The sequence below is a fragment of the Lineus longissimus genome, chromosome 2 (genome assembly GCF_910592395.1).
Source record: "Lineus longissimus chromosome 2, tnLinLong1.2, whole genome shotgun sequence".
NCBI classification, from domain to species: domain Eukaryota; kingdom Metazoa; phylum Nemertea; class Pilidiophora; order Heteronemertea; family Lineidae; genus Lineus; species Lineus longissimus.
Window position 1 is genome coordinate 14,795,208 of NC_088309.1, and position 70,493 is coordinate 14,865,700.

General features: G+C 41.6%; 4 protein-coding genes across 4 annotated transcripts; 3 read left to right on the top strand and 1 right to left on the bottom strand.

Annotated features, from left to right (window-relative positions):
- Positions 1–7,281: 7,281 nt before the first annotated feature.
- Positions 7,282–28,005, top strand: LOC135483691 (uncharacterized). Its single transcript, XM_064764686.1, has 4 exons — positions 7,282–7,293; positions 10,591–10,671; positions 26,164–26,253; positions 26,934–28,005. The coding sequence occupies exon 4, from the start codon at positions 27,128–27,130 to the stop codon at positions 27,566–27,568; it is 441 nt and encodes a 146-aa protein (XP_064620756.1). The 5' UTR covers positions 7,282–7,293; positions 10,591–10,671; positions 26,164–26,253; positions 26,934–27,127; the 3' UTR covers positions 27,569–28,005.
- A 15,910-nt stretch (positions 28,006–43,915) lies between these two features.
- Positions 43,916–44,644, top strand: LOC135482895 (nuclear apoptosis-inducing factor 1-like). Its single transcript, XM_064763372.1, has 2 exons — positions 43,916–44,308; positions 44,504–44,644. Exons 1-2 carry the CDS (start codon positions 43,916–43,918, stop codon positions 44,642–44,644), a joined length of 534 nt encoding a protein of 177 aa, XP_064619442.1.
- Positions 44,645–52,828: 8,184 nt separating this feature from the next.
- On the bottom strand, positions 52,829–57,570 carry LOC135482896 (uncharacterized). The gene is made up of 10 exons (XM_064763373.1): positions 57,517–57,570; positions 56,893–57,061; positions 56,414–56,539; positions 55,925–56,137; positions 55,568–55,665; positions 55,171–55,228; positions 54,818–54,876; positions 54,247–54,351; positions 53,796–53,856; positions 52,829–53,415 (listed from the first exon to the last, which is right to left on the bottom strand). The coding sequence occupies exons 2-10, from the start codon at positions 57,059–57,061 to the stop codon at positions 53,246–53,248; spliced, it is 1,059 nt and encodes a 352-aa protein (XP_064619443.1). The 5' UTR covers positions 57,517–57,570; the 3' UTR covers positions 52,829–53,245.
- An 8,642-nt stretch (positions 57,571–66,212) lies between these two features.
- Positions 66,213–68,655, top strand: LOC135483692 (uncharacterized). The gene is made up of 3 exons (XM_064764687.1): positions 66,213–66,259; positions 66,618–66,783; positions 67,827–68,655. The coding sequence occupies exons 2-3, from the start codon at positions 66,627–66,629 to the stop codon at positions 68,594–68,596; spliced, it is 927 nt and encodes a 308-aa protein (XP_064620757.1). The 5' UTR covers positions 66,213–66,259; positions 66,618–66,626; the 3' UTR covers positions 68,597–68,655.
- Positions 68,656–70,493: the final 1,838 nt, after the last annotated feature.

The following is a 70,493-nucleotide window of genomic DNA, read 5'->3' on the forward strand; positions in this document are numbered from 1 at the left end:
TAAGTCTGACAGTTCGCGGTGAAGCCTTTAACCTTATGAGCGTCTATGGCCCTAACCAAGATTGCCCAAGCTTTTTTAAATCCGTTCAATCTAAACTAGAAACCCTTCATTCAGGCAGCTTAATAATTGGTGCGATTTCAATGTTGTCCAAGACTATGAACTAGATACTCTCCGCATAAGCGGAAAAAACAATGTCAAGGCTCATGAAGCTGTAGCTGAAATGCAGAACGCCCTGGACTTATTTGACCCCTGGCGTGCTACTAACCCATCTTCCAGGATATATACTTGGCACTCAAGGCGGAAGCACAGTCGTATAGATTACTTTCTAGTTTCCTCTGATCTGACAGATGTTATTAAGCATTGTGAAATTAAGGCTGGTTATAGAAGTGACCATAGTGTTATAGAACTAGGGCTGTTTCTGCCCAATGATGAAAAGGGCCGTGGTCTATGGAAATTTAATAACTCCCTTCTGAGGGATAAACAATTTGTTCGGGAAGTAGAACAATGTATAAGTGACACTATTGCGCAATACTCAGCTGTACCCTACCCGTCGGACATTCCGTTATCTGAGCTCCCCTTAAAAATTGAGGATTCACTTTTCTTTGAAACGAAGCTCCAAATTCGAGGCAAAACTATTGCATACTCATCAGCGAAAAAGAAAGAACTGGACAAGAAAGAAAACGATATCAATGAGACAATTGAACAATGTTTTGCTCATCTTTCGGATAATCCTGACGAAATCAATTATCAGTGCCTTCAGGATGTTCAAAATGACTTAAAACTACTCAGAGAACCGATGGTGGAAGGCACTATGTTGCGCGCAAAGGCAAGATGGAATCTACATGGCGAACGGAATTCAAAATATTTCTGTAATCTAGAAAAACGACATTATCGGGAAAAAACAATGAATCTTCTCATTGACTCGAATGGTGCGGAAATAGTTGGTAATAAAAACATTTTACTCGAGCAACGGAACTTTTATGCTGACCTATATGCTGGCCCGTTCTGTAACTTCGAAACCAGAGTATGATATAATAGTATATTCTTTCCAAAGGAAAGCCACTTTTTAATCAAACTGAACAATGACGAAAAGGAACAATGTGAAGGTGATGTAACTAGTGCGGAATGTTTAGAGGTGTTGAAAAATATGAAGAACGGAAAGAGTCCAGGATCATCCGGTTTTACAGTTGAGTTTTATAAAAAATTTTGGACGGACATTAACCCATTTTTAGTCAGATCTTTTGATGCGGCATTAGACAACAATTCACTCTCCATAACACAACGACAAGGTGTGATAACTTGCATTCCCAAACCAGGGAAATCTAAAGATTACCTAAAGAACTGGCGCCCTATCTCGCTTCTGAATGTGGACTACAAACTTTTATCTGGAGTCATGGCGAATAGAATGAAACTTTATTTAGACAAATTAATATCTCCGCATCAAAAAGGCTTTATGAAAGGTCGATATATTGGTGAATGTACAAGACTCATGTATGATATAATTCAGGAACTAGACAAGCGAAACGCGGCAGGTTTAACTCTTTTGCTCGATTTTCAAAAGGCTTTTGATACTCTAAGTCATTCTTTCCTTGACAAAGTCCTCGATTATTTTAACTTTGGTGATACCTTTAAAAAGTGGATAACAATATTATATACTAACAGTGAGAGTCGGATAATTCAAAACGGATTTCTGTCAGCCAGTTTCCCAGTACAAAGAGGGGTGCGACAAGGGGACCCCTTGTCCCCTTACCTATTCATTTTGGCAACACAGTTGCTGACAGCTGCCCTCGTCGAACACCCGGATGTTAAAGGTATCAATATTGACAGTTCTGAATTTCTCATCAGTCAATATGCGGATGACACTCATTAATTCCTTGAAAACGATCAAAAGACTTTCTGCACTGTCCTCCATATTTTAGAGGCATTTGCAGACTGCTCAGGTCTGCATCTTAATTATGATAAAACAGTTGTGGTTCGAATAGGATTGAATGATGATGTTATCTACCGTCCGGATTTGCCTCTTCAATGGCAAACACGTGGCTCATTTAGAAGCTTGGGGATCAAATTCGACCTGGATAGCAATGATTAGGCTACCTTAAATGCCTGGACGGCTAGGAACTTGACAGTATTTGGTCGCATCGTCATTGTCAAATCCCTTGCTTTGTCTAAACTGGTACACCTTTTCATGGCTCTACCTAACCCACCAAGACATATTCTTGACGCTCTCCAAAAGCGAATTTTTGAATTCATCTGGGCAAACAAGAGAGACAAAATCAAACGTACAACAATGTTTAATAGCTATGAAAATGGTGGTTTCAATGTTCCAAATGTTACTCTCTTTTGTCAATCACTTAAATTGTCTTGGATCAAACGGCTGATTAAGCTTGACAAGGTTACCCCCTGGAATACTTTACTGGTGTCCACTCTAGAGGATTATGGTGGACACTTTATCTGGTATAGTAATGATAACAATTCCTCGTTTTTATCCAAACTTAACCCCTTCTGGAAGGATGTTTTCGGTGCTTGGGTGTCTCTGGTCAGTAGTGAAATAGATCACAACTCAAATATTGAGGACATTTTAAAGCAGCCATTATTTCATAACAAATATATCAAAATCAATGGGAGGAGTATATTTTACAAAGGCTGGCACGAAAGTGGTGTACAATTTATTAATCAAATTATAGATGACGATGGTAACTTTCTCACTTGGGAAAAGCTCTCACCTGAATTTACGGGTAATGTACACTTTCTGCAGCACAAGGCTCTGGTTGATGCCATACCAAAGAATTGGAAAAAGCGTATAAAGGAAGGCGGATGTAAACTGGTCGAATTTATGCCGGTAAATATTGCTGCTAAAAAAAAACTGTGCCAAACCAACTCAAATATATTATAAAAGGGTGATCAAAATGTATGCAACATGTCCGGATAAATCACAACGCAAATGGGAAAACTTGTTTGGAGAGGACATTGATTGGTCATCAATCTATTCAATTCCATTCATTTGTACGAGGGAGACCAAATTGCGATTTTTCCAGTTAAAAATACTGCATCGTATTTTGCCCACCAATGTCCTCTTGCATAAATATGGCATTAGCGAATCCAGAATGTGCAGCTTCTGTGGCTTTTACACGGAAACTTTGGAACATGTCTTTTTTTAAGTGTACCCACGCAAAGTCAGTATGGTTGCGATTGTCAGAGTGGCTCTCGGATCATGGCGAACAATTTCTACCAAATTTCCGAGAAGTAATTCTGGGAGATCCTCGTTCATCGGAACTGGTCCAGCATATCAATTTAATTGCAAAACAATTCTTGTATCACTGTAAACTCAGACAATCGCAACTATTCTTCAGAAACTTATTATCAATGATACGGTTCAAGTCTGTTACGGAGCAACTCTGAAACAGTTTCATCTCTGAAAAACACCAACGCAACTTTGAAACCGCAACTCTGAAACATTAGATTTCTCGTATAGGCACCAGATGGCACGCCATTTGCTGCAACCATGTGCGAGTCGCTACATGTGGTCACAGTTAGCGCTATCATGGTGCTATAATCCCGGGGCTATATTTAGCAATGAGGTTATCTCAATACATGTACACATTTGGTCAGTTTCCTCTAAGGTTATTTTGAGGCCCAAAGATGAAGAAGCTAAAGCTACTACTCATTCTGTTTTTTTTACGGTCGACCGTCATTCATGTCATTTGTAATGACAGCTTTGACTCGGAGCCAGAAGATAAGGTTTGTAGGATATACCTTTTAGTGCTAGTGGATCGGCCGATAGCGGGTCCCTTTTTTGGAAGACTATGACCAGGCATCTCCAATGGCTACTGTCCCTATCTATAGATACCGGTAGTACCGGTATGTAGGCTACTAGTACTAAGGCATGGCTGAATGTGTTTCTGTCCGACCCGGGCTCGGTTCACTCAATAGGCATTCTGAGGTCGGGTACACCATGCTAGTTGGTAAAAAAGGCGCGTTAGCAAGGGTCGTTTTCGCACCCTTAGTGGCGGGCGGGGCGACCAGCAAATATTGGGTAAATTTTCGATCTTCGGGTCTCATTTAATCCTTTCTTCATTAAAAGGGGTGTTTTTCACGGAATCTGTTGAATTTGGTCGGTGCTATGAATGAAAAGGGGGTCATTTTCATCTCCAACATTTTTCCTGCTTTGGTCTCCACATGGGTCATGTTTTAGACTGACCAACGAGCATCTGTAGGCCTACCCATGACCCCATTAGTGATGAGCAGTCGTATAATTATTATTACTAGCATTGTACCCGTGGCGCAGGCAGGTTCAAATGGGCTATACCTTGAATAGATTGAATTGCAATGAAAATATAATGCAATATCAAAGGAGCAATATCGAAGAGACAAATTAAACCAACCATTTGTCCACAGACTCGGACCCTGTGGCGTGCTGTATGCGTGCATATAAAAGTAAATCAATTGGTCCGAATGAGATGATGAGGCAATGTGAATATACCTCGTTCCTTAGTCAGCAATATGCCCCTTTTTATACGGAGATGAAGGAGAACCCAGATAGGCCTTCACATGTCGGCCTCCAAATGGCTCGGACCAATTGCACTATCACTACTAAAACTTTAAAATGCGTGCTCCTCCTACATGTAGCATGATCTCGGGCAAGGCACTTAGTCGACAGGCAATAGGCCTAGGCAACACACGGCGATGATAGAAGCCAAGATGAAGCATGTTGATTATTCCTCTTAACGAGAAGAAGCTTCCATTGTTAATTTTTTGCAGTTTTAGTTCTCCCGTGGGTAGCGAGCTGACATCAAGATAGCATTGCATAGCTTTGTATAACATTACTGACTCCAGTCATGGAGGTATAACCCACCTACATGCTCCAGTCAATGGCCCCTTTAGTTGTTTTTACAACGTTCAGTCTAAAAAGTTTGTGCCACGACTGGATGCCTTCAAGTCCTACCCTTTCATTGCAAAGTTTTCTAATTTAATGAGCCGACCCTGAAGACAACAACATGACTGTCTATCTGAAAAAGATTGGTAGTTCCCGACGGGAGAAGCTCACCATACACATGAGAATTGAAACCAGTGAAGGCCTAGTTTAGGACTATACTGATATTGAAAAGCAATGTTAGCTTGTGAAATAGTGAATTTTGGTTTCACTCTCAGATATGTCAGATGAATGAATGAATGAAAATAAAATTTGTAAAGCGTCCTAATCACTGATACAATGTTGGCGCTACCCTCTACCGGTAGTATAGGCCTAGGTCTACATCTCTTGCCATTGAATGTTGAGTCCACTATAATTTTATCGGCCAAATAATGTTATGGTTCGTATCAGACCCTGTTGGTCTATACACTGAAGAGTAAAGACCGAAGACTGAAGATCACAGACCCCCCCCCCATCCAAAATACCTATAAAGCGAAGATCCTAATGTCAACTATAAAACAAAGACCCTGATGTCAACTATAAAACGAAGACTCTGATGTCAACTATAAAACGAAGACTCTTGTGTCAACTATAAAACGAAAGGGGTCTTTGTTTAATAGTGTCATTCGGGTCCTCGTTTTTTAGTTTGGGTTCTTGATTTCTGGGGGGGTCTTCGGTCTTCGATCTTCAGTATATAGACACCCCTGTATGCCTGCTATCAGAGGAAGGATCGGCGGTGGTGATGCCTATTCCTCAAAGGCCAAAACAAGTATTTCCACATTTTCGACTCAAAATCTTGAAAGACACGTACATGTATCTCCATTTTGTTTCAGGAACATGGGAAGAACGATTCGTCAGTGTATGCCATGGACGACGACATATATTAGGTTCTTTTACGGTTTCTTGGGGAGGATGTGAGGTGGCGGGACTTGTCCACTAAGCTAGAGAAGAGGGCCTACAAAAAGAAGTGGTCGGGCGTGTACCTCTTGAGTAGGAAGCTGATGCCCGTGACGGGAATCGAGGAAGACAGGATTGTGGAGATTGGGAGGCGAAGAATCGTCCCCAAGAAATCTGAAGTTCACGAAATCATAAAGTACTATTTCTTTACATATAAAGGCTCGGGAGCTAGAAAACTTTCAAAGATTATTTCGAGGAAATTTTGTGCTTTAGGGGAAAGGATTGTCCGAAGACACCTTGACAAACTGAAAGAACATCAGCAGAGGAAACCCACGTTCAACAATAAGGCCCCATTAAAGCCAGTATTGGCTAGTGCTATAATGAGCCGAGTTCAGATTGATCTAGTGAACTTTGCGAACATTCCAGTAGAGATAGAAGGTGAACAATTCTGCTATGTTCTCTCCGTAGTGGACATTTTTTCTAGGTACCTTTGTTTGAGGTCCCTAAGGGATAAAAATTCACAAGGAGTTGCCGAAATGCTATACAACATTTTCATTGAGCATGGAGCCCCAAAAATTATACATAGCGACAATGGAGGAGAATTCAAGAAGATGGTAATCAAACTAGCCGATAGACTTAATGTAAAGATAATAAGGGGCAGGCCATACCATCCACAGACTCAAGGAAAGGTAGGTCTATATTGTTCAAGGAAATACATAGGAGACGATTCAAGATACTGAACTTGCACCCCATTCTGCTGTTGTTAAACGTTATACACTGGTAAGATGTTAGCATTGTTAACGCTGATCTGCGCGTCTATTAGACATCTAGTATACGGCCGCGATAACATTTTAGCCTTGATCATCGAATGTTTTGTTGGTGCGATACCTTACTGTGATCGCACCCTTTTGTCGAATCGCGAAGTTAGTACGATAACTTATTCTCGTCGTTCAACCATCTATATTTGTTTACTTTTTTAGCTCAGCTGACAAAGTCAGCGGAGCTAGTAGAATAGCTGTTCAAATGGTGTCCGTCCTGCAATCCATCCATCCATCCAATCCATCTAGGGACCCATCTGTGGACAAAATTGGACATTTCTGACCGGGAAGGCCTAGCCACTTCGTTGACGGTGCTAAATTAGGAGTTGCCCAAGGTGAACTCAAAAAACGAAAAATCAGCGCGATCCGACCTATATTAAGAGAATGAGGTCATTTCGCGTTTAGATTTCTTTCCCTTTTTACCTCGGTCCACAGAGCAAATATTGATTTCAAATATGGCTGAATATTTTTAAATTTTTTTCATTTTTTACTTTTAATGGAATTAATATAGTTTTCACCGCCAGTTGGCGCTGCAGGCACATTGACTGAATTTTGGCGATTTCAAATTTGGCGGTGGCTCAACTTTTTTGCAAGCAGTGCTGCTGATTGGCCGATCGATAGAAGAGATGCCACCATTTAAAAATGGCGGTAGTCGCTGCTTCAATGAAGGTGACTGAACTTTCTCATGTTCAATCGGTTCATACTCTTTTAATCAACATGACCATGTACCTGAAATTTGTGAAGGTACTGCAAAGAGTCTATATAGTTCAGATTTATCGATAGTTTTTTATAATATTGCGGAAATTTTGTGCACAAATTAGCGAAAGTTGGTGCTCGTCTCATGTCATTTTAGAGCGAGAAATTTGTTTCCGTCGATCTCTACCACTGAAAAATCGCTTGCATAGCTTCGAATCTTTGTGAAAATAAGTATCTGAACTTGGTTTCAAATAGTCTAGAGAGTTACCTTTGTGGTGATACATATAGTATGTGATAAATATTTGTGGAATTTGTGAAATTCGGCTTTCAAACGTGCCGATGATGCAAGCGATCTCACGTGAATTTTGCAAGTCCTGATTTGTCGACCGGGTGTCAAGAATCACTCGCCTTAATTCAGTTCAAAGATCGAAAATAATATCTGAACTTAGTTTCAAATAGCCTACGCAGTTATCATTTCGGGGATATATAATGCATGCATGTAATAATTGATTAATCTGCCTAAAACGCGCAATTAAAACGGCGAAAGATCTTGATAAACACTCTGGTGGCGGTCGCACTAAATAACGACCGGTAGGGCCCAAAGTCTGGCGGAGAAAAAAAGGTAGCGCCCGGAGGTTGAAACGGGATTTTTATGCACTTTTAACTGTATATTTATGTTGTTTAGATGTATTTCTAACAGTTCTGTAACTTTGATGACCAAGCTTGCACCCAGAGTTGGTAAAATTGATGCTTGTTTATGGACTGCGCGAGCGACCGGAGAATTCGCCGTCGGCCATATTGGCTACGGTCCCTGAGTTGTTGTGGTTGGCAATTTTGCAACAAATCTCGCCATTTACGTTTGTTTTCTCCCTGTCTGGTCATTGGCCGTGAAAAAAATTATTTTGAAAGTCACATTATGACATCGTAGTATGAATTCCACTGCAGTTTCGTTAGGCAGCAATGCTCATGTTTTTGGTTTGCAATCCTGTACTGTCTGTACACTGCGCTGTGCATGGTTGTACTGTTGGCTGTAAAAAAAGACAAAAACGATAGCCTAAGAGGATAACTCAACAGGCCCTCATGATTCAATTGATGGACACCTTATTTGATAGAACCTCATCATTAAGTCCACTAGATCCTGTTCTGTCACATGTCGTAGACGATAGACAATTTTCAAAATGTAGTACACCACTCGCTCATCTTTAAGCCCAGCTCTCGGCTCACTATGGTTCAGTCTGTGAGACTAATTCTTGACTTGCCAAACTCAGCTCGACGCCGAACTGCAGCGCCACTCGCGGACAAAGATAGAACAACTCGACATTTTTTTCACCGGTTTTCTCGCTGCGCATGCGTACCAGCGGAAATCAACAAAAGATGACACTGGTACGCATGCGCAGCGAGAAAACCGGTGAAAAAAATGTCGAGTTGTTTTATCTTTGTCCGCGAGTGGCGCTGCAGTTCGGCGTCGAGCTGAGTTTGGCAAGTCAAGTATGCCTGGTCAAGCACAGACTGTATCCGGTGGTGTACATTTCCCCGTCTATGTCACCCTTTTTTAGCTCAGCTGACTAAGTCAGCCGAGCTTGTCAAATAAGTTGTTCAGTGGCGTCCGTCTGTCCATCCATCCATCCATCCATCCGTCCGTTAAACCCATGGTGCACATTTTGTAACCGTAAGACCTAGAGACTTCAATTTTGCATTTCTGGATACTTCTGGTCAAACTCTACTTTCAAAACAAAATTTGTCGCCATTCGACCTACTTCCTGCGAGCGAGAGTGCATGAAGGAAACTGGCCTATATTGGCCTAGGAGCAGCAGAATTAGTCGAAATATGCTCTAATATTAAGATAAAATTCTTGAAAATCTATTTTATTGAGAAAAAGTTCAAAATTTTAACAGGAGAGGGCGCTACCTGCCTTTTAATTATTTCTGCCGATTCAAATTCCCGCCCGATGACGTCAGCCATCAATGAAGTCTCCTATTTGCCAGTTCTCAAAACATGGCAGCTACACAACAAAAGCAGTGGCTCCAGGAATACCACTGTTCACTTCAGCTTCGTAATCGATTGTACCCCCACTTTATTGTGTTTTGTGTGGTGTTCCTATTCAATCAACGATGTAAGGCCTTATTATGTTGGTTTTAATTGAGAAGGTGCATTATAAGCGGCGTACGAAATACCGAAGCGGAGACAAAATGGCGGCATGTTGTTTACGCCATGTGCAATAATCTTGGAGCTCAATGACACTCAAGTATCCAATTTTCTGCTTAAAAAGTAGTCTGGTAGGCGATATTATCACTAGTTCGTTTCAGTGGTAGTCATAAGGTCTTTAGGGACTAAATTCAGAAATTAGTTCTTGAAAATTTGGCCACATTTCTGTGAAAACGATATCGGAAGTGCATGCTCTGTTCGCGATGACATCGCCGATGTATTTTGAAGTGGAGAATTCCCACAGTATGTGCAGTGAATCGGCATGATTCTGTTCGCCTATTATGTTTTAGTTCTACGATTCTTTCATGAGTAAAAAGTAGACATTCTAAGCAATACAATAATGTCACTCCCATAAAAATTGATTGGAAATTGAGGGAGCTACGGCATTCTGTTCGGCAACTGGCAGCGCTGAAAAAATACATTGCATACTGTACGATACCAAATGGCACATTTTAAAAAGCGCTCATTGGACAACGTAGGGAATCACCAGAAATGACGTCATCGCTGGTCTAAATAGAAAACTACGGTGGCGCAGTAGAGCACAAGAAAAGGTTTAGCATGAACTTCGTCATGCAAGCTTCAGCAACAAAACGATTTCTCATGAATGATTTATTTGATCATCATCAGCTTGTTTCCCCTGATAGATAAAAAATGATTTACAATTTCCATCAAAGTTTTCTATTTTGTGTATAGTCACATGTTATTTAACTGGCAAGGAGCCAAGCAGTTTTGAATATTCGCGGGAAAATACTTCGTACTTGTAAACGAGAATGAGTATCCTCATTCATGGCATAAACTTCATGTTTCGGTAAAAATATTTTCATACGATGATTTCACCCGAATTATGGTCAGGATTGAGGAATGAACAGTGGCATAATTATGTCAACCAAAAACATTGGTACCGTAGTGAACGCAAAAGGATATCAAATACCATGGAGCATGCCATTTTCATGCATAATGAACTAAACACCGGGAAGATATTAATGATATTAACTCAGCTGAGCGCCAGGCCCTTGGGCCTCTTGTTATTCAGTCTGTGTTAATTTCTCTTCTCTTTTTTTACAGATTTACTGTTGTTGGTTATTGCAAGAGGAGTCGTTGGCACATTTCAAGTCCAGGAAAGCACTTGCTGTTCCCACATTCAGAGTAAGGTGTGCTTACTCGTTTTACTGCTTTCCATTCCCGGAGAGCGTTATCAAATATCTGCCGCAAGGCAACAAATATCTGCCGCAAGGCGCTTCAAATATCTGCCGAAAGGCATCAAATATCTGTCACACCAATAAAGTTCATTTTGTTAACCAACTCTTTATCTTCTTTTCTTCACATACAAAAAAGACCGTCCCAAACATTTGGCTGCATCCACTTCATCAATGTCCAGACAACAGTCGGTTCATTTGACCATTGTAAAGCACCAGGCCCCACCTCACAAAATACACTGTAATAATTATGTACCTTGTGTCCATGTGCATGTTATTAGTTCCACCTACGCTGCATGAAGACAAGGACTCCACTCTTTGACGTCACCACACAACTCCTTGACGTCATCACACACCCCACTACTGCAACGGCAACGTCATATAGCAGGGTGACGTCAACTCAGTACTTCAGCATGCACTGATATAGCAAGAAGGTCTTCGCACCAGCACTTCTGCGTGCTAGACGTTATAGCTTCACGTTGCCTCATAATAACGGTACCGACACACACTTGGCCCTTGCCTTCACCTATCCATTTCAGCTGAGCGCCAGGCCCTTGGGCCTCTTGTTTGCGTTGTGTCTCGCATATGCGGTCTCATCTTTGGAGGGCTTGGATCCCCGGCTTGGATACGACAGTGCCTGTTACACGTGTGGATAAGACGTCTTCTTTTGTCTCTTTAGGCCCCAAGTGCAGCCTCATTAGTAGAAGACGACACCTGACTGCCGGTGTAGAAGTAAAAATTGCCCCCCTGGAAAAAGTGTCCTAGTGTGCAGTAGGCCTAATCAGTAACGCCAAACTCTCGCCCGCTAATTCCGAGATGATGCGGTAGGCTGGGGCCTGCCCAGGACCAGCCAGCCAGTAGCACGTAAGGCCTACGCTGCAGATTCCCCTTGCCTAATCACCCAACGGTTGGTTTGACGACCCTCTCGGCCGTCGACGCGTCCCCTTCGACAAGGGTTGGCGGGCGGGCGTCGGCCTTTTGGCGCGGCGGCCAGCCCTAAACGTGCCCGTCAAAAACCTAAAAGGCCGGACCCCTTTTTACTTCCCCACCCACCCCGGCACCCACCCACCGGCCACACGCGCACAAGGGCTATGTCAATGTAGATGCTGTTCACAGCCGGTGTAGAAGTAGAAAATGTCCCCTGGAAAAAGTGTCTGGACCTATTGTATTATGCTCGCTCACATGGCTCTATAGAGACCACGACCGTCAATAGCTTATAGTATATAGCGAATTAAAGAATCCTTTGTTTCCCGGACATTCAATCCTAATCCTAGGACATTTAAACGGCTTCTAGACACCAGCCACATGCCCCCCCCCCCCCCCCCCCCCCCCGTCACCTCTCGTCCAGCCATCGCGCGCCCGCCCGCGCGCCCGAGCGATCAGCTACCAGGACCACAAGGGATCGGTAACAGGGTTGTATACTCAGAGTTTAGGTACTCCTGCCCAGTCTCTGTGGTCAGTGTACGTATTACCACTACTGGCCAATCACTAGCCAGTCTCTCTAGACTCTAGCGCTGGAACTATAACCGAGGTTTGATTGCTCCGCTCTACCGCGAAACTCATGCACATGCATTTGGCGCCAATTTGGCCATTGCAATATTAATTTTGGAAAATCATGTTTTTGGAGGAATTTGAGTTGATCGATTGGTATATTTTAAAGGTATGAATACGATCTATGCATGCAGTAGGCTATAGCCTGATTCTAGCAAGCACTCTCTCTCGACTCAACTCAACTTTTCAGTTATGAGTAGGCCTAGGGCAAGCATTTTACACCAGGCCTACAGTATACACACTACACAACACATGCAACATAACATGTCCAATACGTGTAGGCTAGGCCTATGACTGCTATGGTGTTGGCTAGCCTACCACCACCATGATGGACCATGCTGTTGTCACAATAAGTCCATAACAATTATAATTAAATACTTCCATGACGGCATGAGCTATATAATGAGGCTTGGGCCTAGCTCTTAGGCCTAGGGTCAAGGGTGGGTAGGCCCTAGCCATTCTTGATTCTAATCTAGCCTACCCTAGTAGCCCCTGCATCAGCCATGCCATGGCCGGCCGCCATCCGTGACAATGGGCCATGCCCTGGGGCTGGACATCATGGCTGGCAGTGGCATTAGGTAAGCTAGACATGCTAGAGGCCTTCTACCAAACTGGATTTCAGTACATGTACAACTATAAGCAGATGGCAGAAAGGCTGGCGGTACGTTTTAGATTACCCACAAGTCCGTCTGTGTCCCCCCTGTGAATAATTTAACGATCCACCAATGAGGAAGTCGCATTCAAACTCTGAACTCGGCCTATTTCATGGTTTGGCCATGTGGGCTCCGACTACAGTATGTCCGGACATCCACAATGTTTATATTGGTAAAATAATTCTCTGAAAACAGGGATGGTGCAGACTGGTATAGGCCCACTAATTACGCATGAAACAAACAGAGTTGAGGTTTCAATGATAGGGTTCAAACGATGATGTCTATTTACGTCATAGAATTCTAAATCTTTGCTATTTCAGGTGTTGAAATGAAGAAAGGTCGAATTTCTTTTAAGTATCAAGTAGCGGGTAAAGGAAATCACTTGAAGACGCAAAGTCTTCCTTACCGCCCCCCAGGACATGTGACTGTTACTAGCACTAGTTCTTCAGTACCGGTTCCAGTGCAGCATCTGAATGGCAATCTGTACGATGTCCTGCCCCTTCAGGTGTCAAATGAGTTTGGCTCATCATCTATAAACTACTCAATCCACTGTAAGTTCTGTGTTTGTTGTTGGTTAAGATCTCATTCAGATAGTGCGCATCATTCACACTGAACCGTAAATGCAACATCACCTTTCTTGAAGAAAAGTAAAGACCACATTTCACTAGTGGCAAAATGCTGAACTTTTGAATCTTTATTCCAAGTGGCAGGATTCACTCCTGTTGACTCAGTCTTTAGTGTTTCACACTGATACTAACTAAAATACCTTGTATTTTCTAGTTGATTTATCATCAGATCATTTTCTGTTAGGTTTTAATTTAGTTGCTCTGTCATGTCTGTGGTATTAGCCTAATGATATGAATGATATAAAAACAATTTTTTCTGATGAGACTGAGAGACATGGTCAGAACTTTCTCATAGCACTAGCGGGTCTTCTACTTGGACAGAAGACGATAATGTTGTTGCGGAGCCGACTTCTGGTCCTCCACAATGAGTAATTGTGCATTAATCTGGACGAAAACAGGAAGAACTCTATAAGTTTTATTGACCTCAAAACACAACTCCCAGGCTCGCCGTGCGGCCAGCCGAAGACACAACACGCAACATCCCCCCTTCTTAAGATAATAAGAATAATCTCGAACGCGATTACACAAACACTCGACAGGTACAACTTATTAGCAACCAAAACCAACTTGTGTTAACTATAAACTTAAAACGCTACCAAAATACAACTTTGATGAATCCTCTAAAACTAACGGGCTAATTACACTTATATGCTGTAAACTGCAAATATAACTATGAAAACTTTTGACGCACTTGCCTCCAAGCTCACAAACACAGTGACACAACAATAATAGAGACAATGTCAACTCCAGACTGTTCATAAAGACAGGTATGTTTTGGAGTCAGATTCAAACATCATAATCCTGAACATGGTCTATTTTCTCACATAGTCTTTCAAATATTGTGGCGCAACATGGATTCTAGTGCTTGTGCGTCTTGGAGGAGTAGGCACAGTGTCCGTCGGCTTCGGACCAGACAATTGGCCATGATTATAGTCTAGAGAAGAGTTTTCAACAACCGGCGGAGTGGCATTTTGTGGAGCATGATTGACACTTTGATTTTGAGGCAAATTATCAGGAGTGCTCTCTGGCAAATCCAACACCTGTTGTGGAGCATTAGGAAAAAGAACATTTGGATTGTGAAGACCACTTGGTCGTAATGGCAATTTTACCGCAGTAGGCCGCATTTGTACCCTATTTCTCCGATATTTACCACCGGTTCTCCCCTCAACTTCATAAGTGCGATTCCCAAGTACGCCCACTATTGTACCCAGAATCCAACGCTCTCTTTCCCTGTACTCAAAATACACGACTTGCCCAACTGGGAGCCTACGTAATTCACATGCTTTTTTATCATGAGACTGTCTCATTCGCTCCTTCCGTCTTTCCCTCCTCGGATTTAGAGAAACTGAATCTCCACCACTAGGCTTTTGCTGAATATACGGAATCACTGAACGAGTAGAATGCCCAAATAACATCTCCGCAGGACTACGACCGGTGTCTTCCCTAGGAGTATTGCGCAACTCGAGTAATGCCAAATTTGGGTCAGTCCCACTTTTGCGAGTTTTGATCAACAGGTGTTTGGCGACTTTAACGGCCGCCTCCGCCTTGCCATTAGCACTATGGTGCCCCGGTGAACTTTCCACATGAGTGATTCCCCAGTTCTTGGTAAACTCTCGAAAATCACCGGACGTAAGTTGAGATCCCGGATCAGTTATGAGAATCCTCGGAATGCCGTAGCGCGAGAAATGTTTCTTTAGTATCGCAATCACACGACCACTAGTCATAGACGGCAAAGGATCAACTTCCAAAAAGTTGGAGTAACAGTCAATGGTGACCAGATATCGCTGTCCTTCGATTTCAAAGATGTCACTGGCCACTTTATCCCAGGGGCCTCGTCCATCATCTTGAGGTAACAACGGTTCCTTGGGGTTTCTGGCCCTCAGCGCCTGACACGGCTCACATGAGGCCACCAACTGTTTTATGTCCTGAGCGAGACCAGGCCAGAATACGAGACGACGAGCACGCCTTACCATGCTATTATAGCCAAGATGTGCTGAATGCAAACGCTGTTTGATATCCTGCCTGAGTGAACTAGGAATGAGAATAGCCTCGCCTTTTAAGATGATCCCGTTGTCACAACTAAGAGTGTCTCTGAAGTCAAAGTATACCCTCACGTCTGAAGGTACCAAGTGTTTATACTCTGGCCACCCCTTCAGAATCAGGGATTCAAGGGTTTTTAGAGCATTGTCATTGTCTGTAGCTTTGCGAACTTCCTCAAGTCTGGCATCAGACATGGTATAGGCAGATTTCACGTTTAATATGCGGGTTGTGGTATCTGGCACATCCAGATATGCTCGGCTCAGCGTGTCTGCAATTATCAACTCGGAACCTTTCAGAAAACGAAAATCAACGTCATATCGATGAATTCGCATCATCAGCGCTTGCAGACGCTTTGGGGCTTGGCTGAGTGGCTTGCGAAGAATCGAATAGAGAGGTTTGTGATCATTTTCTACGACCACCTTGGTCCCATAAGTATATTGATCGAATCTTTCCAGACCATACACCACGGCAAGCAGCTCCTTTTCGATTTGCGCCCAGTTTCGCTCTGCCGAGGACAGCGAGCGTGACGCATACTCCACAGGTCGGCCATCCTGTAGGAGTACCGCACCAACACCATCCTTGCTACTATCAACCTGTAGCATGACATCCTTGTTGGTATCGAAATAGGCTAAAACTGGAGTCTCTGAGAGTTTCTTCTTTACAGTGTCCATAGCCTTGTCACAATCACCCGACCAGTTCCACGCGGTCTCTTTGCGGGTGAGGGCGCGTATAGGTTCAAGATCAGCGGATAAGTTAGGTAAAAATCGTGCCATGTACTGGACCATGCCACAGAAACGTTTTACACCTGGAAGATCAGTGGGGTTAGGCATCCTCATGATTGCCTCCACTTTTGAGTCATCTGCTTTAACACCCTCCTCTGTAAAAAGGTGTCCATGAAATCTAATTTCTGGTTTGCCTACTTCCTTTTTATCATTATTCAAGATGATGTGACGCTCATCACATCTCTGATACAACTTTTCAAGCTTAGAGTCATTGTCCTCGAGTGCAGCACTCTTCGTTTTGCCACACCCAGCAGCTATGATATCATCCGCAATCGTAAAAACACCGTCAAGTCCGCTGAGAGCTTCTGTAAGTTTGCGCTGGAAGATTTCACTGGATACTTTGAGCCCAAAAGGAAGACGAGTCCAGCGGAAACGTCCAAATGGAGTAATCATCGTAGTTAGTAAGCTAGACGCCTCATCTAACCTAATGTGCCAGAATGCATTTTTGACATCTAATTTGCTGAACACTTTTGCGTCATGAAGCATGGGTAACACATCATCAACAGTAGGTAACTTGTAATGTTCCCTCATTAGGGCAACGTTCAATGCCTGAGGGTCAATACAGATTCTAAGTTTTCCATTGGGTTTCCGAACAACTGCCATTTGACTAACCCATGGCGTAGGTTCAGTAACCCCCTGGAGGACACCCATCTCCACTAAACGCTCAAGTTCAAGCTTTACATCCCCATTGATAGCGACGGGTACGTTCTTGCAAGGCAAAGCACGTGGCTTGACGTCCGTGTCCACACACAGATGTGCCTCACCTAGATCACCAAGTTCCTGTTTCTTTACTTGTGCAATAAATTTGTCAGCATTGACGGTAATGAGTTCCATCGCGCGAATGGTATCGAGGCCTAACAAACAACTGAGACTGTTAGGCACCACCACAAATTTCACCAGATATCGTAGCTTATTGCGAACGTTTATGACCGGTAGTGTGGCTTCCCCTAGTGGCTGTACCTTCGTGTTGTTCCACATCACGAGCCGCTGGGGGGTGTCTTTTACCTGTTCCTTTTTTACGAACCTCTGGCAAATGGTGTTAACTTCAGCCCCACTATCCAGTTGAAAGTGGAGGTGAGTTCCATTGACCTCCATTTTGGCGGTAAGAATATCTCGTTTGCGTTTACCAGTCATGACATTGGCCATCCAATAATCGTCATTTTCATCATCATCATCAGCATCAGCACTAACCATTTTGACCACACCAGGTTTTTTGCATTTTGCCCGGAAGTGATTCTCGCCATGACACTGACTGCACGTTTTGCCCCAGGCAGGGCAATCCGTTTTTCGCATAGGGTGTTCCCGACCACAGAACTTGCATTCCCTAGTCGGAACTGCAGCTGCCCCATATTGGGCCTTTGGCACTTTTGAGGTAGCCCCACCTAGAGGCTTTTTAGGCCACGAGTTTCTGTCCTTAACACGCTTGACACTTGCAGCGCTAGTACCATCTAAGTCTGTGCCGAGGGCTTTCCCCTGCACCGTTGCATTTTCTGCCGCCTTGCAGATATTGATAGACGTTTCCAATGTTAAATTCCTCTCCCTCAGCAGGAGTTTCTGTGTCTCGCGGTCATGTATGCCAAGCACAATACGGTCCCGGAGAATTGAATCGACAGAGTCAGCATGATAGTTACAGGTTTTGATTTTATTCCGTATGTCAGATAGGAATGACTCGAATGTTTCATCCCCCGTTTGCATCCGTTGGTTGAATAGGAAACGTTCATAGGTTTCATTCACTTCGCCAATAGCATAAACGTTGAATTTCGTAAGAATTTCTGCCACAGTCCGCTCATTATCCGGGGTATCGAACTTGAATCCATTGTGGATACGAAGACCATCGTCCCCGATCGTGTGTAGTAGCAGGGCAACACGATAGGGCCTGTCCTGAGCAGCCAAGTTTGTAATTATGGCATAATTTGTCCATTTCTGCCTAAAAATTCTCCAGTTCTCTGCGATGCTAGATACATCTTTAAAATCAGGAGGGTTTGGGGGCCTTATCCCCTGGACAGGACGTGCCATTTCAAAGTTCTAGTTACAAACGTCGTTTGAGCGGCAGTGTACACCCGAGTGTACAGTATCGTACAGAGTCAATGTACACGCTACACAGTACAGTCACACACGTGTAGTTTACCGGCAGGATTTCCGAGACCGGTTTCAACCCAGACTACTTTAGATTAACGCAATAATTATACAGTCTATCATTTCTCGGGAAGCTTGAGTCTTTTCACCTCGCTGCCACCATGTTGCGGAGCCGACTTCTGGTCCTCCACAATGAGTAATTGTGCATTAATCTGGACGAAAACAGGAAGAACTCTATAAGTTTTATTGACCTCAAAACACAACTCCCAGGCTCGCCGTGCGGCCAGCCGAAGACACAACACGCAACAAATGTATTAATTCAAACAGTGGCCCTGCTGAATCTTCTACGTTTTGTTATATTTTAATATTATACAATTCAAACAACTGGCCCCCATTACTTTTTATGTCAGCCGGGCTTAACAGAACCTAAATAAAAGCCACAATAGGCGCTCTACTATTGTCTGATTGACAGTCATGACAGTGATTGTTATTTTCTTCTTTTTTATTTCTAGGTCAAAAATCATCTGCCAACGCCACTGGGCGATACCGTAAGGCCAAGTACAATCAAAATGAAAGTTGGACTGCGTTGAGGACCAGTTTATTAACTGCATTTCATGAGAGTCTTGCACCTTCTGAACAGTGTGATAACTGTGGGATTTCCTCAGCTGATATATACCACTGCAGCGACTGTTCTCCCAGAACATTTCTTTGCCTTGAGTGCATCAGGAAAGCTCACTTGTTTCAGTATTTTCACATGATGTATATTTGGAGGGTAGGTAATACCTTTATTGGTAATACATGTAACATAGTTCATCACTATATTTAAATCAGAATCTCAGTGTATTGGGGGCACCAAAATATCAACTAGACAAGTTTTGTCACAGCATTACAACTGTAATGAATCCCCAGACACCAAGGATGAATTGTTTAAAACCTTATGAAGTGTTAAGCCTGGGTGACATATCTCATTATCATGTGTCATTATTATTATGAATCAGGTTGGAGTTACTCGGAAATTTGAGTTCATTTATGCCAGTGATGGAAAGTGTTGCCAAAGTAACATTTATTTCACACCACCTTGCCTCTCATTGTTGTTCATGTTGTGAATTATTTTGCTCTTTCAGATTAACGCATGGGTACCCTTCTCTCCTGATGATGTGATTATAGATTCCTTCGTACATCCGCATTGCAGTCACACCTACTTCCGAGATATAATAGTTGTTGATGCCAAAGGTATTCTCATCTAATATACATGTATAGTGAATATCATTTAGCTGCAGAAGTTTCAGTTTTTACAGTAGTAGGATCTTTCAAGTGATGTAATTGTTCACTCTGGTCTTGAACATTGCCTAAGACCAATGAGCGTTTTTACATATAATGATATACATGTAATTAGTCTTACTTCTACTGACAAATTAAAATAGTGGTCATAAATCTTTGAAGTTATGATTTCTTACCGTTTCCCAGCAGCAAGTGGTAACCTAAATAAAATATAGTCAATAGGTCAGCCTTGGTTCGCCTTGGTTCTGTAGTATTCGTGACCTTGTAATAACGATTATTTCAGGCAGACATCATAAAGCCAAATGTCAATTCTGTCCCTGTGAGGAAGAGGCAACAACCCTGATAAGGCACCACTTTTGGCCGTCATCACCTAAGAAACCAAAGATGTGCTTCGACTTCCATATCATGGAAATGCTGCGGGTGTTGTACCTTCAGGTTCCTGTACCTGTGATGGATTTTTGCGAAGCACTGAAGCTAATCTATCACCCTTTTGTTGTTACAGATAACCCAGTAAGTGATGCCTTGAAAATTTGTGACATATGTTAAACTGGAAGTGAAAGAATAACCAAAATGCCTTTTCAAAACCCTTAAAAATATTTAGCTCGAGTACGACATTTCACATGACTGGCTTGCATTATTTTCCTACTCCTCTTTGGAGAGTAGCTAGTAAATTTTGTGAAGTACACAGACATAATTTATCCTTATTCACAAGCTTCAGCCTACATATGAAATTCTAATTATGGATATTCTGTTGAGGACCATTATTCCATCAGCGGCAAAGACTTTTATGGAAGTGTGTACATGTGAACAATCGGTAGTTCAAACAGGTTTTTATGTTCACATGTTTTCCTTCTTCACAGATTCTTCAAGATGTGTACAAGGTGCTAATCAACGAATCCTTTGAAGAATACCGGTACTTCGTGCATCAGATGAATACATTATCAGGCATCAGCCCCAATTTTAGTGAGCGGCTGTTTGAATGCCCAGCATGCCCACAGGTATTGTATGATTAAAGGGTCATTTGACAGCTTCAAAAATTGTTAGGAATGCCTTGACCTGTGAGATCAATCAAAACTGACCCACTTTTTTAGCAGAAATATAACCACATGAAGTATTAAACTGGCATTTAAATCAGGCGTTGGGGACAAACTATTTGGCACCAAAAAATATACTCCAAAGAAAGACATCATACCATGTGGAGTCACTGAAGACACTCAGGCACCTGATTTTAAAAATGATGCACCTTTGTGCAGCTGACTACTTAATACAATCTTGTGATGACATATGATTTACATGACATTAAAAGGTGGTCTCTAGTTTTGTCCTGCAGAATTGGAACCAGTAAAGGTGGATAAATATGTGAGGTCCAGTGTAGTTTCTGAGCTGAACAGTGCTGTATCTGTCGACCCACCCTCCTCCAACCTGTCTGTGTCGCTGTTTCTCACAATTTACAGGCGAGGAACTGTCCCTACCTGTACAACAACAGAATAGCATAGCACAGTTTTAGTGTTGCCCTGACAAAATATACTTCCAATGTTTGTACGGACCTGTATGGATGATATTATTACTGGATCAAAGAAACAAGTTAATTGTGATCCATTGGTTATTTCATCAAGAAATCAACTTAAAATACATTCCTGTAAATATATTAGTTCACATTATAAGTATTTTTCAAAAACTTTGTTTTGTTTGCAGAAGGATGAATATCCAAGAATTCTTTCAATGGATGCCAATTTTGGTCTGGTTAGGAAGAAAACTTCTGGTGAAAGCGTGGCAAAACCAAAACACGAAGGCTTATACTTCCTTGACCAAGATGAGGTGGATAAATTTGTGAGGTCCAGTGACATTTCTGAGCCAAACAAAGATGTTGTGAGTATTGATTGTCAATCCTCCTGCCTGACTCTGCCACTTTCTCTCAATTTTTGAGGCATGGAAACTGCCCATAGAATCCTAAAAATCGCTTAATTTTCAGTGTCATCCATCAATAATGCCATTGGCCTCATTTTTGGCCTTTTTCTGTAAAGATACCTTTTTTTCTGTTTCGTTGACGATGTGCTGAAATGGTGTTTTTCCACTAAATATCATACAAATATGTACATTCAAGTTATGTGGCTCATGCTGTACCTGTCTGGTACTCATGTTTTGAAAATACCATATTCTTTTTTTGCCCTGCATGCATTCACAGTTCTTTGTTCTTATTTTTAGGACTGCAATGAATTCAAAGCTGGCAGTAATATACGTTCAAAGGGAAGGTATTACAAACTAGACGAAACTGCAGTGTTTGGGGCTTCGTGCAGGCATGACTTCCCGCAAATGATGTTCAGCTTGAAACATGGCGAACGGTGAGTTTACATGAACCACAAACCCTCTCTTTTAAGGCACCCCTGTGACTAAATGCTGTCTTGATAAAGGTGTCTTGTTTACACAGGTTAAAAATGATATAGAAATTAATTTGGTACCTAATTTATGTCTCTCACATATTTTGTCAGATGAGGGGGGTCCACTGTAATTCTAATATGCTGAATACCACTATTATCATCTTATACTTCGCGGTTTTCACCACTCATCATTTGTGCTAAAATTTGAATCCGTGCATGAATCTGTCTTGAAAAATAAACACAGTACTATTACTCCGAAACTAATGATCGGATTGCAACCAAATTTGATCTGGATGTATATCTATGTACTCTACTAAATCCTTGATTTTTTATCAAATGTGATAGCCAATATGGGTGCCAGGTGGGCATCTTGAAAAATTCTCAGTTTGGCCACCCGGATTGCTCGTTTAATAGTGGTCTGATTTTCATAACATTTTTATGGTAGGTACTCCTAGCAAGGATACATTTCATAAATGTGGGTTTTTGATTTGACCTACTTCTCAAGGTCACAGAGGTCAAAGTTTTCCTATGGCACCGCCATTTTACAATGACGGCACGTTTTGTCACTGCTTTAGCTACAGATCCCTAACTTGGTACGAATGTACCCCTATACTCTTAGACTAAACTGCAGTCTTTTTCTGATTCTCAGTTTGGCCAGCAGGGCCCCAAATGTTAATAGTGGACTCTCCCCTAAGGGTGCCTTGAAATGCTGCTAAGTGGGATGTCATAGTCTAAGCCTAGGTTAATGCAGGATTAATTAACCTCTACAGAACCCTAGGAATTTCAGATGATGGTTGTTTCTTGTACTAGACACAAGCAAACAACATAATTATCCTATTCCTAAGCATTTCCATAATGGGTCATCTGTAAACCAAAGGACTTTTTTTAAAAAAGGTGTGTTAATGCTGATGACTTGTTGCATGGAATTGCTTATTTGTTCTTTTGGTAGGCATGCCTTGCATGTTTTGCTGCTTCAAGCTTTTGTTCTGCTGCTGTTTTAACGATTACTGGTCAGATCACAAAATTGTCTACTCTGCTTTGTCATACCTGTAGTCACCTCAATTAAATTCAACTTACGCATTATTTTATCTCTCATGTAATTTCATTGTAAAACATTACTTCATTTCTTTCTTACATTTAAAACCATGCTAATGCTTCATCCATCTTCCCTTCACAAGAGGTGAGCACAATGGCCCTGGCCATTTCATTACTCTTGAGTTTAACCTGACACCAGGAGTAACATCTATTGAGGCAAAGTACTATAAATTGCATTACACTAACTGGCATTACTACCAAAGCCTTATTTTTGAGATCTCAAGAGTCGAGGCAATACGACAACTAGTCGTCCAGACATCTTACATGTAGTTCTGAAAAAGGATGGTAGAATCATTTGAAACATCATTTGTGTAAACGGTGCTACTAAATTTTTACAATGAGTCATGTGCATTTATACGAAACTGTTATAAAGCGTTTTGTATCCTCTTATCAACTTTTCAGGCTTTCCTACCCAGTTTATCTCCTGCAGCAGCTAATGGAAAAGTATGGTACATCAGATATTTCCTTCATGTGTGACATTTCGTGCATGTTTGAAAGTTACATAAAGGTGTGTTGTTGACAAGTTTGATAAACATTGCATCCATGTACCTGCATATATCAATTTCAGCATGTTTGAAAGATACCATACACGTATCCACTTTGTTCCGTTCTGATTCATTTTTAAACCTCCATGTTAATATGTTATTACACAACCATGAATTGACTTGAAATCATCTTAGATTCTCAGGATGTCAAAAAGTTCTCCATAGGTTTGAAAATTGATGTACCTCGATATAAAAACTTGTTACCCCTTCGTGGGTTGAAATACTGATAGGATTTGATGCTTTTGTGGAAGGGTTGGGAATTTGTCACTCATCTCCATGTATGCCATCAGCAAGATCTATTATGAGTAATGATCTTTTCAGAAACACCACAGTGATATTTCTCTTGATGCTGTGAAAATGGCAATTCCCATTTTCCATGCCTACGGACACAAGTGTGATTGCCAGGTAAGAATGTTTTTTCAGTTTTACTCTCATCAACCACAAATCACCTGCTGTTCCTCCCTCCATAAACAGCAAGTTGGCTTTCTGACTGGACCTCATCTGACAGCATGATGTTCTATTAAGTTTCCCATTTTCATTATTTCAAATTTCTCTTGAGAACACTACATGTAGGGTTTTTCGGTATCTTTTCCTTAAACCATTTCAATATGGAAGAAATCAATTTGTATCCACTTGATCTAAGTCATCAGCTTTTTAAACGCCCTAATTTGGTGTAAATTGTGTGAGCAATCAGGACGCCAGGCTCCGTCGAAGAGGAAGGTTACCATGTGAATGCAGAAGCCTAAGGCACGAGCGCAATTGAAGCACCCGCTGGTGCAGACCTTGGTGTTAGGAGCATTATATTAAAAGCACAAATGATGACAAAGTGTATAATTTCTCTGCTCTCCACTGAAACCCCCAGATATCCAGTAATAAACTGATCAACATGGCAAGTCCTTTTCCATCCTTCATATTTTACTTTTCAAGGTGCGTTACAGCCCACGAAGGCTCCCTGGTTTTGGTCTGACAGATGGTGAAAGTCTAGAAAGACTGTGGTCCTATCTCCGGAGCTTTTCAAAAATTACCAAAGAGATGACACCCAGCCATCGCATTGATACGCTGACTGATGCTCTCATACACTATGCAAACAGGAAACAGCTGAAAATTGGTAAGAAATGTTATCCCATCAAATATAAGTGTTGATAGGTTCACAAGCCCTCAGCTGTTTGTGTGTGTCACAAAAGTGCCCACCTTAGAAAGAAAAAGCATATTTCTGGTGAATTTTTACCAGGATTGTACATGTATGTTATTGTTATGAGTAAAAGATGTGTCATGCCCAACACTGGCTGTGATCTGACCTTCTACCATGTTGTCTTCCAAAAAAATCCATTCAAGTCTGTTTCTTTTCCACAAAAGACTTGAATAACACTGTGTACATGTACTTCTATCCACACAACAGTATTGGACCAGATGGGTTTTGCACCATTCAACTTGGGTATGAAGGATATTTTGCATTTTGGGAAGTCCTGCTTTTGGCACATATTGGGAGTTTGTGAGGTGGCCTGCTTTTCCACCTTCCCAGATGGGGGTTTAATAAACCGGAAACTTCAGGTTCATGTAGATGATATATAATTTTTGCAGGCACTTTCCTTCGCACAAAGATTGACAGGGCTAAGGATAAGTTGGCAGCTGCTGGTGAGGAATTGTCATCCCTACTCAGAGTTATGCAAGGTACATCTGACCTTTCTTATTTCTTAAGTTGTGCTATTCTACAAAAAGAATTGGCCAATGCATTGCACTTATGAAGCTGATATAATAGACATGTAGAGCAGTATCAGAGGTCGTTCACCATGCATTAGCTTGCTTTCATTATTCCCAACATCATAATGTATAAATGTTCATTTTACCCTCTGTTGACCTCCTCATCTTGCACATCAACTATGATCAACCAGCTTTCCTGAGTTGACTGTTGAAATTCATCCAACACTATTGAATTATGGGTTGTAGTCTCTCACTGGCTGGTTGTGTGAAGGTTCAAAGAGGGCGGGCCTGATGGTAACCTGAAGTCAGTGAAGATGATGTTCTAAAGTATTTCAGTTGAATATGCACTTCTTTTATATTTCATTGTCTGTCACTGATGTACGAGACCATAGCTTGAGGGAGGCTAATCGGCTTTCAACAAACCAGGGTATGTATATTGCTATGCGTGAGTGTATTTTGCCAAAATGAAAACTAATGAAACATTGTACAGTGTATAGGAGAAACTTTGATGTAATTTAAATTTTCCGAACCTGGGCATATTCCCAAATGGGGCAAGTCATTGGAAGGCTCAAGTCCAAACCTTCTTAACCAGATAGCTGTGTTGACAATGATATCAAATAAATGTCAAAACAAGCAAGCCAACGACTGGTGAACTGACTTTCATGTACATGTACATGTATGTCAAAAAAATGCATGTCTCCTTTTTTGTTTCAGCTCTGTCCGGGAAAGAGAAGACTCTACACCTACTTCATAAGCATTGTAGTGAAAGGAAAATTCTCCTTGAAACAAAGAAGAAGTATGCAGGTACATTTCATTTGGGTCAATCAGGCTCTTACAACACCGGCAGCCAATGAATACAGTGGTATTTGTGATTCCCCCTCAATCTTCTATGGATTAGCTACTCCTTTCAACAAGAAAGGTGTCAATCTACTATTTATAAAGACTTTATTTACAGCTTGGGTAAAAACAAAAATACATTAAAACAATTGATCATCATTGTTGTCCTTAGAGGAGCCTGGTGGTTAACATTGCTGGCTACCACGCAATAGGCACAATGTTTTACATGTGCATAGTGCTGGAGTAGAAGTAGTGTTCTTATCAGCTCAGCAGTTTCTGACATCAAGAAACGCTGTGACTTTTTTCCACTCAAACCGCAAACTTCTTTACACTTATATCATTATTCATGTGCTGCATAGCACAGGGCCAGTGGTCCTCACCTATCAACTTTCTCTTCTGATGTATTGTTGGGGGTTCTAGGTTCTAGGTTCTAGGAACCAAAATTTCTTACTCTCCTAGCTGTTCGTCAGATGAGACTGAGAAACATGGTCCTTTGTAACTGAGTGCCAGGGCAAATAAGACACCATACGATGGCGGATGTGTGACTGTTAGTGGATTCGGAAATACTGCCAAAGTTCCATAAAGGGATGTTACTTCTGTAAAATGATACTGATATGCTGATCCTTGCTAATTTTCTCTTTTTTAAGATGGCCAGGCAGTTGCAATCAAGTTGCAACGAAGCATAGCAAGGACAAATGCGCAGATCAGAAAGTATTTGGATGATCTAACCAAGAAGTTTGATTCGACTCTAACCTTCGAAAAAGCCGTCAGTTGTGAGTTCTTAATAGGGCCTGATGCCCGAGGATATCGTCATGCGGAGGAAACACTGTGCCTGAAGGAGATGGCGGAAGAAGAAATCTCGTTAGTCAGTAAAGAAATCCTGAATGTTGCTAAGGTTTTCTGTGAGAGGCACAATCACTTAACCGAAACATTAGCACGAGTGACCTCCAAATCGCATTGCAAGTTGATGCAAGGAAAAATGAGTTTGATATCTTCAAAGATTGTGTCTGTAGAGCGGGAGTTCTCCTTATTACAGCAGTCCTGTGGTAGTATTGTCCCTATCATTCCAGACTTCCAGTCATATTCTCAGACACGCAAAACAACTTCCCTCAGGTTAGGAGATGTATTTTCTGTGGTGGAGCTGGATGAAATGGTGGACGATGCCAATGCTTATGAGGCTGAAGTTGAAGTTGAAATTGAAGAAAACAGTGAACTGGAAAAATGGATTGAACAGATTGATACTAGTATAGTTGAGCCAGAGGCAGAAGGGGAAGATGATTAAATCATCAATATTAAGTGATTAGGTAAACAGGAGCCCATTGATTCTGAGTCTGTGTTATCATTGTGCATCATAAAATGGTCACACTGTCTTTTTGGTTCACTGTGTACTACTGGGGCCATTTTCTCCCAAGTTTGTTTTTTTCTTAAATCTGACATACATGCATAAAAACCTTATCAGTCATCGCAGGTTGTCTCGTTATCAGCCGTTAAAGAATCTTGGTTTTACTTTGTCAATGGGCAATTTACATGATCACTTTGAAACTAAAAATGGTACATATGGCAAAAACCACCTGTCCATATTCGACAACGGCTTCATGGCCCAGTGGGTAAGACTGTAGGGATCAAGGACAGAAGGTCTTAAGTTCAAACCCGTTCAGGGAATAATATTTTTCATTTTCTTCTTCTCATCTGTGACCTGTCTCGTCAATGAACTTGTTGTTTGTGCAGTCAAGTGAGACCTGTCACTGGGTGTCTTATCATGTTTCAAGTGGAGTTGGATGCATGTCAGCTTTTAATCTGATTTTGGGCCCAGGAGGATTTTTCAGTACACATTTCAGTAACCATGGTACCATGGTAACAAAACAGTTTTTTTAATTTATTCCTGTACATTGACGCAATGCATTAATTTACGGATTTTCTCCTTTGTAATGCTTATTTCTAGAGGAATCTTGATGAAATGCTGTGATAATTTATTTTGTACATAGCTTCAAATGTGCCAAGTTTCATTTTCAACTCATGAATTGAAGAAAAGTGCATGTTTTGTTATTTTAGCACCTACCAAGCCTCTCAGTACAGGGTACTACGTAGAGCGTAAAAGTTGACTAATCAAATTTTTTTCAATTTAAGGGTTTGCTATAGGCACCGCCATTTTGGATAGAGCTTGAAATCTTGGAGCAACTAGAACTCATTCAAAATGCAGTTAATCCCAATTACAAGGCTGGGGTGCAGTTCCCTGGAAAACAAAGAACTGCATACCATCCTTGAAATTTGAATTCACTTCATTTTGAATGAGTTCTAATTGCCCCAAGATTTCAAGCGCTAGCCAAAATGGCGGTGCCTATAGCAAACCCTTAATGGGAGACAAGACCACTAATGAATATTCATAGGTTGGAGGGTCGAGGCCTATCTATTAGACGAGTGCATGTTTTTTACTCTCAAGTACATATTTGGAGAGGTATTGAAAAAATATTTGCTGTTGCAAGTCTACAGATATAAATAAATTGTTTGGTGAAAAAATAATTTTGAATTTTGACAACCTGGCCATAGGGGGGTGGTTCAAATTTCGAGTGAAAATGGCCGAAATGGGTAAAAATGTCCACTTGTGTCAAACTTGTCAATTTTAAAAAACATTTCCGTGGTCAATCACCAATTTAAATCGCACCAGTTACTCGCAAGACTAAACCGTATATCATATCCGAATTTCAGTTTCACAGCTCCACGCATTCTTTGATGGCGGGCATTTGAAATAACTGGAAATGGCTTGGAAAATCAATTGTGGTCTTGTCTCTATTTAGAGGGTTTTGGGTTACAGGTCAAAAATAGTAAATGAGCTCTGAAATCCACAAAAACCGTTTGAATTGGCTGAAATGTGTTGAGAATGTGTGGACATATCATGGAAATTGGAAAATGTGAAAAAAAAGAAAATTCTCAAATTTAACCCCCCCTGTCCTACAGGGCTTTTAAGTGAAAATGCCAAAAATTGAAATTTTCAAAAAATTTCAAATAATTTCAAATTTTTCTACTTTTTTGGGCTAGATATGTTTCATAACAATCATCAATTGTGAATAGTAATGAGAGTGTTGATTGTTTTGCATGTTATTTTCATTTTGGGAGGTGTCGGGCACAGAGCACGCTGGGTGGAGGGGGTACCAAGCTTTCACTAATTTTTTTATTTCAGCTGGTGAATTCAAGAGAAAAGTATCTGAATTACGAGCGAGAATGTTAGCAAAGACTATTAGTGATGGTTTTTGTTTGAATTGGGAGGGGGCTAAACAAAAAAAGAGGGGGGTAACATACGGGTTTGTTAAAGTAAGTTTTTTGGATAAGCCGGTCACAATGACTGCACACCGTGCAATGTTTTTGTGTGACCATGATGAATTGAAGTTCAAAACTGGCGCAGGTTATCATATAAGTCATCTTTGTCATAATCCTCTGTGCGTGAAAGTCGAGCACTTGACAATAGAAAGAGGAAGGGTCAATCAAAGTAGAAAAAGGTGCAATGCCAAGAAAGTCTGTGCAGGCCATGGCAACCGCCCTAAATGCATTTTTCCTGCTAAGCTATATGTTGAAGTTGAAAGAAAATATCATTATATTGAATTGACATTTGAAAGTTTTCTTACCGTGATGGCAACCTCTTGGATGTCTTGGTGGCTGGTTGGATCTTGAAGGATCGCCGAAAGTAGGAGTGGTCATAGTTTCTGCAACAAGTATCGACTTCGATGTTGAACCACTTTAGTTTCCGTCGCCCGCTCTCGGCTATGTTATGGTTCATTCTGTGGGCTGCTGAATGGATACGAGGGGTTGAGTTCCTGCTCCTGGTCACAATCTTAGGATCGCTGGCCGACAGACCTCGATTCTTGGACTCAACCCCCTGGGTTGTCACGCCAAGACTCAGCTGTTGCAACGCTCCTTTACTAAGGCATACCTCCAAAACGAGATGTACCAAGTTCTTGTCAATCACTGTCATTTTAAACTTGGGAATCTCACCGTAAGATGACCACCGTGTTGATTTGTGCCACCAAGAACCAGTTGTGCCTGAGCACAGTGAGAATTCGTTCTGTGGACAACCAGTGCAGTCACCACCATAACAGTTCACAACACAGGCAACAGTGTCATACAGGTATCCCATGATCCTGTCGAGATCACCGTTGCAGCGCTTGAATAGAGATTGCAAAATCTTGGATGACCTTACCCTAAGATCATTCAGAAACGTTGTTTTTAGCAGTGTTCTCTCCTCTGCAGTACGTCCCGGGAACATACCTTTACTGAATTCAGCTCTATGTCCTGCACGCGTCTGGGCTTGATGCAAATGTATAGAGTCAAGTTGATGCTTCACCGTGAATAAGCCGCCGAAGAGCTTTTTTGTTGCATCAGTTAACCCTTTGAATGAACTGGAATCACCATCTGTAGTCAAATGTTCTACATGTAGGCCCTGTTTCTCAAAAGTCTCGGCAAATGCAACCCCAAGATCATATTCTCTGAATGCATCTGCCTCAGGAAAGTTAGCCGTGCACTTCGAGTGTCGTTCGTCAACGTTTGTGCCAGTGGCACCACATTTAACTTCAAAACCTTTCGCCCGCATTGCAGCCCCTATCCAGCAGAGTTTTGTTTTAACCTCAATGTCAATGATTTTGTGTTCATCTGTCACATTTTCAACACATAATCCAGTCATTGTGCTCGCACAACGGCCCATCTTGTTCCTCGAAGTGAGGTGTAAACTATTATAGCGTCCATCAGCTTGGACATTGATTCCTGTGTCGTCCTGATTTCTTAGGCGCAGTATCCTTTTCAAGTTCTCGCGTATGTCTGCCATATCGGCCACATTCATTTTAACTGTTTCTTCACCAACTTTATTTGCCTGCTTTTGCATGATACTCCTACAGGGGGGTGGGATTCCCATCATGCTCAGTATGTAACTCATACTCTCGTTGCCAATCATTGTGTCCTGCAACGCAATCTGTAATGCAACATTTGGAAGAGCGGCTTTTCGTCCGCGCTTGCCAGTGTCTATGTCCTCAAAAAGTTTATACAATTTCGAATCAAAACCACAGTTTTTAGCTCACCTCTTAGCAGAGGTGAGCTTATCCCATACCGTGGCGTCCGTCGTCCGTCGTCGTCGTCGTCCGTCGTCGTCGTCGTCGTCGTCGTCGTTGTCGTCGTCGTCGTCGTCCGTCATCCGTTAGCAGGGCACGTTTCGTAACTGTTAGAGCTATTGAGTTGAAACTTGGTACACATATACCCTTATGTAATGACACCTTGGAGACCAAGTTTCGGTCCGATTCGTTTCATGGTTTGGCCACCAGGGGGCCAAACGTTAAAAGTGAAAATATGGTACACATTTACCCCTTAGTCAGGTGATCTCAGGGACCGAAGTTTGGTCCAATATGATTCACCACTTGACCACCAGGGGGCAAAATCCAAAAACCTTAAAAATGTGATAATTCCTTAACTTCTTGTCCGATTGCCACCAATTTGATATCATGGGTACATCTAACCACCATACAGTATATGCCACACAGGTTTTTAATTTGACCTTCTTGTCAAGGTCACAGAGGTCAAATGGCGTAAATTCGCCGTCAGGCCGTAACTATGGCACGTTCCTTAACTGCAATGACTATTGATCACAAATTAAGTACACATGTACCCCTTGGTCAGGTTATCTCAGGTACCGAAGTTTGGTGCGATCTGATTTGCCGTTTGGCCTCCAGGGAGGGGGCCAAATCCTAAATTCTTCAAAATGCCATTATTCCTAGTAATGACTTGCCCGATTGGCACCAATTTTATATCATAGGTACATCTAATTCTAACAACCATTCAATGTGTCACCCGGGTCTTCTTTGATTTGACCTACTTTTCAAGGTCACAGAGGTCGAATGTACTGTAAATTGGCCATGTTTGGGAAATTGTAATTGCTTGGACCTACATCAAACCTAACACTACATGACACAATACCATGCTCTTTATCCATCTTTCCTCCACATGAGGTGAGCACAATGGCCCTGGCCATTTCATTACACACCACAGTGACTGAACAACACACCCCCTGCTTACGTACCTCTCCATATTTGAATATCGGCTGACAGTTCACGTGATATTCGCTATGGGCCCTGTTAACGTCGTTGAGCACATCCATCAGTTTGGTTGTCTGAACAGTGAAACTCTCGTGATCATGCTCCATGGTCTCATCTGGTATCTCCATCTCATCATCAGTGTCTTCTGTCATGTTGACCCGTAGTAAGTTGACATTCTTGGCAGTACGGTTATTAATATCCGGTATGTGTCTTTTGCCGTCGTGTCCCATCGTTGTGACCTGTCCGTACTCCTGGGGCGTGAGTCGTCTCCATGCGGGTTGTAGGCCTACTTCTCGTTCGTCGTCGCTCACCACCTCGACACCTCCACTCCGCACGTGTCCGCTCTTGAACATTGTTCTCGTTGCTGCATTCGATGCCCTAGCGCGCCTTGGAGAACCCCGTTTTCCTATCAATCTCCTCGCCTTTGTCCTCATCTTGTCTTTTCGTAACTTGTCTTTCTTTGCTTAAAATCGTACTCCTAGGAGATGTCTATTTCGGGATGCTTCCTTCAACAGACTGAAAATACACAAGAAAGGACAAGAGATTACAAAAGGGTGGATGTTGATAGGACAATGGCGATGACAATGGTTGCTGTTGTGGAAGTGTCAGACTTGGATGTGACAGACAGGGAGATAACATATGGGTTAATCTTTTTCTCATTTCACACCTTACTAACAAGCTTTCCATGCTTATAATGCATCATATATTTGTTGTTTTTCAAATTTCAGACAAAGTTAATATTGTTCGATTTGAAATTTTGACATTTTCATCATGATACCACTGTCACAACCTTGGAACATCCTTTAAAAAGACAACTTTTTTCCCAAATATTGAAATTTTTGAATATTTCTCATGAATTAAAATTGTTTCAAATTCCTATTTCAGATTGACTGTAGACCACTGGTGATTTGTCGAAGATTCGGTACCATTCGATAAAGAATTCTACGAGTTAATGAGCTTAACTTGAAGACAGTCTGTAAAGAATTTGAAGACGAAATATAAGGTAGGTTGTCCGTATCGGACAAAATTTTAAAACGTTAATAGCTCGCTCAAATCAAGTTCATTTTTGATGAAACTTGGTTATGTTAGTCAAGACATCTCAAATGCTTGGGAAAAGGCATATTTCATTGATATCTCAAGATTATCCCTCTTCATTTAGAGGGTTTTGGGTTACAGGTCAAAAATAGTAAATGAGCTCTGAAATCCACAAAAACCGTTTGAATTGGCTGAAATGTGTTGAGAATGTGTGGACATATCATGGAAATTGGAAAATGTGAAAAAAAAGAAAAATTCAAATTTAACCCCCCCTGTCCTACAGGGCTTTTAAGTGAAAATGCCAAAAATTGAAATTTTCAAAAAATTTCAAATAATTTCAAATTTTTCTACTTTTTTGGGCTAGATATGTTTCATAACAATCATCAATTGTGAATAGTAATGAGAGTGTTGATTGTTTTGCATGTTATTTTCATTTTGGGAGGTGTCGGGCACAGAGCACGCTGGGTGGAGGGTACCAAGCTTTCACTAATTTTTTTATTTCAGCAGGTGAATTCAAGAGAAAAGTATCTGAATTACGAGCGAGAATGTTAGCAAAGACTATTAGTGATGGTTTTTGTTTGAATTGGGAGGGGGCTAAACAAAAAAAGAGGGGGGTAACATACGGGTTTGTTAAAGTAAGTTTTTTGGATAAGCCGGTCACAATGACTGCACACCGTGCAATGTTTTTGTGTGACCATGATGAATTGAAGTTCAAAACTGGCGCAGGTTATCATATAAGTCATCTTTGTCATAATCCTCTGTGCGTGAAAGTCGAGCACTTGACAATAGAAAGAGGAAGGGTCAATCAAAGTAGAAAAAGGTGCAATGCCAAGAAAGTCTGTGCAGGCCATGGCAACCGCCCTAAATGCATTTTTCCTGGTAAGCTATATGTTGAAGTTGAAAGAAAATATCATTATATTGAATTGACATTTGAAAGTTTTCTTACCGTGATGGCAACCTCTTGGATGTCTTGGTGGCTGGTTGGATCTTGAAGGATCGCCGAAAGTAGGAGTGGTCATAGTTTCTGCTGTTTGGGTCGAGACATTTCCACTCTGGTACAGGCGGTCTGTCTCGTCGTGCAACAGCCTTCTTGACAGCCTTCCTTCGCAAGTCCGGCATTGTTATCATCACATGTTTCTTGTAGTCACCACCCCTGGTTTTGTTTTTCTTTTTCGTGAAGTAATCTGTTGCCCTGATGTTTTAAAAAAAACACCAGCTAACTTCTGGTGTCTAGCACTCCGTTGGTACCTGAGTGTGGACTGCCTGTTCATTGCAATTCTGTCGAGCGCTTTCATTGGGCGGCAACAAGTATCGACTTCGATGTTGAACCACTTTAGTTTCCGTCGCCCGCTCTCGGCTATGTTATGGTTCATTCTGTGGGCTGCTGAATGGATACGAGGGGTTGAGTTCCTGCTCCTGGTCACAATCTTAGGATCGCTGGCCGACAGACCTCGATTCTTGGACTCAACCCCCTGGGTTGTCACGCCAAGACTCAGCTGTTGCAACGCTCCTTTACTAAGGCATACCTCCAAAACGAGATGTACCAAGTTCTTGTCAATCACTGTCATTTTAAACTTGGGAATCTCACCGTAAGATGACCATCGTGTTGATTTGTGCCACCAAGAACCAGTTGTGCCTGAGCACAGTGAGAATTCGTTCTGTGGACAACCAGTGCAGTCACCACCATAACAGTTCACAACACAGGCAACAGTGTCATACAGGTATCCCATGATCCTGTCGAGATCACCGTTGCAGCGCTTGAATAGAGATTGCAAAATCTTGGATGACCTTACCCTAAGATCATTCAGAAACGTTGTTTTTAGCAGTGTTCTCTCCTCTGCAGTACGTCCCGGGAACATACCTTTACTGAATTCAGCTCTATGTCCTGCACGCGTCTGGGCTTGATGCAAATGTATAGAGTCAAGTTGATGCTTCACCGTGAATAAGCCGCCGAAGAGCTTTTTTGTTGCATCAGTTAACCCTTTGAATGAACTGGAATCACCATCTGTAGTCAAATGTTCTACATGTAGGCCCTGTTTCTCAAAAGTGTCGGCAAATGCAACCCCAAGATCATATTCTCTGAATGCATCTGCCTCAGGAAAGTTAGCCGTGCACTTCGAGTGTCGTTCGTCAACGTTTGTGCCAGTGGCACCACATTTAACTTCAAAACCTTTCGCCCGCATTGCAGCCCCTATCCAGCAGAGTTTTGTTTTAACCTCAATGTCAATGATTTTGTGTTCATCTGTCACATTTTCAACACATAATCCAGTCATTGTGCTCGCACAACGGCCCATCTTGTTCCTCGAAGTGAGGTGTAAACTATTATAGCGTCCATCAGCTTGGACATTGATTCCTGTGTCGTCCTGATTTCTTAGGCGCAGTATCCTTTTCAAGTTCTCGCGTATGTCTGCCATATCGGCCACATTCATTTTAACTGTTTCTTCACCAACTTTATTTGCCTGCTTTTGCATGATACTCCTACAGGGGGGTGGGATTCCCATCATGCTCAGTATGTAACTCATACTCTCGTTGCCAATCATTGTGTCCTGCAACGCAATCTGTAATGCAACATTTGGAAGAGCGGCTTTTCGTCCGCGCTTGCCAGTGTCTATGTCCTCAAAAAGTTTATACAATTTCGAATCAAAACCACAGTTTTTTCACACACCACAGTGACTGAACAACACACCCCCTGCTTACGTACCTCTCCATATTTGAATATCGCCTGACAGTTCACGTGATATTCGCTATGGGCCCTGTTAACGTCGTTGAGCACATCCATCAGTTTGGTTGTCTGAACAACGAAACTCTCGTGATCATGCTCCATGGTCTCATCTGGTATCTCCATCTCATCATCAGTGTCTTCTGTCATGTTGACCCGTAGTAAGTTGACATTCTTGGCAGTACGGTTATTAATATCCGGTATGTGTCTTTTGCCGTCGTGTCCCATTGTTGTGACCTGTCCGTACTCCTGGGGCGTGAGTCGTCTCCATGCGGGTTGTAGGCCTACTTCTCGTTCGTCGTCGCTCACCACCTCGACACCTCCACTCTGCACGTGTCAGCTCTTGAACATTGTTCTCGTTGCTGCATTCGATGCCCTAGCGCGCCTCGGACAACCCCGTTTTCCTATCAATCTCCTCGCCTTTGTCCTCATCTTGTCTTGTCTTTTCGTAACTTGTCTTTCTTTGCTTAAAATCGTACTCCTAGGAGATGTCTATTTCGGGATGCTTCCTTCAACAGACTGAAAATACACAAGAAAGGACAAGAGATTACAAAAGGGTGGATGTTGATAGGACAATAGCGATGACAATGGTTGCTGTTGTGGAAGTGTCAGACTTGGATGTGACAGACAGGGAGATAACATATGGGTTAATCTTTTTCTCATTTCACACCTTACTAACAAGCTTTCCATGCTTATAATGCATCATATATTTGTTGTTTTTCAAATTTCAGACAAAGTTAATATTGTTCGATTTGAAATTTTGACATTTTCAGCATGATATCACTGTCACAACCTTGGAACATCCTTTAAAAAGACAACTTTTTTCCCAAAAATTGAAATTTTTGAATATTTCTCATGAATTAAAATTGTTTCAAATTCCTATTTCAGATCGTACCATTCGATTAAGAATTCTACGAGTTAATGAGCTTAACTTGAAGACAGTCTGTAAACAATTTGAAGACGAAATATAAGGTAGGTTGTCCGTATCGGACAAAATTTTAAAACGTTAATAGCTCGCTCAAATCAAGTTCATTTTTGATGAAACTTGGTTATGTTAGTCAAGACATCTCAAATGCTTGGGAAAAGGCATATTTCATTGATATCTCAAGATTATCCCTCTTCATTGAGACAAGACCACTAAAGAATATTCATAGGTTGGAAGGTCGAGGCCTATCTATTAGACGAGTGCATGTTTTTTACTCTCAAGTACATATTTGGAGAGGTATTGAAAAAATATTTGCTGTGGCAAGTCTACAGATATAAATAAATTGTTTTGTAAAAAAAATAATTTTGAATTTTGACAACCTGGCCATAGGGGGGTGGTTCAAATTTGGAGTGAAAATGGCCGAAATGGGTAAAAATGTCCACTTGTGTCAAACTTGTCAATTTAAAAAAAAAATTCCGTGGTCAATCACCAATTTAAATCGCACCAGTTACTCGCAAGACTAACCCGTATGTCATATCCGAATTTCAGTTTCACAGCTCCACGCATTCTTTGATGGCGGGCATTTGAAATAACTGGAAATGGCTTGGAAAATCAATTGTGGTCTTGTCTCATGGGTTGACCATTAGAAAAATTTGTAGGTTTTGATTAGGTACAATATACATGTATGTTGGTACGTGTGTTTGTTTTTTGGGTTGATTGCAGGTGGGTTCTTTTGTTTCTTAGCCATCTACTATAACTAGTATTAGCTAACCTATGTCACCCTTGGGGGTGGGTCTGATGTGGTCCTTTTCGCAGTTCGTGCCCCACACTACATTGCATTTGTGACACAGTGGTTTGGGCTCGATGAAAGAAAAACAAATGAGCACTTCAGGGTTGAAGATGAATACATGTAACATATTTCCATGATAGACGGGCATTTTGCTAGCAATAATGACAGTGTTTCTATTCAGTACTTAAAGTGCTTGTCTGTACCCATTGGGATGCATTGTTTAGATGAATAGATCAATAAAACTCAAGTCTTGTTTTTGTTTTTTCATTGACACAATAATGCTGCTCACTCCGTGCTGAAAGATTTTCAGGGAAGGTGATTGACTTGTATACCACAGGATAAAAGGAGGCAGTAATGCAATTACCTTTTTGATGGTGACAGTCTCCAATACAACTGCAGGTGATTGATTGACTTGTATACCACAGGATAAAAGGAGGCAGTAATGCAATTACCTTTTTGATGGTGACAGTCTCCAATACAACTGCAGGTGATTGATTGACTTGTATACCACAGGATAAAAGGAGGCAGTAATGCAATTACCTTTTTGATGGTGACAGTCTCCAATACAACTGCAGGTGATTGATTGACTTGTATACCACAGGATAAAAGGAGGCAGTAATGCAATTACCTTTTTGATGGTGACAGTATCCAATACAACTGCAGGTGATTGATTGACTTGTATACCACAGGATAAAGGGAGGCAGTAATGCAATTACCTTTTTGATGGTGACAGTCTCCAATGATAAGGGAGGCAGGAACGCAATTACCATGCTGACAGTCTAGTGAGGCTGTCTTATAGTTTCTGATTTGAAAACAATTGGGACGACAAATTCAACTGGTGACTGGTTTTGAAGATAGGGCTTCGACCATTGATTATCAACATTGATCCGAGGCGGAATTGAGTAATTGAGGGTGTCCCTTCCTCAGGATGATGTTGGCGGAGTGGGGACTACCATCTGAATTCTACCTCACATTTGCCATCATATCAACCAAGAAGATATTGACTCATCTTGCTATACAGAGTCACAACCTAACACAATTATAAAAACAACATTGGTCTAGGTGTAGATAATTATGATATGTATCATTATTAGGCTGTGATTATCATCCTCATGGGGTTGAATGTTATGGGCCTGGATCATGATATCTGCTGGTTGTGACTAGCTATGTTTTCATTAACAAAATAAAGGATATTGATACAACATTATATCGAATCATCAGGTTGTGACTATGAGGTTGAATATGATGGTCCTTCGTCATTATCTAAGGTTGTGACTATTGTTGTCCTAACATGTAATAATTAAAGACAAAGTTATACATTGATCTTCATGAGAGATGACAGTACTGTTATAACGAGATTATTTTGAATAATATGATGGTCCTTCGTCTGATCTCAGGTTTTACCTTAAACCGACCATGCGTGGATGATCTCAGGCTGTGACTCACACAATATCAAGTAATAAGTGAAGACAATGTTATTTGGCTATCATATCTGGTTGTGACCTTGTACTTATGAGTTGATGATTGTATTTGATTCATGATCGCAGGTTGTGACTATGTTCCTTCCGTGCCATATTGGTCTTTATATCAGAATGTGACTATTATCATGACGAGGTTGAATATGATGGTCCTTCGTCATTATCTAAGGTTGTTGTGACTATGTTGATTGAAGACAATGTCACATTTGGTATTAGTGTATCATATCATGTTATATCATCATGATGAGGTCGAATGGTCCTTATGATCTAATGTATTGTGACTATGTTTTCTCCATTATACCAGGTAATAAGTGACGATATTGGTCTTTATATAAAATTAGTGACTATAAGTCATAATGAGGTTAATATGATGGTCCTTAGTCATTATCTAAGGTTGTTGTAACTATGTTAATTGAAGACAATGTCACATTGGGTATTAGTGTATCATATCATGTTATCATCATGATGAGGTCGAATGGTCCTTATATAATTTAATGTTGTGACTATGTTTTTCCCATTATACCAGGTAATAATTTGTGGATAATATCATATATTGGGCAATGTTGTGACTGTTGTCATGATGATGAGGTTATGTGATGGTTCTTCGTCATGATATAAGGTTGAGATTATGTGTTTTATCATCCAGTTATCATCCACTTGTCTAGTCTATAATCATATCATGTTGTGATATCATGATGAGAGATGGTTCATCGTCTATTATCAGGATGAGGTTGAATAATGATAATCCGTTCGTCATGATCTAAGGTTGTGACTATGTTTTCCTTATAATATAATATATCATATAATAATCAAGTAGTATTGAAGACAATATCATAGTATTCTCTATTGGTCTAAATAAGAGGTTGTTACTTGATGGTCCTTCGTAATGATCTCACCATTGCAAATGACCAGCTGATCGTGCAGACCTACCCCGGGAGACCAACAGACAATTATTTTTCCCTGGACTGATTTTACCGTTACACCATGAGGCAGCTCCGCCCATCACGTGACAATGATCACGTGATTGATGTGTTTACAGTTTACCGTACTTGATGATTTGATTTGATGATAAACTTGTGCCCTCATCATTAGATTTTCTTATCGTAAAGTGTTACAGAAGTATAAGGAAAGGTAAGGAACAACGCAGACCTATTATCGGGCCAGTTTATGACGATCATGATGTTGATAAATCGAAAAGAAGTCGTGGCAAGTCGTCTCTCAAAAATGCACTTGGCCATGATTGATTCGTTTATAAATTCAATTCAAATTCAAAGCAGTTTATTGAGCCAGATGAATACTACATTCATATAGGTTTGGAAAATACAATAAACTGGTGCGGGATAGAGAGAAGATGCAGAGGAAAGTAAAACAGGCAGGGATCTGTCTTAGGAAATGTACCCTGACCATCAGCGTGCGGAGGTGACGTGACTACAAATGATAAAAAAAAAAAAAAAAAGCGTTAGAATCTACAGAGAAATCATATAACACTAACAGCAAAATAATATATAATTATATAGTAGACCACAGGCCCTTAATTAATTGAGTGCTTGTTACAAGGGGTAGAAGGCGTAAAATAGGGGTATAAGGGCCTAAAAGAATGGATAAGCCCAGGAACTACGCTGGCTAAGAGGGGAAAAAATGGAAAGTTTTCTCTTTCAAGATGAACCAGATGTTCGACTAAAATTTGGGTTGATTATCTTGAAATCAATTAAGTAACTTGCGATTAATTTTTTTTGTACTATGTCATAATATTTGGTTTATTTCAGACTGACAAAAAAGTTTTATGATGGACGTTAGTGATGACAAATGTGACAGTACAGTGTCGATTTTCAGTGATGGAAATGGAAGTAATGCATCCCTTCAACTTCTTTCGTCAAGTCCTGTTCATTTGGTGAGTAATGAGAAAGCGGAATGTTAGAATAACTGATTTAGAACAAATTAGAACATGAGCAAGTGCAAGACATTGCCAAATAAAAGTTCCAAATGTTGTTGATTTCATCATCCTGAGCCCGAGGCTTTTCATACATTGTCAGTGAGGCTGATCATCAGAAATTTATAGCAAAGATACCACTCTGGGCATCAGTTTGTAACCGAGCCGAAAATGGTTTGATATTGTCATATTGCCTGGCCTATTGTTTGCACAACAGACAAAAAATGAAAGCAATCATATATAGTTGATTGGCATCACATTTGGTGACTTAGACTTTAATGTTTGATAAGTCTTTGTTTTTGCATTGTCTTGACATTTTTCCTCTGGTTTATGAATTTCAGCCTTCGAGTCCTGACATGATTCCACCAACACCCTTGGGTGCATCACAAAAAATGAGGAGGAACCGTAGCAACAAGCAGAAAAAAAAAACTGCAGTGAGTATAAATATAGTTCCTTTTTAAATTCTTTTTGGCCCTGGAAGTGGAAGTAAACAGCGTCCGTTTAGAAATCTTTTAAATTCGCCAGTCCAAAAAACGAAGTGTGTGTTTGGCTTTGGGTACAAGATTTAAATGAAAGAACTAAGTCAAACCTGACCTCCCGGAGTACACACTACGTTAGCTCACCGTGTGTCAGTGTGTTTGTTAAAAGTATTCTCTACAATTTGGGGACTCAAATTTCAAATCTGATTTTCAGCCTCCTTTTACTGGACCTTCACCTCTGGCAATGAAAAAAAACACGACAACGTGACTCTAAAAAACAAAAAAGAATGGATGAAAGTGCACCTGCAAGCACAAGTACAACTACATGTACTGGAACTTCTGGCAAAGATGTAAGTTCAAAATTTGTGTTCCCATATCTGGCTAGATCTAAAATGTCAGTTGAAAGCTTTTCACTCTTATCTCAATGTTACCTTGTTAAATGCAGTCAAAGACAGTGCCTGATTTATTGGACACAGATTGGCTATGCACATTAGCGGAAGGCAGAGGATGCTCCTTGCAACATCAGTAACAAGACACAAAGCCTTTGTTCATTTTAATGCAGGTACCAAAACCCTGGGAAATATTGGCTACATATACCTTAAAATAATAATGAAAAACATTTTGGTGGACAGTAATGTGCTAACCTCATCCCATCACATCCAGATTGTTACTTGGTGTAGTCAGTGAACATTGTGCAATTTTTTATTACATATCAGGATCCTGAGATAATCCATCCTCCTGGAACTGGTAGTGGAACTGCTGGTATTGATTTGAAAGCTGCCACGATACATGTAAGTAGCCAAGTACTATAGATGTTGTGGAAAAGGTGATAATAGTTCAAGGCATATGCTGAATCATGCACCAGTTAAATAGAAATCCACACATACACAATGCTCCATACCTTGGTTCGGGTTTTCCAACCACTTGATCTAATTTTGAACTAAATCTTGAGTGGAACTGGTCAGGCCGCCAAGTGTCAGTGTCTGTAGGTTAGAACGTTTCATGTTTCAGAAAAAAAAAATTAGTGCTGATATTTCTGTTGATATGTTTTTCAGCAAGATAGCCCAGCATCGCCTTTGGCACATGCAGTTAAGATGGGCTGTAAGAAGAGGCTGTTTGATCATGGTCCATCGGCTGAAAGAGTTCAAGGGATGACCTGTAATACTAACAAGAAAGAAATTGTAAGTGAAAAGGTCACAGGACTTCAGGACATCTTCACCGCAGTTCTTATACATGTTATAAGTGTAATATCCCTCTTATTTCATTATCCATGATATGCCTAATCAGTTGAAGGCAAATGTTGGCTGCATTGCATTACTTATTTTTGTGACATTGCCTTTTACCTGGAACCTGTTATGAAGGTTAATAGTTGCCTTCACTTCGCCGCATGTCAGAAAACTATCTCGTCATTTTCATCATTGTGAATGTTGATATTTTCAGGCTAAATTGAATGAAACGATTGATAAGTTAGAGGCTGCCAAGGACGAGCTCCAGGAAAACCTCCAGGTTAAAGATGACGATTATGACAACCTGTATCGGCAGTCTACGAATCTGACGTATAATTCGGCAATACGGGACGAGCATCACAAGCGATGCACCCATTTGAGGCTGTCAAGTCAAGTTTCCGCCTACACCTCTCGACAAGTTTCCGAAGCGATATTCAGCCAAACATTTTATGAACCGGACCCTGATATTGACAATGTTTTTGTGCCTTATATCACTGTGGAGTTACAGGGGCACTTGAAAAAGGGAAAACAAACAAATATATTCATGGCAAAACATGGTCGCAATCGGTATTGTTGTAAAGAGTATTCTGATGAAGGGAAATGTATGATGGCTCACCATGAGTTCCAGGTTTTGTCGTGTTTAAATGCTAAATACACCCCATATCCCATAGGTATTTCTCTCTCCAACAGGAAGCCAGGGAGCTGATTCACAAAGAATTCTTAAGTGACTGTCGTAAAGTTCACTTAGGCGACACTTTATACGTGTCACGTAAGAGTCACGTAAGAAAGAGACACGTTTATTCACGTATGTAAAGTTAAGTGAGCTATATACTAGTAATAATGAAATGTGCGCATGCAGGTTTACGTAATGTAGGCCTATGGTGATCATTTCTCCTCGGGGCCTATTCACGGAGAGGCCTATAAAATAGCGTGTCGCAGAAGGGTTTGCCCACATCAAGCTTTATCTCACGCAGTCATGACGGAAGAAAAGGGACCAAGAAAAACGAATTTTACTCAGAGAGAAATCGAAAGGTTGGTGAACCTGGTGGCAGCAAATTTTAAAACCATCAGCAATAAATTTGGCGATGCCATAACACACAAAGCCAAAACCGACACGTGGATGGGAATTGCAGACAAAGTTATTGCAATATCACCGTGCCACCGCTCCCTCCGTGGGGTGCAAAAAAAGTGGGCAGACTTGAAACTGCAGGCAAAGAAAAAGGCGGCCAAGCTACGAAAAAGGTTTCAAGCTACTGGGAACTTGTCCTCCGACAATGGTGACGACGACGATGACGATGATGTAACTCATTTAACTGAAATAGAGGAACGGATAGTCGGGCTTCTTGGCATCGATACTGTCATTCCGAAGGTGAGACTTGTATAAAATTACCTTACAGATATCGTATGAAGTAGGCGTTGATATTATAATAAGAGCGAGACTTTACAATGTAGCCTTGGCTATCAGTTAGTCCTCATAAAATGCGATTTCAACTTTCGCATCAACTTTTTAGGCCCAAAGTAATTCGTCAATATGTATTACAAAAACCGAGCGCTTTTCTTTCAGAGAGTAAAAACGCCATCAGCATCCACCACATCGATTTGTCAGGATCCCTATGATTCGCCGCCGATAAGGAGCCCGAGCCCACCGTTGCGACCAGCTGGCAGTCCTACGTTACCGAGTCCATGGGGAGGTTGTAATCTATAAGATTCGCCAAGGAGCCCACCAATCCCTACAAGAAGGCGAACGCCGACTCGATCTCGATCTCGTTATAATCCATACGATTCTCCAATAAGGAGCCCAACACCACCACCACGGCCTAGGTCCAAAGGGAAGTCCATAAACAGGTAATACTCGCCGCACAAAGAAACTGTGCAAAGGAAAAATGCGCCCAAATCTAAAAGAAGTTATTAATTTTGCCGACATGTGATGACTGATATGTAAAATCCCTATAGCTGCAGTAGGATCCCAGACTCATTCAAATCACGGATCTATAAACATAATAGCGTTTATGGATCCCTTCAAAGCGTCATAGGTTGCAATTAACCTTCAAATTGGCAAATAAAGGCATCTTGTATCAACAGAATGATGATGCTTTCCCGCCAGAACATTTTATGATGAGGTTTTTCTTTCTGTAACAGATCTAAAATGCCGAGTAAGCCGGTTTCGCAGAAGGCGACCGAAAGCCATAAGGGAACTGTTGCATCCAACACATTGAAGTCAGCAACGGCATCGAGTAGTTCTGCGCCATCTGCCGAATTGGTAAAGATAGAGGGTGAACGTCTTGAGATAGACAGGCAGCGGCTTAAACTGGAAGAGCAGAGGACCCGCTTCACAGAGAGAACGGTTGAGTTACTCGAAACGTTGGTGTCATCACTCGTGCCTGCTGAGAAGGATGAGCGCTCCGTCGTCCCACCTGCGCAAAACAGCAATACCATTCCTGCTTCCGTCGATAAATCAACGTGGGATACTTCCTTTAACATATTTACTGCACTAAAAAAGGCCATACCAAAGAAGTAAACTAACAATTTGGTTTTGCTACTCTTGCTTGCTATTATATTTTCTAAAACGTGCCTTAATACATCCGCAGGCCTACATCTATAGGAGGTTACCTCTGGTCATTTGATTGTTAAAATTCTGGAGACGTTTTGCATCAAATGACGCCACTTGATCTGTTTAAAAGATTTATGCATCGGTTTGTACTGTGCTTAGTTCATTTCTGATTAAATTCCAAGAATTCGGTAATTAATCGTTTCTTCACATGTTTTAATCAAACCCAAAAGTTCTCTCTTATAACTCTTGCTCTAGCCCTTTCCCCGTCTTCATCATCGACCAGTTGTAGAGGTGGATTGGCGTCATTGTCCGGATTGTCATCATTTTTTAAAGGCACACCTGGTGGAAGAGGTACACCGCGTTCTTCACAAATGTTGTGTAACACGGCCGTTGCCACCACAACCTTGCAACACTTCGCAGGCAATAATCGAAGGACTCCCTCTGAAATTACAATTATATAAACATGTAAATTATGAAAGTCATTGTAAATCTCCAATGTGATTTCAAGCCCAACAATATTTTATTCGACGTTATCATAACATTCACACAAATTGAAGTTTGTTTGCAGCATACAAGCAGAGGGGTTATGGGTGATGGACTTGGCTGATCAACTACAAAAGAAATGTACGCGATTAAAAATTGTCAATTACCTTCTTTGTTAAGGCACAACCATCTCGACTTCCAACGGCCAAATGTCCTTTCGATAATCGAACGTGTTCGCCTATGATGGACGTTGTACCGCATTTCAGCGTCATCTTGTGGATTTCGAACAGGAGTCATTAGCCAAGGTTTTAGTCCATATGCGGAGTCGCCGAGCAAATACGCACCATTACCAATTCCGTGTTCCATGTCTTCGCTAAGTCGACAATTAGACCAAATGAATGCGTCGTGGGTAGCCCCGGGCCAACGAGCAACGATATTTGAGAACTTCATATCATGGGTGCATACACCCTGTATATTTAAAGAATGAAATGTCTTTCTGCAGACATATGCTGGTTCATTTTGCGTTGGAGCCTTGATGGGAACCAAACTTCCATCCACACATCCAATGACGTTTGGAATTCTATGTCTTTCATTAAAAAAACCATCGGATATACTTTCTTGGGTGGCTGGGTTACGGGGGAAACATATGAATTGCTCTGCTTTCCTGGCAAGTGCTTCTGATACTCTTGTGACGATTCGCGATACCGTAGGTTGACTGAGATGAACCATATCCGAATTGCTCATTTGAAGACACCCTATTGCATAAAATCGAATTGCTGTAAGGACTTGCAGTGTGCAAGGCACAGCATGCAATCTCATCGTTGGATGTGCAACATCGTCATGCAAGAGATCAATCACCTCCAGAATCACTGGTCTAGGCATTCTATATCGTCGGAAGAGCTGTGCATCATTGAATGTATCCAAAGGGTGGACCCGATCTCTAAAAATACGCTCTCGACGAAATGTGCGTTCATTTTCTTCCTCAAGTGCGACTAGAGAGGCAGCCATTTCAGCGAAGTGAACTTTACGTGCACCAGAAGGCTGACGTAGACTTGCGCGCATGTTACGCATTGACGTAACTCTGTGAATACCACGAACTGTCTAAATGGCTGATAAGTCATGGATAAGTCACCTTAAAGCCTGGTCTACACTAGCAAACATTCGCCAACAATTGTTGGCCAACATGAGCCAACATCATGTTGGCGAATGTTTGGGGACCCGTCCACACTATCAAACACAGGCAAACATTGCCAAACAAGTTTGACTAAGTTTGGCCGTGTTTGGCATGAATTTGAAGGCAATTTGGAGGGAAAATCAGTCATTTCTCTCCATTTTTAGCTCACCTCTTAGCAGAGGTGAGCTTATCCCATACCGTGGCGTCCGTCGTCCGTCGTCGTCGTCGTCGTCGTCGTCGTCGTCGTCGTCGTCGTCGTCGTCGTCGTCGTCGTCGTCGTCGTCGTCGTCGTCGTCGTCGTCGTCGTCGTCCGTCGTCCGTTAGCAGGGCACGTTTCGTAACTGTTAGAGCTATTGAGTTGAAACTTCGTACACATGTACCCTTATGTAATGACACCTTGGAGACCAAGTTTCGGTCCGATTCGTTTCATGGTTTGGCCACCAGGGGGCCAAACGTTAAAAGTGAAAATATGCAATATCTCCCTTAATAGTAGTCGGGAATTTTTGAAAAAAATATGGTAGGTACTTCTAGCAAAGGTGCATCATATATCCTCCGGGTTTTTGATTTGACCTCCTTTTCAAGGTCACAGAGGTCAAATGGTGTAAATTGGCCGTTAGGATGTAACGATGGCACGTTTCTAAACTGCAATGACTATTGATACCAAATTTGGTACACATTTACCCCTTAGTCAGGTGATCTCAGGGACCGAAGTTTGGTCCAATATGATTCACCACTTGACCACCAGGGGGCAAAATCCAAAAACCTTAAAAATGTGATTATTCCTTAACTTCTTGCCCGATTGCCACCAATTTGATATCATGGGTACATCTAACCACCATACAGTATATGTCACACAGGTTTTTAATTTGACCTTCTTGTCAAGGTCACAGAGGTCAAATGGCGTAAATTCGCCGTCAGGCCGTAACTATGGCACGTTTCTTAACTGCAATGACTATTGATCACAAATTAAGTACACATGTACCCCTTGGTCAGGTGATCTTAGGTACCGAAGTTTGGTGCGATCTGATTTGCCGTTTGGCCTCCAGGGAGGGGGCCAAATCCTAAATTCTTCAAAATGCCATTATTCCTAGTAATGACTTGCCCGATTGGCACCAATTTTATATCATAGGTACATCTAATTCTAACAACCATTCAATGTGTCACCCGGGTCTTCTTTGATTTGACCTACTTTTCAAGGTCACAGAGGTCGAATGTACTGTAAATTTGCCATTTTGGGGAAATTGTAATTGCTTGGACCTACATCAAACCTAACACTACATGACACAATACCATGCTCTTTATCCATCTTTCCTCCACATGAGGTGAGCACAATGGCCCTGGCCATTTCATTCATTAAAACAATGGAGAACCACAGGAAGAAAGCATGCCTAGGTGCTTCAGCAGCAATTCTTTCAGTTGTGATTAACCCCGTCGCCGCCGCAACTGACAAAAGCCATACTTGTGGAAAAAGCATGCATGGGGCCTATCACTGCCTCCTTCAAGAGTTAAGGGCCTCAGACTTCAAAAGCCTCAAGAATTTCCTGCGGATGGATGAAGCTTTTCGTATTCCGAAATTAAATGTTCAACTTCTTGAAATTACCATTCTCTATCTTTCATTGAGGCTGCCATTTTGTCCCTGTAGCTCCATCACATGATCCAAATCTGTTCCCTGATTGGCTGCTGATTCCCCAACACCAACCAACATGTTGTTCAGAAGTAGCATGGCCTAACATTGGCCAACATTGGCCAACAAGTTGGCTGATGTTTTCACTTGTTTTTTGACCCGTCCACACTGGCAAACAATAGCAAACATGCCTCTGCAACAAGGCCCAACACGATGTTGGCCAACATTTGTTGGTTCATGTTGGCTAGTGTAGACCGGGCTTTACGTTTGCGTAATTTGTTAACTGAACATTGTGAATCAGGATCATGTAGACGTAAGACAACGTTGCGCAATTGCGCAGTTTAAGTGAGCATTGTGAATAGAACTTAGCTAGTTTAGTGACCTTTACGTTTGCGTAAACTGCTAAGTGAGCTTTGTGAATCAGGTCCCTGGATTGGTTACATCCCTTCATCAGGTTGATGATTTGTGTTATAATCTGGGGGACTTTCTATCGACAGACGCTTATCGACCACTGAGTGGTGAGGAATGGGCCAATGTGGCGGTTACACTTGGGATTCACCTTGACAGTGTGTTCAAAAAAGGTTTTTTATGGAATAGCTCAAGGGCAGAACATGTTGTGGTGGAAGCTTCAGAGAGTCCAGGAATGAAATTGTTTCTTGTCAATTGGAGTAGATCTTGCAAGATAGAATCTGCCAAGGTTCTCACGGCCAGACAAGTACGTAGTATTCAGGAAGAGGATGTTGCGCCTGAAGTTCTTCGTAGGAAAAAACCATTTTCTATCGCTTCAGATATCTTTGCATATGGCAGCCTCTGTCTGAAAATACTGAAGTTCTGCCGTGTTCACAATATTCATCATTGGACATTTCCTGCAATGGAGATGTTTGCAGTGCATTGTGTAAATCCAGAAGTATTAAGGTAGCAGGAAGGGTTGGGCGTTTGTGGTTTCTGAGTCTGAGGGGGTTGGTGTCTGTTGACTGTGCTTTAAGAGAGACTAGGCATGGCGCCAGTCTCTCTTAAAGCACAGTCAACAGGCATTTGGTCTCAGTATTTGGGTTTTGATTGCCATGACTGTACCCCTGTAAAAGTCAGAGGAGGAGAAGTTTGGAATGATGAAAGCATTGAAGAAGAAGAAATGTTATTATTGAGGAAAGCAAAATTTATTATGAGACGAGAAGGCAGTGTCCTGACTTGATTATTTTGAAAATGGCAGTCTGAACACATTAAAAGGTGGAACATGGCATTTTATCGACTTTGAAGTGTTCCGCAGTTAAAGGGAGACTATAGGCAGCAGCTAGGTAGGCAAGATAAAGTCATACAAATTTGCCAATAGGGGTCAGTCATATCTCTAGGCATGGCGCCAGTCTCTCTTAAAGCACAGTCAAGAGGCATTTGGTCTTAGTATTTGGGTAAGTACAGAATCAAGGCAGCTCAGAGAGCAATGATTGAACGATGCTGTGGACAAGTCCAAGGATACTGCATCAGTCACGACCAACTTCTCATCAGAAAGCGTCACCACCAGCATATTCAATGTTCAGTTCCAACCTGTACCAGTCCAATGCACGCCTGTCATGGTCAGCAGTGGTCAGCTTAGCGCGATATGGAACATTCTTCCGAAACTCAAGCGAGGGAAGTCTGCTCATTAGCCTATCTCGCGCACTGCTCCTTCTTGTCAAACATCGTAGTGAAATCGTGGTACAGTGGGGCGTCCTCGAGGATTGCAGCTGGTCGGACAGACGTGAGGTGGAATGTGGGCGGCTGCACTTCTTCGTTGATGTGCGATGGCAGATAGCACAGTTGTTGCGTTGCATGACAGCTGAAAGTGAATGTGATATCATAGAACTGAGGCGTTTGCATAGACTATAGGTGAAGTAGAAGCAAGGAGTGAAATGGGCCATCTTCCAGTGACTAATATACAGAGTAAGGGCACTGGGTGTTGTTAGATTCAGCATTGAATGTATTCCTCGTACAAGCGTGAATAGTGTGGACATACAGTGAGAGGTGAGAGACCCCTATTGACTACTTCTTGTAACTTTATCTTGGATATTATATTAGTATTGAACTTCTGGCCATGGAATATGAAGAAATTGAAGTTGTAGGCATGGAATATGAAAAATTATTCAACGGTGAAAGACATTATTCCATGAGGCTTTGCCGTGATCGCAAAGGACGCGACGCGATTGGTTCACATGCTAATGAGGTATGATAATGATAATTACCTCTATAATGCTACTTGGATAGCGACTGTGTTGTTGATTGCAACAGTGGTCTATGTCAATGTGTGCCTGTAATGTCAATGAAGTATGATGAGGTGATGACGATAGTGCAATTATTAAATATTGGCAAGAGATCATACTACAACATAGGTCTTGTTTTTGACAGATGACTGTGCGACATTCCCATTGGGTCTTGTTAGAGTCAGCGCTGCATGTATTCCTTGTACAAGCTTGAATAGTTGTGACGACTTTGAGGGGTGAGAGACCCCTATCGGCTACTACGGCTAACTTTATCTTGCCTACCTAGCTGCTAGCAATAGTGCCCCTTTATCAAGACTGAAACCCACTGTGCGGGGCTAAGAAATTACCTTTATAATCCTAGTTGGATAACCACTAGATGATTTGAAGAGTGCTCTGTGGATCTTGATGTGTGCCTGTAATGTCAATGAAAGTATGATGAGGTGATGACGATAGTGGAATGACGAAATACTGGAAAGAGATCTATTCCTAGAAGAACATATGTCCTGTTTTGACTAGGTGGCGCATTTTAGAATCAGCAGTGAGCACTGTGTGTAACATGGTGGAGGCAGCGGAGATAATAACTGTGTCGAAAGTATTGTTATAGGGCCTTCCCTAGGCCCATGGGGTTAAATTTACAATCCACGATTGAAAAGACGTAGTTTGATCGCATTCAACTATAAATCCATTGAACAGTTGTGTTCCTTTAGTCAACCGATGCCCTTTTGTTGGGCCATGATCGGGGATTGTAAACTGTAAATGTATTATGGACTGGGAGACGGGGGAAACACAAGTGAAATAGACAAAAACAAGTGATTTTGGGGCTTTGGTTTAGACGCATGCCCCACATGCGCCATGCGGGATTATACGGTTCATGTGAACTTGTTGACATCTACATGATCTAGTGCTGTTATTGGTCATGGTACATGGTAGGCCTAATCATCATGGCTATATGTTTCAGGAAAAGCTCGGAGTAAAATGAACTGCCGATGAATAATGATGTTGTTCATGTTTACCATGTTTACCATGTTTACTAGTACATAGCCATAGGGTATGCACTGGCCAGTGCACTTTCTGCACGTCGTCATGGTCATGTACGTGATACCTTGCATATTTTGTTTTTTGAATGCGCATGCTTTTTGGGCAAAATCACTTGTACCAACACTAATGAATAATGTCTTCTTATCCCTATGACTCCATACACAGTGAGGGCATTGTCCCATTCCCATCAAATGGTAACTTATTGTACCGTATTAGGGTGGAAGTTGGGGAGCAGATACCTACCGTTGCACGCCTGTCATAATCAGCAGTGATGAGCTTAGCGCGATATGGAACATTCTTCAGAAACTCAAGCGAGGGAAGTCTGCTCATTAGCATATCTCGCGCACTGCTCCTTCTTGTCAAACTTCGTAGTGAAATCGTAATGGAAAACGTCTGGCTTTGCGCCAGACGTTGAGACTAATAAGTGAAGAACTAATAGGTAAAGAACTTCTACTTGCGCGAGACTGCTCTGATAAAATTATCATTGCAGAGACTACGGTGACGTATACATATATTTTTTACAATCAAAAATGCCCTCAAAAGACGACATGGAATGATTATTTTATTGATATTTCCTACTATATACCTTCCAATTATCACTTTATACAAATAGATCGGCGTTAGGTCGCATGCTTTTCTTTCCTGGTGACACTATAAAGCAAAATAGTTGCAACCCCGTAAATGCGCTATAAGTCCAATAATAAGTGACGGTGACCCGTTATAAATGTTTCGCCAGCTTCGCTTTTTTGCCGCTACGCGGCGCGTTGGGCCCTTGCGTCCAGTTGTTGCTGAACGACCAGACCGGGGACCGGGTGGTTATTATGATTCGCTGTCAACTTTTGTTGTATGATGTTGAGATCATTTGAAAATGAGTATTCTGCTCATCCATGTCTGACTCTAGTTATATTGTTGCATTTGGTTCTTAAACCTTCATGATGGAAAATGACAGGTGGAAAGTTACTAGTCTTGACCCAGTTTTTGTCGTTTTAATTGTGAATTGGATATTTGTATGATTTGTACAGAGCAGTGGTAGTCGTTCAAACTCTGATTATGTTCATGTCATATTCAGAAATTTCTTTTTGCGCCATTTCAGCATTTAGATTTCAATGTTGTTTTTTTTCATTGAAATTTGGCCTTATGTCCATGGCCACTCAAAATCTGAAAATGACTGGACATCATTGTATGTCATGTACTACAACTATCTAATGTTTCTTCTTATTCTGATAATAGTCTGTAACAGTGTCTTTTGGTAATTCCTTCATAGGCTCCCACGTGTTGTGCGTCGAATCATAGCCATCCCAACTGATGAGTCCCTCCCTGACCCCATTCTTCATCCTATCCTTCAAGATCTTCTCAACTATAAAGTGACCATCTGAAAAAAAGAAGAAATAACTAAGAGCTATAAATCACTTCCAATCAACTTCCAATGAGCTTTTCAGTCAGCGCTGAGAAAAACAGAAAAGTACCAAATTAAAGACCTGGTTGGAGTTGAGTATGTCTGGCAAAGCCCTGCTGACAATCTCATGGCTACAGAGAACCAGGGACTCAACGACCTCTAATCGGTGACTGAGCTACTCACCATTGAGGTTCCTCACATAAGACCACACGTGTCTAAGCAAATACATGTAGTTAGCAAATGCTGGACATACATGTAGATTTCAATTGTGATTTCTGTCCAACATGGCCAACGGTAAATAAAGAATAAATCGCTTCGTCCGTATTTCAAGGAGGATTGACAAATGGGACATTTACCTGGTAAGGCACTCTCCTCGATCGTAACCTGCTTTGATTCCTTTGTAGCAAAGTTGGATACCTGAAAAATGTATACATGTACATGTACTCTCAGACAAAGTATACAGTACAATTGTTATTTGAAACTCAAACGGAGTTACATGTACAATGTAGAAGCATGCAAATCATTTCTGAATAACAAAACAAGCTACCTTGTCACAAATTTAATTTAACTCTTTAAGATATTACATGCAGCATCATACATGTAAAAATTATCAAAAAAGATTTGATTGAAGATGATTTGAGAAGATTTCCATTTATTCTGGAAGGCTAGCACAGTGCAGTCTTTGTATTGAGAAGGATTTTGGCAACTTCTGAGCATCGAGTCCTGCCAGTTTTAGGGGAAGGGGAGGGGATTGCATGACTTCGATCACATCCTTCTGAAAAAAATTGATCCAGATTAACGCCATACCTGCGCATTCTTTGCCACAGTGACCTTTCTCTTTTTTGCAACAGACTTGGCATTTGTTTCCTTCTTGTTCCTCTTAGAAGGTTTCACAATTTCCACACTAATGGACTGAAATGAATAGGTGAAATAGGTGAAATTAATAAATCATTGTCAAACCAGCTCAAGAGTAGGGGAAGTATGTAAAGATTATTCAGAAATTAAACACAACGATCAAATGATGTTGTTAGAAATCTTCCTAATTGACATCTACATGTATGCTCAAACAAAATTTTTAAAAATAAATCAAGACCAGAAGATATACAGTCGCAACTCAACCAGAGTTAAACACTTTAATCGGCTAACTGTCAGTGGAGTAGAGTAATGCCATCTGGTACAGTGCCATATTGCTTGCCAGGTTTGGCTGCTTGGGAATATTTTGCAGTTCAGTCGGGCAACCGTGGTCTAGAGTATTAGCAAAACAAAACAAATGAGCAATTGCGTACAATCACATTTACATGTAGCTTTATGCGTACTTGTACATGTACATGCAAAGGTTAGCTACATGTATGATGAATTTTCGATCAAAATGGCTTACCCCTTCAGAATCTGATTCTCCACCTGCTACAATACATGTAGGCGTTGCTCCTGAGAATTCTGAAAGACAAATGAAAAAAAATCACTAACCATACGAATAAGGGCATTTAATTTGTTCAGTTCGTAATCAAGGCTTGTGCTTGAAAATTGTTGGGAAGACTATGTATTTACAGCTGATATGCAAACATAACATTCTTGTGAACTATTCTAACTTGCAAAGGATGTTTTGTTATCTTTCAAATATAGAGGTTGCCATATGTAAATAGCATACTAGTACATGTACACATAGCCTTGCACATCTGGTTATACCAATTACAGGAAAGCAAGAAGAAGTGATTTATATGAACAAAATACCTTGAATGCCATTTGAGCTGGATCCTGACGTCGTTGTAGTTGGAAAAGGGTCCTGGTTCTGAAATGATAAATTGGCAGAAGAAATCAGCAAGTTATCTGATGTATCCCACAATAGGAAGGCCAGCATTACTCGTACAACTGGTCAACACAGATGGGGAGAAGGTTTGCAGATTCCGGCCAAATCTTAATGGCTATATCATATCAGCCTGTCTGTTGAACCTCAATCCCCATCCTTCTAAAGGAATTGCAGTATGTTTTTGGATATCAACAAGCAGCCAATTAAAAGAATACCCTTGAAACAAGAAGATGTAGATACATGTAAAAGATACATGCACAATATAATTGAGACCACAACTTAGAGAACACATAGTTGGAAAGTAGGAAGAATAAAACTAACCTCATGACGACTTGGGACAACCAAAATGTTTCCTTTTCCTCCTTCCTCGACATTGACAACGAATTCTTTCTGACCATTGACTGAACTTGGACATGGATCTAAAATTGCAATTAAAAAAATGGTTATGTTCTATGAAAACAATCAGGAAACTTTGTAAAATATTTTAAGAGGTCGAACAGCAAAAGCTAATTTACATGACTCAACAACACAATACTACCAAATCAGCCTTCCAACTGGGAGAAAATTAAGACTGAAAAATGGACAGGTAGGCGAAATTCAAATAAGACTTCTTGGCAGTTCGGGAAATCCTAACTGCTAAAAGTGAATAATGTTGGTAGATGTTAAAACGAAACATACCACTAGAACTTGTTGAGGGACTGGAGACCAATATGATCTCGCCCTTCTTCAGGAGCAGATCAAGTTTCTCCAAGTCGGCATTTCCAAGCACGCTTAGATTGTTGCTTTTACGCAATTTGGCAACAATGTCGCACGGCATTCCTAAGGCCGCAACATTTTGTCGACTGAACTCTGCATAGGCAAAGGCTTTTTCAGGCTTCTTCACAAATGAGGCTGTAACAAGTAATGTAAATAGATTAATACTCGATAACATAAAAACGCTTACTTTTGTTGAATAGATCCCAAATATTTACCAAATTGGTGGATTACATTCAACTTCAACTCTCTAATTAGGACGACTCCCTATTAAGGACAACATTGGTCAGTCCCAAGAGGTTCCAATACGCCTTCTGAGTATGATAGTCAACGAATTTCATTGGTGACTAATTACCTCAAATTAAACCTATTCTTCATTTGTAAGTAACAGCAACAAGTGAGGTCAGTATTTACCATAGAGTTCATTCATTCCAGCTTTAACAGAATTCCGCAACCAATTCGACTGTCTGGGCACCACTTTTGCAGCACACTGCGTTGATGAAGTTGATGCTGATGTGGATGGGACAGCACTCTCCACTCCTAGAAGAAATAATGAGCAAATCAATTGACTAAATACATGTAATGAATCTTGGCTCTCGATACCTGAGCATATTTGAGGTTCGCTATGATTGATAATGAAGATAACGAGGTTCTGAATCTGAATGATGCCTATAAAATCTATCATCCTTGTACATGTAGCCCACTTGAGGGCTTACACAGTGCAAGTTAAAGATATTAAACGGAATGACAGAAGCAACTGACAGAATGGTTACAATGCCAAAAATCATGATGTTTAGGAGGAGATTGAGAAACATACTTAATTAGGCAAGATTTTGAAAAAGACCACTACATTTACTGGAAAATGAAGAAAAGAAAAATTTTGGTAAACTAACCCTTCAAAACATAGAGATTAAAATCTGACTGTGCTCTGCCCTCTGTGGAGTCTAAGAATTTTTTCCCAACAGCAGTACCACCACTAAAGTAATTGAACTCATTTGCCTTTGCCATAGGGTCAACTAAGAGCAGGTAGCCCTCCATTCCAAGCTCTTGGAAGCTGTCCATCTGAAATCAAAGAGTCAAGATGAATGAAAAAACTATGCTACATAGGTCAATGAGGTACAACATAAAACATACATGTAATTCCTCTGTACGTAGTCTTTAGTCTGAAGTATGTTTAAAGAAATATTCAATTGAAGAGTTCACTTCAAAAACGAAGTCAAGGTTGACGTCTCATCCAAATTCAAATATTGAACATTTAGTTTTTTGCCTTGTATAGTGAATATGTACCAACCTATACGTACTTCCTCTCACTTCAACATCAGGTCTTCTAATAGTAATGAGCAAAATGACTATTATTGTCATTAAAAGACATGTATAACAAATCATCCTCAAATTTGCAGTGATCATCTTTCTATTCTATTCTTCACAAACTAGTCTTCTGAGGACAAAGTCAAAAGTTCATCAGAGGGATAGTTTGCTACACCAAGGGTATAGATGACTAGTAGTACATAGTATACCAACACAATTGCAGACTTCACGAGATACCTCTTCCTTTCATGTACTTGCACATTATCCAGAAGTATTAAGGTAGCAGGAAGGGTTGGGCGTTTGTGGTTTCTGAGTCTGAGGGGGTTGGTGTCTGTTGACTGTGCTTTAAGAGAGACCAGGCATGGCGCCAGTCTCTCTTAAAGCACAGTCAACAGGCATTTGGTCTCAGTATTTGGGTAAGTACAGAATCAAGCCAGCTCAGAGAGCAATGATTGAACGATGCTGTGGACAAGTCCAAGGATACTGCATCAATCACGACCAACTTCTCATCAGAAAGCGTCACCACCAGCATATTCAATGTTCAGTTCCAACCTGTACCAGTCCAATGCACGCCTGTCAGGCCATGGTCAGCAGTGGTCAGCTTAGCGCGATATGGAACATTCTTCCGAAACTCAAGCGAGGGAAGTCTGCTCATTAGCATATCTCGCGCACTGCTCCTTCTGGTCAAACATCGTAGTGAAATCGTAATGGAAAACGTCTGGCTTTGCGCCAGACATTGAGACTAATAAGTGAAGAACTAATAGGTAAAGAACTTCTACTTGCGCGAGACTGCTGTGATAAAGTTATCATTGCAGAGACTCCGGTGACGTACACATATATTTTTACAATCAAAAATGCCCTCAAAAGACGACATGGAATGATTATTTTGTTGATATTTCCTACTATATACCTTCCAATTATCACTTTATAGAAATAGATCGGCGTTAGGTCGCATGCTTTTCTTTCCTGGTGACACTATAAAGCAAAATAGTTGCAACCCCGTAAATGGCTGTAAGTCCAATAATAAGTGACGGTGACCCGTTATAAATGTTTTGCCACCTTCGCTTTTTTGCCGCTACGCGGCGCTTTGGGCCCTTGCGTCCAGCGGCTCACTTGCCAAGGTTTTTGATTTGTCGTTAAAGTCATTTCTCTCCTCCTGACTCAAAGCATCCCAGTGCTGCTTCCAAGCTTTTAATTTGGTCGAGTTGGGTTCATCACCTGAAATTGAAATTTGTAAGAATACATGTATGTGAAACAACTCAAATGCACATGCATAAACTAACGCGAAACGAAAGGGACACTCCATAATGTAAAACAGGACGACCAAATTGGTGACTGTCCGACTACAAAGTAATTTACATGTAAACACAAAAAAGATATAATGGGACTGGACGCAAGGGCCCAACGCGCCGCGTAGCGGCAAAAAAGCGAAGCTGGCGAAACATTTATAACGGGTCACCGTCACTTATTATTGGACTTATAGCGCATTTACGGGGTTGCAACTATTTTGCTTTATAGTGTCACCAGGAAAGAAAAGCATGCGACCTAACGCCGATCTATTTGTATAAAGTGATAATTGGAAGGTATATAGTAGGAAATATAAATAAAATAATCATTCCATGTCGTCTTTTGAGGGCATTTTTGATTGTAAAAAATATATGTGTACGTCACCGTAGTCTCGGCAATGATAATTTTGTTTGACAAGAAGGAGCAGTGCGCGAGATATGCTAATGAGCAGACTTCCCTCGCTTGAGTTTCTGAAGAATGTTCCATATCGCGCTAAGCTCATCACTACTGATTATGACAGGCGTGCAACGGTAGGTATCTGCTCCCCAACTTCCACCCTACGGTACAATAAGTTACCATTTGATGGGAATGGGACAATGCCCTCACTGTGTATGGAGTCATAGGGATAAGAAGACATTATTCATTAGTGTTGGTACAAGTGATTTTGCCCAAAAAGCATGCGCATTCAAAAAACAAAATATGCAAGGTTTAAGGAATTAATACCGAGCTGGCGGTCATTGGTTGTATAATCAAGACCGCTCGGGTAGACCGAAAATGCAGTCCAAAACCCGAGGCGCTTCGCCGAGGGTTTTGGACGTAATTTGAGGTCTACCCGAGCGGTCTTGATTATACAACCAATGACCGACAGCGAGGTATTAATTTCTATTCTAAAAGGTTTCAAAATTAAACAAATTAAATACGATTTGAAAGGTATATATGTTCCGTTTTCGTCAAAGAATGATCCAGCCTGGTGTCCGGAACTCCGCCATATTGTTGCTTGTGAAGATGACGTCACGCAGCAAGGGAATTCCCAGTCTGCTAGCTCGATTTCTACCATTTCCTCGTCTTTGACCTCTTCTGAATCCTGACTGACGACCTCGAAAGAGTCCTCGGGTATCCTCCCTACTTCACAAATCCCAATATATCGGGGAATACTTCAAAATCTCGTGTTCTTGACATTGTTGTGTGGGGCTGAGTCGTTGCTTCTTGGTGAAAATAATTCGTCTGCTAAAATTCAGAATTTTATACCTACCCAGGCGGTCATTGGTTACGATACCAAGACCGCTCCGATCAAAACGAGGCGTAATGTATTTTGTATTAGAAACAATGATATACTGTGACTAAGGCCTTTTAGAATACGGTATCACGTACATGACCATGACGACGTGCAGAAAGTGCACTGGCCAGTGCATACCCTATGGCTATGTACTAGTAAACATGGTAAACACGAACAACATCATTATTCATGGGCAGTTCATTTTACTCCGAGCTTTTCCTGAAACATATAGCCATGATGATTAGGCCTACCATGTACCATGACCAATAACAGCACTAGATCATGTAGATGTCAACAAGTTCACATGAACCGTATAATCCCGCATGGCGCATGTGGGGCATGCGTCTAAACCAAAGCCCCAAAATCACTTGTTTTGGTCTATTTCACTTGTGTTTCCCCCGTCTCCCGGTCCATAATACATTTACAGTTTACAATCCCCGATCATGGCCCAACAAAAGGTCATCGGTTGACTAAAGGAACACAACTGTTCAATGGATTTATAGTTGAATGCGATCAAACTACGTCTTTTCAATCGTGGATTGTCAATTTAACCCCATGGGCCTAGGGAAGGCCCTATAACAATACTTTCGACACAGTTATTATCTCCGCTGCCTCCACCATGTTACACACAGTGCTCACTGCTGATTCTAAAATGCGCCACCTAGTCAAAACAGGACATATGTTCTTCTAGGAATAGATCTCTTTCCAATATTTCGTCATTCCACTATCGTCATCACCTCATCATACTTTCATTGACATTACAGGCACACATCCACAGAGCACTCTTCAAATCATCTACACAGTGGTTATCCAACTAGGATTATAAAGGTAATTTCTTAGCCCCACACAGTGGGTTTCAGTCTTGATAAAGGGGCACTATTGCTAGCAGCTAGGTAGGCAAGATAAAGTTAGACGAAGTAGCCGATAGGGGTCTCTCACCCCTCAAAGTCCGTCACAACTATTCAAGCTTGTACAAGGAATACATGCAGCGCTGACTCTAACAAGACCCAATGGGAATGTCGCACAGTCATCTGTCAAAAACAAGACCTATGTTGCAGTATGATCTCTTGCCAATATTTAATAATTGCACTATCGTCATCACCTCATCATACTTCATTGACATTACAGGTACACATTGACATAGACCACTGTTGCAGTCAACGACACAGTCGCTATCCAAGTAGCATTATAGAGGTAATTATCATTATCATACCTCATTAGCATGTGAACCAATCACGTCGCGTCCTTTGCGATCACGGCAAAGCCTCATGGAATAATGTCTTTCACCGTTGAATAATTTTTCATATTCCATGCCTACAACTTCAATTTCTTCATATTCCATGGCTAGAAGTTCAATACTAATATAATATCCAAGATAAAGTTACAAGAAGTAGTCAATAGGGGTCTCTCACCTCTCACTGTATGTCCACACTATTCACGCTTGTACGAGGAATACATTCAATGCTGAATCTAACAACACCCAGGGCCCTTACTCTGTATATTAGTCACTGGAAGATGGCCCATTTCATTCCTTGCTTCTACTTCACCTATAGTCTCATTGCAAACGCCTCAGTTCTATGATATCACATTCACTTTCAGCTGTCATGCAACGCAACAACTGTGCTATCTGCCATCGCACATCAACGAAGAAGTGCAGCCGCCCACATTCCACTTCACGTCTGTTCGACCAGTTGCAATCCTCGAGGACGCCCCACTGTACCACGATTTCACTACGATGTTTGACAAGAAGGAGCAGTGCGCGAGATAGGCAAATGAGCAGACTTCCCTCGCTTGAGTTTCGGAAGAATGTTCCATATCGCGCTAAGCTGACCACTGCTGACCATGACAGGCGTGCATTGGACTGGTACAGGTTGGAACTGAACATTGAATATGCTGGTGGTGACGCTTTCTGATGAGAAGTTGGTCGTGACTGATGCAGTATCCTTGGACTTGTCCACAGCATCGTTCAATCATTGCTCTCTGTGCTGCCTTGATTCTGTACTTACCCAAATACTAAGACCAAATGCCTGTTGACTGTGCTTTAAGAGAGACTGGCGCCATGCCTAGAGATATGACTGACCCCTATTGGCAAATTTGTATGACTTTATCTTGCCTACCTAGCTGCTGCCTATAGTCTCCCTTTAACTGCGGAGCACTTCAAAGTCGATAAAATGCCATGTTCCACCTTTTAATGTGTTCAGACCGCCATTTTCAAAATAATCAAGTCAGGACACTGCCTTCTAGTCTCATAATAAATTTTGCTTTCCTCAATAATAACATTTCTTCTTCTTCAATGCTTTCATCATTCCAAACTTCTCCTCCTCTGACTTTTACAGGGGTACAGTCATGGCAATCAAAACCCAAATACTGAGACCAAATGCCTGTTGACTGTGCTTTAAGAGAGACTGGCGCCATGCCTAGTCTCTCTTAAAGCACAGTCAACAGACACCAACCCCCTCAGACTCAGAAACCACAAACGCCCAACCCTTCCTGCTACCTTAATACTTCTGGATAACTAAGAATCAGACTTGCACTTGCAGAGCACTTGTGACGAGCGATATTTTGCTTTTGTTGTGCACCACGGTCCTTGCTTCAGCAAAACAACTTACGTTCAGGGAAGGAGTGGTTATTTTCCTTGATGAAAAGTTGAAAGCCATTCAAGCCAGTATTGGCCCTTGGCTTGACATTCACTCGCTTAGTTGATTGGGGATTTGAATCACGCGTATGATTTATGACATAATCCTGAAAAGAGATCGTATCTTCATGAAGTACAGAGTCAAATTGGTCATAATACTAATGAAGCAGCAAGGTCAAAGGACAACCAAAACAAAAAATTAGGTCTGGAAATTTCAATAACCTAATTATAAAATAAACATACATTTATGCTGCATGCCACCATTTTGTGTTTACTCAGAATGTGCATGCATGATGGGGACTGTATGGCCCTGCTGCAGGGTGTGATCAGTGCATCGCATGCACTATGCAGACAAATGATAGTAGGCCTGGTCCTACATAAAATGTAGTCTGGTGCAGTGATGAAGGCCTCACCCTATATGCTATGGCATTTGTATGGCGCTATTCCAGGGCCAGGGCAAGCACTGACCAATGTGTCTGTGACTGGCACTGCCACTGGCACTGCCACTGGCAGTGGCAGTGGCCAGTGCCAACTGCCATGCCATTGGCATTGGCATTATAATTAGATTATAATTATTATAGGCCTACATGTCACGTCAGACTAGGCCAAAGGCCTACTCATAACAATGTTATTTCAAAAGATGCATTTATTTTGTGTACATACTACAATAGCATCATGATGGTCAGGCGCGGTTCCATGGGGGGGGGGGGGGGGGGGGGGCGCACCCGGCGTCCCATATAAGCATATTCTTGAGTATTTTGCTCCTCGAACACGTGTTCTTTTAGACTAATCAGTCAGATATTTTCCCGCGCACCGCTAGGAAATTTCCGCGGCGTCGGGCGATACCACAGGTAGCCAACATCATGGCGGAAAAACGAAAGTCGCAGCAGGCATCTCTCCTCGATTTATTTGCGTGCAGTGGGAAAAAAGGTTTGTTCAATTCAATATTTGACCAAAAAGTATATTTCATAGTTTCTCCTTTGACACAAAACTAACTTGGGGCCCAAATATTATGTGCATGTTTGTCAATTTCAGCCCCATGCCCCATGCCCGGCCTAACCCAAACATTTTCTCCATCTCTGTTTTCAGATTATTCAACGTAAAAAAGGTCAAATTTTGCCATTTCTCTTGGTCTAAGAAGTGACTCTGAGGTGCCAGGAAATCGCATCTAAGCGTATTAGATTTCAAATTTTTCTGAGGGAGGGCCCCGAGACCCCCCGTCCGGGCTCGCGCCTTCGGCGCTCGCCCATTGCGCGGGCAATTCGTAGCGCGGGCAGTTGCGCCCCCCCTACTCAAAATTGCTTGAACCGCCCCTGATGGTTAAGACCTTCATGCATGGAGGATGCTCGGCTGCCCGGCCGGCTGGCTATGCATGCATGATGGGGACTGTATGGCCCTGCTGCAGGGTGTGATCAGTGCATCGCATGCACTATGCAGTGCTGGCAGGCTGGCTCATTTATTGTCGTCAAACAGTATTACAAAAAAGCACACGAAGGTGGTCTGCAAGGCTACAATACTTACAATGGTGGATGTAGAAGTCATTGTTGCAGCAATTAAAGAAGAATTGAGGGTAATTTGAATCAAAATATGGAAAACGGGTTGCGCAGCGAGGTGAAATCGGGGTGAAATTGCTTAATACTTATAGCTTCAGTAAACGTGGTTCTCTTACACATGTTAATTTACACATCTTCTCCTCCAGTCGTTATAAGAAACGGCACATTGGCCGATTATTATTACGATCTAGTTTCTTAAGCGGAGGTGGAAATATTGTCCTCGACGTCAACAGTCTGATGACGTAAAACGGGAAATCCCCGAATCAGACTCATTCGGTAAAATATACTAGTAGGCCTACTCGCAAAATTCAGCAAGGCTTCGTTTTGATCCTGACTAGGCAGCGCCCGAACTGTGATTAACAGCAAATGAAAAGGCAGTAGATAAACAAAAAATAATTGGTTAGCAATGGTGAGAATGGGGTAAAAGCAGACGACGTAAGGAGTCGTTGTTATCGTCGCGTGGTGTAGACTGGTGCTTTAGCATTTTTTAATAATACGAACGATCCTGGCCACCTGGCCATTCTGGTGTAGAAGTATAGAATGTCCTCGGATAAAATGTCCAAGGAACAAAGGGTTCTCTTATGCGCTTAAATTCCTAAGCTATCGACGGCCATGGCCTACTTTGAACCATGCGCCATAAGAGTTCAGAACACAAAAGTACCGGACACTTTCAACACGGGGACATTTTCTGCTTTACACGGATCCCGCGGCCGTCCGTCGAGGTCCCTACTACCAATCACAACTCACGACGTTATACCCTACCACTACTATGTAAATCACCGTCACGAAATCCGCTAAGTGCTGAAGCCAACAAAGGTAGGGGAGATTAGACTGGCGTAGAAGTTTAAAATGTCCTCGTATATAATGTCCGGGGAACAAAGGATTCTATTAAGTGCTTCAATCTCTGCGCTATTGTCAGCCACGGCCTCTATAGTAGAAGCATATACTAATAACAGAGTAGGCCAACAATAGGGACGGACACTTTTTCAAGGGGGCAATTTTCTACCTTTACACCACCTACAGACCTAGGGGCGTGGCTATAGGCTATGGGAGGTGGGGGCACACAAGAAAATCATTTCTGCTCACCATGGCCGGGAAAATTAAACACTTAAATGCCAGTAAGCGTTACCCACCGACAGCCTTTTGCAACCCCCCACCCTAATGCCCGATTAAAATAAAAAACAAGCTTACGCGCCTGCATAGTGTGTAGAGAGGAACCAGTTCTTTTCAGGACCATTCCGACACTGTTTACAGCATGCTCGTTTACAGTAGAGCATGTGAACCTTTGTTCTTGAGGATGATGAGAGCATGCAAATTAATGCATTGGCGATCCCCCAGGGCGTGGCCTTCCAGGGGTTGGCCACGGTGGTCCCTAACTGTGACCGACCAGTCATTTCTATATAGTCCCTTTATAGATGCAAACTGGCTATACAGTAAATAACAAAGCCAAGAATAAATAAATTACTCGGCCGCGCGTCAGTTTATGTAGGCCTATAAGAAGGCCCAGAGACACGGGAGGGTCGCACCCACCTATGGCCTTTTATGTCAAATATAGCAGCAAATATATTACATGTATAAACAAATATAGATGGTTGAACGACGAGAATAAGTTATCGTACTAACTTCGCGATTCGACAAAAGGGTGCGATCACAGTAAGGTATCGCACCAACAAAACATTCGATGATCAAGGCTAAGATGTTATCGCGGCCGTATACTAGATGTCTAAGGCACCTTCCCCATAGAGGTATACGGTATACTACACTATACGCGAACAATGGCTTCACAAAGGGTGCATGACCATGAAACTATTGTTCGCGTATAGTATAGTATAGGGTATAGCTCTATGGAATAGGTGCCTTAGCACCTATTCCATAGAACCACACGGTATACGATACCGTGTAGTTTTATGGAATAGGTGCCTAAATACCGTGTGGTTCTATGGAATAGGTGCCTAAGGCACCTATTCCATAGAACAGGCACTTATTCCATAGAACCACACGGTATATGATATACGCTACACGACACGGGGTATTCGCGTATATTAAATAACCGCCAAGGCTTTTTGACAATAGCTGTCTCCATTTGTCTACACGCGTACCCATCCGTGTCTGTATACTCTATACTAGTATACCGCTTTACCGACTTGTTCGTTCTTTTGGACGTGTCCTGCCATCGTGTACACTGGAACTCTGCTTCGAAGGTGTGTATTTGTGTATTCCTTTGGCATTTTCTCATTGAAACTGTTGTCTGCACTTCCTGTTATGAATAATTAGTTACAATAAGAAGGAGAGTTCATTATTTAAGGGGTAGGCAAGCACACTTTGAGGGATATTTTCTGTTGAAACTTCAGGTCTGAGATGTATCCCGCAAGATTATTCTTCCCTTTCTACTTGAGAATGGGCAACTTTCTACGCATCATAGGTTTTTGCTTCCATCACAAGGACCTTTGATTACGATGTAAATAATGAATGATAAAAACAAAAGGCAAATCTATTCTTATTCGTCATTATAATTATCACTACTAATCTGCGTACAATCATTTCATATTTGATTTGTAGCTCACAACGATGCCAATGACCGAAGATGAGTACAAATACAGTTTATGTGAACTGGTCCATCAGAAGCCCTTACTTTGGGATCCACAAAACACAGACTACAAAAATAAAGATCAGAGGGCACAAGTCTGGAAGGAGATAGACAAAATGTTGCTGCCTTTCAAAAAAGGTAGGCAATTATGTTCTAATCTGATTCAGAGTCATCCATATTTAAAGGAATGACATTTCTGAACACATGTTCCTGTTGCCATGTTACGCTTCCTTGTGGATCGGAGAAGAAATTGCACATGGCGTCGCGTACGGCTGCAGCATCCTGACGGACCCTTGCAGCAGGCAGTTTGCGAATGCGAATCATTCCTGGACCTGTTCCTGGTTTGAATTTATCATATTTCACCTTATTTTCTCTGTCTGCCATATGTCCATCTCTCTTTCGTACGAAATTGTGCAGTACCGTTGCAGCATTAGTCACAACTATTGCTCTGTCAGGTTGGAGGCGTATTGGGCGCTGAAAAATCTCAAACTTCTTCGCCAAAATCCCAAAAGCACATTCGACTGAACGTCTGGCTCTTGAGTGCCTGTAATTATAGATTCGCCTTTCCTGATTGAGGGTTCTTGCAGCATAGGGTCTCATCAAATTGCATTTCAGAGGGAAAGCCTCGTCACCCACAACAACATATGGAATGTCTTGATCGCTTGCATCGACACTGAAGTAGTCTGTGGGAATATTCAATTTCTTTTGGTCCAAGAGCTGCGACATTACTGAATTTTTAAAAACGCCTGCATCAGAAATCCGTCCGTACTGCCCACAATCAACGAGCGTGAAACAGGAGTCCGCATCACATAGTGCCAACAGTACAATACTGGGGAAACCTTTGTAGTTATAGTACATGGAGCCACTATTTGCTGGGTTTATAAGCGCAATATGTTTACCATCAAGAGCTCCAATGGTGAACGGATAGTCCCAAAGATTCCCATAACGTTCTGCTAGTCGTATCCAGTCCTCTTCGGTTGGTTTGGGCATCTCAAGAGGCTGCAGTACCTGCCATATCGCTTCACATGTTTCAGACACATGTCTTGCAATCGTTGTCTTGGACATATGAAAAGGAGCTGACATGGAAATGAATGAGGATCCAGTTGCAAGATGCCTGAAAATATAGAAGTTGGACAAATCTTATATGTTTCTGTAAAATTTTCACAATTCTGTCATTTCAGGTGTTTGCGCAAAAGACGTCTGGGAAAAGCTCAATAAAGCCTACAACAGCGCAAACAACCGCCGCAAGACCAGAGTATCTGGCATTGGAACATGTGACATTTCGAGGTGGAAGTTTGGAAAGGCAATGGACTTCGTGTCCAAGGTGAAAACAAAGCGAATTACCACATGCAATGTTGATAGTGGTGAGATCTATGATGATCAGCTTTCGACAGATAGCGACGAAGGATCAATTCTCAAAGAAGCAGTGAAGGAAGCTGGGATATTCAACCAGCAAGAGAGCGACAATGGTGGTGATGATTTTGCCATTAGCGAATCGACCCAGAAGAAGCCAAAGGAAGTTATAACAAGTTTACCGAAATCAAAGTATGCAGTCAAGAATCAAAAGAGAAAGGCCTCTCAAGAAAAGGATGAATATGACTATGGTTTGGAAAAAGCTATTCAAAAGAGAATCGAGGAAAATAAGGAATCGGTGCGACTGAAATTTTTTAATTCAATTATGCCGAAAGTGGATTCAATGAATGATGATACCTTTCTTGACTTTCAAATAGATGTGCTTAACCTACTGAAGAGTAAATCAATAGCCAGAGATTCTGGACCAAATATTGATACCACCTCTCAATCAGCCGAGACATGGCCAATTAGTGGTGCACCAAGTGCTTCCCAGGGATTACAACCGCTCCGTACATCTGCGGCAGCAGGAAATGCATTCTCTTCTTCATACCCCTCTCCCATCTCGCATCCATATTTCCAGTTACCAAAGTTTTCATAATATATTGAAATATTTGTAATTGGAAATTTGATGGAATGAATAAATCAAATTTGTCAAAATCATTGTTCTTTTTAATGTTTGCTCACCTCAAAGTTAACAGCAGTTTCTCCTCGGCAGATATCGGAGTCCTATAGTTGCATCCAACGGGTGCTATATGTGGCTGTAGCAGACCCTTTAATTCATGGAATGTTCCATACGACATCCTGGTGTAGTTGAAGAACACCTCGGGATCAGGATTGTCCAATAAGTTTCTGAAAGTGGTGTGGTACTCCCCCAATGTTTCTAGGAGGAGAAAATGCTGTCTGCACCACATGGTACATTTTCTCTTGACCACCTTTTGCTGTTTTCGCTTCTTTTTGGCCAGCAGAAACAGCCCGATTGTTTCTTCCTCGGAGGAATCCATGTTTCTTCCAACCGCGCAAATTGAAACGTGGCAAATGAAGGAGACACGAGAATACCCTATGTAACTCGACGTATAGGTATACCGAATACCTATACGTGCCGTGTAGCGTATATCGTATACAAGTTCCATCCCATTCTGCTGTTGTTAAACGTTATGCACTGGTAAGATGTTAGCATTGTTAAATCTGATCTGCGCGTCTATAAGGCACCTATTCCATAGAGCTATACCCTATACTATACTATACGCGAACAATAGTTTCATGGTCATGCACCCTTTGTGAAGCCATTGTTCGCGTATAGTGTAGTGTAGGGTATAGCTCTATAGAGAAGGTGCCTGAGGCACCTATTCCATAGAGGTATACCCTATACTATACTATACGCGAACAATAGTTTCATGGTCATGCACCCTTTGTGAAGCCATTGTTCGCGTATAGTGTAGTATACCGTATACCTTGTTCGCGTATAGTATAGTATAGGGTATACCTCTATGGAATAGGTGCCTAAGGCACCTATTCCATAGAGGTATACGGTATACTACACTATACGCGAACAATGGCTTCACAAAGGGTGCATGACCATGAAACTATTGTTCGCGTATAGTATAGTATAGGGTATAGCTCTATGGAATAGGTGCCTAAGGCACCTTCTCCATAGAGCTATACCCTATACTACACTATACGCGAACAATGGCTTCACAAAGGGTGCATAACCATGAAACTATTGTTCGCGTATAGTATAGTATAGGGTATAGCTCTATGGAATAGGTGCCTTATAGACGCGCAGATCAGCGTTAACAATGCTAACATCTTACCAGTGCATAACGTTTAACAACAGCAGAATGGGGTGGAACTTGTCTCTTATAGCTTCACATTGCAATTCTTCTTAAACTTAAAGGGGAGGCCCTCCAGACTCCCGTAATAAAAAACATGCTTTTAACCATGATTTTATGTACCTTTTACTTGCAGGTTGAGAGAGTACAGAGAACATGGAAAGAAAAATTGAAATTTGACATAACTGAATTCGTGGAACAAGGCAATGTGCACAACTGGGTTGAAGGTTTGCCACTGTACTCAAGATTGTACAACAACTCCCCTCACGAAGCATTTGACAGTAAGTTATTAATCATGGACGACATCAACACTTGTGCAGGCCACTGAAATGTTGGATAATAACGGGTTCTGACTGATTTTGGGGACTTAAATATCCTGGTACACCATTCGTATCAGGGGCGAGGATGGGGAGAAGAAACTGCAGATTTTTTTGCCGTAGATTTTAATCATGATCATAGTTACCCCCTCCACTTGGTAGATGGCTGCTTTCGCTTCGAAAAAACTTTTTCCAATTTTTATTGTCAGGCAAAACCCTTTGACCTCACTTGGGATACATTTATCTCTCAAAAAGTCGTCTTTTCATGAGGGCAGTGGAAGGGGCGACATTGACGTAGGAGTCCCATGGCCCCTCACATGGACCCTAAAGCTCCGGCACACAACTTTTT

Coding starts and splice junctions, on each gene's coding strand:
- LOC135483692 (XM_064764687.1), top strand. CDS start 66,627: ATGCCAATGACCGAAGATGAGTACAAATACAGTTTATGTGAACTGGTC. Junction 66,784..67,826: donor GTTGCTGCCTTTCAAAAAAG/GTAGGCAATTAT, acceptor CTGTCATTTCAG/GTGTTTGCGCAAAAGACGTC.
- LOC135483691 (XM_064764686.1), top strand. CDS start 27,128: ATGGCGGAAGAAGAAATCTCGTTAGTCAGTAAAGAAATCCTGAATGTT.
- LOC135482896 (XM_064763373.1), bottom strand. CDS start 57,061: ATGGACAGCTTCCAAGAGCTTGGAATGGAGGGCTACCTGCTCTTAGTT. Junction 55,229..55,567: donor TTGTCCCAAGTCGTCATGAG/GTTAGTTTTATT, acceptor TTATCATTTCAG/AACCAGGACCCTTTTCCAAC. Junction 54,877..55,170: donor CAGCTCAAATGGCATTCAAG/GTATTTTGTTCA, acceptor TTTGTCTTTCAG/AATTCTCAGGAGCAACGCCT.
- LOC135482895 (XM_064763372.1), top strand. CDS start 43,916: ATGACGGAAGAAAAGGGACCAAGAAAAACGAATTTTACTCAGAGAGAA. Junction 44,309..44,503: donor TCGATACTGTCATTCCGAAG/GTGAGACTTGTA, acceptor CTTTTCTTTCAG/AGAGTAAAAACGCCATCAGC.